The sequence below is a fragment of the Ostrea edulis genome, chromosome 1 (genome assembly GCF_947568905.1).
Source record: "Ostrea edulis chromosome 1, xbOstEdul1.1, whole genome shotgun sequence".
In the NCBI taxonomy this organism is placed as follows: domain Eukaryota; kingdom Metazoa; phylum Mollusca; class Bivalvia; order Ostreida; family Ostreidae; genus Ostrea; species Ostrea edulis.
Genome location: NC_079164.1, coordinates 54,176,777 through 54,248,865, shown reverse-complemented (window position 1 = coordinate 54,248,865; position 72,089 = coordinate 54,176,777). Strand labels below are relative to the sequence as shown.

The window sequence follows — 72,089 nt, the reverse complement described above, 5'->3', positions numbered from 1 at the left end:
TTAGTTTGGTTCCCTGAAGAAGTGGGTAGTCATAGACAGTGTCACTGTAGTGGAGTAGGGTCAATAACTGCTGTTTTTCATATCTAATGGTTTTAGGATAGTTCTTATGAAAGCCTTATTATTATTGGGGTACGTATTATGTATGTGACCGGTCGACAGGGGATGCTTACTCCTCCTAGGCACCTGATCCCACCTCTGATGTGTCCAGGGGTCAGTGTTTGCCCAACTATCTATTTTGTATTGCTTATGGGATTTATGAGATTGATCACTGTTCGTTATCTTCACCTTTCCTAGAACTAACTAGGATAGCTTTCATTCAAGTCTTGAAGGTGTAAATCAAGATTCTAAGAAGCTTTAGATTGTTCTGATTTAGAATTTTTAATGCTTTTCTACATTTGGTATTGTATTTTTCATCCTGTCTAACGCGTATTGTTTTGTTTTGCTGTATTCAGTGTACTGTTGTTTGGCAATAGTTGATGTTTTCACTTTTTTTATTTCCTGCATGTTTTGGTATTCGGTAGATACTGGCTGAATGGATTTTGATTGAAAATTATAATCTAAAATATCCATGACACAATCTTTATATGTAATGACATATTGTATAAAGACTTTAACAGTGAAGTTGAACACTCCATGCTCTTTTAGTTTGTGTAGGTGGGGTCAGCTGTTATTTTGCATAGCCATGGAAATTTTGCCTCTACTTTCAGGTTTTTTTTAACACTTTTAAAAATTTCAAACATGATATAAATGGTACAATACAATTTATACAAGATGTCAGTTCTGCACATTTTAATGCTGCAAATTTACAGAGATTGTTACATAATGAGCATCAAGGATTTAACAATACCTACAGTCAGTGTGTAAACCTTAAACTAGATTATGCAGAATCGTGTCAAAACAAACCCCTGACACATAAACAGCACAATGTATGTTAAAGATCAGATGTTGTATCAATTTATGTACTCATTTTGTTTAATCAAGATGTTATATCCATTTTGGTCTGTGTTACAAAAAGGCAAAAAAAAAATTATGTTCTACTTTTAAGTTTTCATGTGCAGTCTTGTCTCTGCATTAGTTGCTGTATATATGAGGCCCTCGTATTGAATTTTATTTTAGTACATTATAAGCAGTTTGAATATTGCTATAATGAAATTTAATGTCAGATTGTATTTCCATTATAAGCAGATTATACATCTCTGGCAGGTTGTGTAGTTTAACCTGGGATTTTTTTTCTGTGTGAGGGGTTAGGGATCTCTTTAGTTATTATCAATTGTCCTTAGCCTTGCATGGAAGTGATGTAGTTTGGAAGAGATAAACTGTATTGGTTCAACAATGAGAAATATTAAATTTTTAAAGATTTTGCCTATAAATCCTTATGTAGAACTTTGATAAAATCGGAGGGGTGGGGTGCATAATAATATTGTTTTGTCCTGTCTGTCTGTCTGAAACTTGAACCTTGCTTATAACTTTTGAATGGTGACTAATTAGATATTCAAGATATGATAGGCCATTGTATCTAGTTTTGCAGAAATGTTTTTGCTTTCAGATTAAAGAGAGTTAAGGTAAATTGGGGGGGGGGGGGGTGTCAATAGGGGATGAAGTCTAACATAGAACTATATGGGGGGAAATTAATTTCAAAATTCAACAGACATAACTTGACAAATATGATAGATTGAATTCTGGGTCTCCGAAAGTGAGAAGAGAATGACAGGGCCTACAAACTAGTATCAAGGTCAAGTGACCTTTACCTCTGACTGCGAATGTAAAAACTGGTATAACTTTTAAAGTGGGCTAATAGCAACATGAGATCTTCAGAAATGATAAGAGGATATAAACTAGTATCAAGGTTTAAGGACTCCTTTGACCTTGAAAATAAAAACTTGTGTTTCTTTAGAACCAGTACTGATGGAACATGAAATTTTCAGAAATGATAAAAGAGTGTTGTGACCTACAAATTAGTATCAAGGTTAAGTGACTCCTGTGACCTTGATCTCTTACCTTGAACATAAAAACTTTTCAAACTTTAGAACCAGGTCTGATAGGGACCTGGGAGACAAAACCATTATATTTTGGTACTAAAGGTTTTTACCTTGTGACCTTGACCTTTGAGGTTAACCCTTTTTAAGAAAATCTAAACCTAGGCAATAAAAGATAAGGCTTTCATATTATGTATACATAGATTCCTTATGACGAGAAATTTTATTAGATGCCATGATATTTGACCTGTGATCATGACCTTTGAGTTTGAGTATATAATTAAGGCAATGTGTTTATGTTCATGGAAAACAAAAAACATGAAGGAGCTCCCATGTTATTTTTGGACAAAATTGCATTTTGACATTTGACCTGCTGTGATGCCATATTTACAAAAGATTTTTGAATAATTCCTTCTTATATTTTAAGTATGATAATTAAACATTATATTCCACCAATTTCATTAATTTCAGTGACAGGGCTGATTTTGACCCTTTGTTGGCCTACTCCTTTAAAAAACTTTAACCTTGCTAACTTTTGAATGGGTTGTAATATTTCTTTCATATTTCATTTATGCATTTCTTGTGACAAAACCTTTCTTTTGATACCAAAGTTTTTGACCTTGTAACTGTGGCCTTGGATTTTGGCCTACTTTTAAGAAAAGTTAAGCTGTTGAACTGTTTAAGGTAGGACTTTTTACATTTGTATATAGATTCTTTATGGCAAGACCTTACATTTCATAGCATGATTTTTTAAATCTTGTATCATGGTTATGTTGTGACCTTATGGGGCTAAGTTTGGGCCTTGATATGTGGGGAACATTTTTCATGGAAATAAAAATTGCAAAAACTCTAAATAAAGTCACAATAGCTGAACAAAAGTATTGCCAAAATGTGATTCAGGTGAGCGATGTGGCTCTTGGGCCTAATGTTTGTAGGTCACTAGAATCACTCAGGTGACTGTTGCTATCTGTTCTTGTCCATCATCGTTAGTTGTTCGCCATGCATCAGTTGTAAACTTTTGAACATTTACAGCTTATTCTCTGGAATGGTCGAACCAATTTCAACCAATTTTGGTATATAACATCTATAGGTCAAAAGAAACAAAATTTTATAATTTCATGGACTTCGCCTCCCTGGGTCCTGAGGGGTGTGGTCAAATCCATCAAATTTGATGTAATCTTCAAAAATCTTCATTATTCCTGGACATCAAGCAATCAAACTATTGGCATGATTATATTACACATTGAGCCCTTTATCAAAACTGAAATTCATGACCCCTGGGTTCAGGGTTCATGCCCCAGACTGAAATGAAGTTGGTCTTATATTGAAAATGCATTATATCATAGAAAAGTTTCTTCTGTACCTCAAAACATCCAAGGAGGCAAAATGTGTGCTTGATTATGATGGACAATGAGCCTTCTACAAAAATTATGGAATCCATGACTTAAGGGTTCAGATACCACGTGAGACTAGATTGGTCATATCATTGAGAGTGCAAAAGAAAATTTGGACATCAAGCTGACAGATTTATTTGTATGATTGTAATGAGCAATGTGAAATTGATGACCCTAGGGTGGGGTTTAATTGATTATATGTTGAAAATACAATATATTTTAGGAAATCTTTAATCCTAAACATCAAGCAGGCAAACTGTTAACATGCTTATTATAAGCAATGAGCTCTCTTTAAAAACGGTAAAATTTTACTTGCTGTTTATGCCCCCCCCCCCCCTTTCAAAAAAAAAGAGAGGCATATTGCTTTGCACCTGCTGGCCAGTCGGTTGGTATGTCGATTGGTCGGTAGACCAGATGTCCGCTCAATATTTTGAGAACCATTCATCATAATGATATTTCATGTATGGGTTGGTTACAAGTAGAAGAGAACCCCTATTGATTTTCAGGTCAAAATGTCAAGAGTCAATCTACTCTGGACATAGGAAGACACTGTCTGCTCAATATCTTGAGAACCCTTTGCCCGACAGATATCAAACTTGGTACATTGGTACATCCTAAGGAGTAGATGACCCGTATTGATTTTAAGGACACCTGGTCAAAGGTCAAGATATTAAACTGGACATTGGAATATACTGTCTGTTCAATACCTTGAGAACCCTTTGCTTGACAGGCATCAAACTTGGTACACTGGTACATCTCAAGGAGTACAGACTCCTATTGATATTGAGATCAAAGGTCAAGGGTAAGACTGGACATAGGAATATACTGTCTACTCAATATCTTGAGAAGCCTTTGCTTGGTACACTGGTACATCTTAAAGAGTAGATGACTCCTATTGATTTTGAAGTCACCTGGTTAAAAGGTCAAGGGTTAAACTGGACATTGTAGTATATTGTCTCCTATATTCTAAGAATCATTTGCTTGATTGACACCAAACTTGGTACACAGCATAAGGAGTGGATGACCCCTATTGATTTTTAGATCACATGGTCAATCCACTCTGGACATAGGAAGATACATGTATTGTCTGCTCAATATTTTGAAATGGTTTGGGGCACTGCTATCATTTAAATGTGTATAACCCTTTTTAATTTTGCTCCGGGGGGGGGGGGGGGGGGGGGGGGCAATAGATGTTTTACAAACATTTCTTGTTTAGAATCACATTTTGCTGTGATATGTAGGTGTTAAAACTTGCTTTCCTATAAAAGAATTGTAAATCATCAATGACATATGATGAGTTATACCAATATATCTATCATCTAGTACAAAGGAAGTATAAAAATCACACAGAGATTACACAATGATTTCTAAAGACCAAAACATGTGCATAGTCTGGTAACTGTTAAGGACCTTTTTGATTATACAATAAAAATCTAGAGATTGTTTAGATGACAGTACAAGAGAGATAACAGTTACCCTTTCTTCTGTTTTAAATGACTTTATTATCCAATGGATGTAAGCACTGGTAAGATCCACACCATATCATAATGCTTAATTACCCAGGTAGATCGTAAATGTCAGCAATAATCATGTTTCCCCTCTTCCAGGGGGAGACATGTTGTTTTTGTACTTTTTGTCCGTCTGTCACAAAATCTTATGAATGCTCCTCCTCCTATATGGCTTATCGGATAGACTTGAAACTTTGTACAATGCTTCACTGCCATATGTAGATGTGCATATTGGCAGAGTGGGAGGATCCAATCATTTTCCTATAAATTATAGTGGATCTAAGATGAGTAAAGAATGTAAAATAGCTTGTGAACACTTCTCCTATATGGCCTATCTGATAAATTTGAAACTTTGTACTGCTTCATTACCTAGAAGTGCATATTGTCGGGACAGAAGGATCCAAATATTTTCCTAAAAGTTATAGTGGATCCAAGAGGGGTGGAGGATGTTTAAATAGCTTGTGAATGCTTCTCCTCCTATATGGCTTATCCGATAGCTAGACTTGAGACATTTTACAATACTTCAATACCTTTGCAAATGTGCAAAATTATGTGCAACTTATTTGTCAAAAGTCTGTCTCAATTTAAAAACTGATCATACACATAACATATTCTTGCTTATTATATACTTTCAATTTCATCACTTCTATTTTCTTTAAAAGTTTGCGGGCATATATCACACGATATATGCCCGGAAACATTCCGGCCCGCAAACATTACGTCACAATCAAATTTCTACGCCGTTAATTTTTTAATTTTTCGTGTTTTTCATCTTTTACTTAGTTAAACCGATAAAGTTATTGTTAAAAATAAAATTATTGTTAGTTTCTAAATGAAATTGAAAGTATATAATAAAAAGGTTATAGACTTTGTATGGGAAATATGACGACCTCGTTTTTTGTCGCGAATGGACCTCGCAAGCTCGGTCCGTCTACGCGCCAAAAAACTCGGTCGTCATATTTTCCCATACAAAGTCTATAACCTATAAATATTGAATCAGTTGAGAGACATTAAACACCATATGCAGGTGACAATGGCATATTGCTACATAAATATGGAAAGTAGAAGATGAATCAAATTTTTTAATTAAGGCCCAAATACTGAATTTTCACACAAAATTTCAGGTAAATTAATCTATATGTTTTTAAGAGTTGCTGTTCTGTTTTGAAAAATATATCAACCAGATTAATGAATTTACAACATTTGTATTACTTCCAAGTCTCAACTACTTGTATCATAATTACAAAATTGAAATTCATTCTAAGGATATAAATATTGACGAAATATTGGATAAAACAGAAACTGTAAAATTTTGCAGATTTATCGATATTTAAAAAACAATCCATCTGCCATTAGATGTAGTCCTTTCCAAACTCTTTCAAAATTTTAATTGACATAATTTTTTTCATCTGGATAGATTTAAGTAATAATTGTATAATATGTTTGGAGCATGCAATGAAAAATAAGCATTGGACCAGTACTGACAGTTATAGAATCCTGCATAGTTGTGCTGAAATAACTTGCAATTTATAAAATTATAGCTTGTTCAAGCTACAGTAGCAAACTATAGTACAGTTATTGATTCACTAATTAAGATAATCACAACATCACCGGATAAAAGCTATAGTCCAAGCTTTTTTCATCATAATCTAATTCATGAAGATCTCATCAACTGCTTTTGTAGTCCACTTAGGATGGAGTGACTTCACAACAAAGAGTTTCAAATTGATTTTTATGTCATTTAGCATACTTGATTCTAGCGTACCTGGGTTTACCGGTGATGACTGGCGACACACTTGATTGTGAGCCGGAATTGCGCATGCATCTTGCCAGGTCAGCTGATTGAGCTGGAAAATTTTGATAGGCGAAGGTGGCTTCAAGCTGGTGTCTTTGGTGACAGTAATATCGAGAGTTGCTTATATATTCTAAGACAAAATGTTTTTAATTTTTACACTGGTGAAATAAACATGATTTGTAAATATGTTGGTCATTTCCATGCCGAATAATGTTTATACAATAGGTCAATGATGATTTTCATTACTGTACTGTAGCCAGGTCAATTGATTCTTAGCGTTTCACTGGGTATATACCCGGCTTAGTTCGATTCGGCTGGATTTTATCAGAATTAAGTATGCTAATTGACTTTGTGACTGTTAGGAACAAGATGAATGACATAGCATATAAGTCCCTGAAGTCAGAATTTGCATAACATAAGGATTCTAGAGTAGTCATAACACATATTTGTATGGTACAGTTAGAACTGATAGAAATAGGATATCCCAAACAACTCCTACCAACAGCAAGGAATGCTGGGAGATTCAGACTGGCTTATGTGTGGAAATTCAGTGAAAAATCTTATTTATCAAGATATTCCTACGCTCCAAGCAATATATTTTTGTAGAAATATTGTGTGTTTTATGAGAAAATCAAAATACACTCTTTGATGTTATTGCATTCACTCTGCTTTTGAAGTCCTTGCTAATGTGTTCCACATTGATAAAAATCACAGACCTGTTCAGGTCTTGATTGTGATGTTGTATGTGGTGAGATTGCAGAATGAAAACATGTCATATCTTAATTTTGATATTAAATAGAAGGACTTAAATTCAATGAACTCTCTATATATATCATTTTACTCAGGATTAATTGCTTTTTCAAATGATGCTAATTAGAATTTAAGTGATTTTGAAACTTGATACCAACAAATTTATGGAAACTTCCATAAATTCATTTTTTTTCTTTATTGGGGGGGGGGGGGGGGGGGGGGATAGGGGGACCGGATCTTACATTTTTGTGTAGGTAAATATCAAATGTTGATTGATTTTATATTTTCTAAAAGACAACTGTTGGATGGATGCCAATTTTACTTCATGTAAAACTGAAGCACCTAATTTCTCGATTGAAACATACTATTCCACTAAAATTCTATGTACTTATGTAAAATACACCACTTTAAGATATTTAATTTCAAATCGATGAACAAAAATGACAAGCAGATTTTTGTCTCTGTTGTATATGTCCTGCAAATTTGGCAATACGCCAGAAGCGATTCACATTTTTACTATGAAAATTATTGTAATTTGGGGCCTATACATCCAAGGTATTTTCTAAACTTAACTGAAAGGTCACACAATGCTCCAATTGCAAAGTAAGTCATTCAGTCTGGTTTTATTCATGTTTGTGTATAAGTTAGTTTGCGTTATAATCTGTTGATTTATTTGGTGTTCTTTTTCAGTTTTGATTCTCTTTTTGGATCCTCATCCTCAAGAAACCGTTCAAGCAGTGAAATCTGCTGACAAGCACTTGATGTAAATGAAGAATATTTCTGTGATGTTCAACTCAATATGGCAGCCTCCTGGTCAACATTTCTGCATGAAAAACAATCATATCCATGGACTATTTATTATTAGTATGTTGCCAAGGAAATGTTCTGATGCATCATGGGACCAAAAGAGGATTTGTTTGTCATATCTGTTAAACTCATCATGTGATATTATTTTTTAAATTCATGATTGTCAGCAAATTGACTTGTGCAACTTCAGCTTATAGGAGAATTTTTAACTAATTACATGTATTATCTGTATTTAATTTATAGGGTGAAGAGTTTTAGTATATAAATATATATATATACATATATATATAATCTACGTATCCAAATTGAATCAAAATACGAGCACTGAAAATTATTTTTTTCCATATGTATCATTATGTCATCTGATAGTGAATGTATTGACGTTAGGCACACTTTTAATCTTTAGTTTTCCTCTGTTTGATAAAATATTATTGACATATGCATATATATATGGCATGTGAATTTCCCGAAAATGAGAAAAACATAGTTTCGCATTTGTCAAACTATGTTTATCAGGTGGAAACTAATTGTTTATCAATATTTTATAGAGCGATTATTATAGCTAATGGTGTGTAAACTATAGTTTACAACTGATAAACCAGCTTATTAAATGTGAACCTATATTAACTTTGAAACTATATATATATACTTATCAAATGCAAATTCAAGTTTATAAAATTTAAAGAACATGTTCAGGATTATTTTTATTGATAAATGTTACTTATGAGTCGTTAGCAGTCTTTAACTATAATTTATAGTCATAAAACTGTATTAGTATATATCAGATAAACCATGTTTGTGTAGTCACAACTGTATTTGTAGTGATAACAACAGCCTTGAACCATAGTTTAGAATCAGAAACTATAATTAACATCTGTTAACTATAGTTTTGAATTCCTGACTAAAGTTAACAAAACATGGAACTTGATTTATCAGACAAACTATATTGAACACTTATTAATCAAAGTTTTCTATGTTAAGTATAGTTTAAAAATATCAAATGTAGATTATAATTTTTAACTATAATTAACACTCTGTAAACTATACTTTACACCTGATAAGCATAGTTTAACAAATGTGAAACCAAGTTTCTCTCATTTTTGTGAAATTGGCATGCCATATACACATGTATTCATTCTAGACCCGTTTTAATCTAAACTTTCAGATTAACAATTTCAATATGAATATTATGCTCATGCAATATCCATACAAACTTCAAACACTGCACCAAAAATGGAAAACATTTAGATTATTTACTATTACATGTACAAGGGTATGTGGCATTATATAAATTTTTTGTAATGGCAATAATTAGGTTTACTGGCTATCTAATCAGACCCCTATTCTGGCCTTGATTTTGATCTATCTGCCATATTCTTTTAGTCACAAATACATGCATTTCTCATTTCTTTTAAATGGACAAAATTGCAGTTATTCTTATTAAAGCTCTTTGGCTTCAGAAAGTATGGGCTGAATACATAAACTAAGATCAAATTAAGATATGTTAAGTGTTATAGCTCCGTGTCACATATGACATTGGTCGATAGATGTATGTGACCCACGATTTCCATTAAAAAATATTGCCCAAAAAGTTGGCATTGTAAAATTTGTGGCATCATATTTTAGAATTGGAAAATTTGTCATTTCATACTATTTCAACATGGAAAATTCTTGTTGAATTATACTGTTGTTGAATTTTTTTATATGCATACTAAATGATGTAGTTTGAATTTGTAAAATGTAATTTTCATGAATACTTGATAAATTACAGAGAAAATGGGTAATTTGATATCTTTGATCTAGATCTAATTAAGACAGATGGCAAAGTAGAATTTCTAACACATTACAGAGTACAAATACAATGTATTACAATTAAGCCTACAGTACATCTCAGATGAACTAAATGTATTACAATTAAGCCTACAGTACATCTCAGATGAACTAAATGTATTACAATTAAGCCTACAGTACATCTCAGATGAACTAAATGTATTACAATTAAGCCTACAGGACATCTCAGATGAACTAAATGTATTACAATTAAGCCTACAGGACATCTCAGATGAACTAAATGTATTACAATTAAGCCTACAGTACATCTCAGATGAACTAAATGTATTACAATTAAGCCTACAGGACATCTCAGATGAACTAAATGTATTACAATTAAGCCTACAGGACATCTCAGATGAACTAAATGTATTACAATTAAGCCTACAGGACATCTCAGATGAACTAAATGTATTACAATTAAGCCTACAGGACATCTCAGATGAACTAAATGTATTACAATTAAGCCTACAGGACATATCAGATGAACTAAATGTGTTACAATTAAGCCTACAGGACATCTCAGATGAACTAAATGTGTTACAATTAAGCCTACAGTACATCTCAGATGAACTAAATGTATTACAATTAAGCCTACAGGACATCTCAGATGAACTAAATGTATTACAATTAAGCCTACAGGACATCTCAGATGAACTACAGGACATTTCAGATGAACTAAATGTATTACAATTAAGCCTACAGTACATCTCAGATGAACTAAATGTATTACAATTAAGCCTACAGGACATCTCAGATGAACTAAAGAGTGATATTCGTACATTCCAATATAAGGTTTCGTTATGTTGTGACAAGTTCGAAATTTTAATTTAAAAAGATTTTGTGTAAAAACTTGAAAGCATGAAAATTTTAATCTTTCAGCTTTTTAGATGTTACACTGGACTTTGGGTATTTCAATATTGAAATACTATTACAATTCAGAATAGAATATGGATGCACAAAATATTTACATAGGGATTCTGTTCATTGTACTTTGTATGTATGTCCAAATTTTCCTCCAGGAAATATTGAAATCAAGGATTGTTCCATAACAAAGCCCCATGTTTTTTTGTTAGTTTAATTTACATTAAGTGCTTTAGTGTGTATACAACATCACGTGTAAAATATGTGGTTGTTGTGTTCGTGTGGAAGTTTGTGCTAAAAAAGAACATGTATGCACTTGCTAATGTTAACTATAATTAGCTTAACATTTTATTGTATTGAAAATGTTAGAATTTCAATATAGTGTGTATAATGTCATCGTAAAATATGTGGTTGTTGTGTTTGTGTGAAAGTTTGTGCTAAAAAATTTGCATGCACTCGCTAATTAATTTGTTTAACATTTTATTATATTATGTAGTAAAATGTTAAAATTTCACTTACATTTAATTTTATATATGCTTTATTATTTGACAATGGAAGCAATGTGAATTGAAAAAAAATATACATTATATTAAATTTTGGTTGTATGCTGAAGAGCTCCCACAAGTGAGAGAAAATAATCAGTAGTTTTCGTTCATTGTCCTGTCCTGTTTATAAGTTATATTCCCTACTAATTTTCTCTGCTGCTGGTTTTTATATTTTCAATGCATTTATAGATGTAAAAAAAATTTAAAAAAAGCTGAAGTACCATCAAATTATTTCTGCAAAGAACCATATAAGTCATGAAGCCAATGAGATTTGAAATACATATGTATATTTGGACTAATAGATTGATGCAAAATATACAGCAGCCTGGGCTGCAATCAGTGTAGTATTGACATATCATTCTCCAAGCCAGTGTAACAACTCTTCTGTAACCAGATCATACCTTATACAATGTTTTGAATACCATTTATTATTTCAACACAAGGGTGTATTATATAATTATAAGATCACAAATCAATAACTGAACTTTTTAATTGTTGTTATCTAATGTCATTGACACAAATTTGTGAAAATATCAATTTTAATATTTGTTGTCTTTTAAAGATACATAATTATGTCCTAAAGGACACGAGAAATTTAGACAGACAATAACCAGAGCATTACTCCACTAAATGCTTCTAACTGTGATTAGGTTTAGAAGAATTATAACTGCAAATCCTGAATCAGTTTACTTTGATATGAGTTCATTTGTTATATGATTTGTTTTATTGTTGAATTTTTGTTATGATACTATTATGTTGCAGTAAATTTTAACCTAGTCCCAATATGTTTTAACTAAGAAACATAGTTCATTGTCAGATCTTGAGGCAGTGTTGTTATGGGGTTGCGACCTCCCTTTGGTTGAACATTTTAGGGTCTTCATTCCCTTGTTTTGGGGTGGAGGAGATATCATAATGGGTCACAACAACGTCGCCTTGAAAATAACTCACACGTGCTTAAACATGTCAAATTACACATACTTGCCATATTTTGTGGGTAACTTCAGAAAGTTTTCAGTATATGAGACAATTTGAACCACAATCAAAATGAATGAAAATCTTTGCCTTTTCTTTGAAATTAAAGTTTTGTCATTTTGACAGATCAAGTACTCTGTCAAAGATTGAAAGTAAAATCATGTTGCTCCTTAAATTTTGCATTTTACATTCTATAAAAAATTGAAAGTTATATCAGAGACACTAATGATCTAGATCTATTAGAAATGTAATATTTAGAAATTACTTTTTTTTTCTTCTCTATTTGAAAATGAAGTATGATATATTTCATAGATGAAAGAAATTAAGTACCATTTTACAAAAGTTCAAGCCCTTCTAGAACTTTCAAGTAAAATAAAATGTGTCCTATAGCCTCCAAATTCTTAGACTAATTATTTATTATGTATGCAGTTTAGTTGACTACTGTTTTCCACTATACAAATGTATATTTTTGAAAAAAAACTTAACCTTTTTGTAGTTTAGTCACAACTGAAGATAATGTTATTTTCCATTCCCGATTTTGTTTAAAGCATTCTTTAACTCAAATAATGAGGCTGTTTTATATGTGCTTGAGATCACATATTTGCACAAATTCATTAGGGGATGAGTGTTGTGTCAAAATTATGTCATTCCATTTTATGTAAAGAAGAATACCTCATAGATTACATAAAAATTATATATTTTATAATACACTGGATAGCATTCATGACTTATGTTTCAATTATCTTAGAATAAAGTAAATAGAGTGTAAACTCAGTTATAACATTGTGTTGATTATATGTCTCCCCTTTGATTGAAAGTGTTAAAATTTCTACATTTGGGTACTGGGGTCAATTGAGGGTCCACAGTTCATTTATAGCATCAGTATTTCTTTTCATTCAATTTTCAAAATGGCCACCATTTCAAATGGCTGGTCAAAAATCAAGTTTGTCGAATTTCAGTTCTAAGGATTTTGAGGTCACATTGCCAAAGGAATATACTATCAGCTCCTTATTTTGAGAACCCTTTGCTTTATAGACATCAAACTTGGTACACTGATACATCCTAAGGAGTAGATGACCCCTATTGATTTTGAGGTCACATGATCAAGGGTCAATCCACTTATATTGTGCACTCAATATCTTGAGAATCATTTGCTTAATAGACATTAAACTTGGTACACTGGTACATCTTCAGGAGTAGATGACCCTTATTAATTTTAGTTCATAAGGTCAAACTGGTTATAATAATATACTGCCTCCTATATTTTAAGAATCATTTGCTTGATTGACACCAAACTTGGTACACTGGTACATCCTAAGGAGTAAATGATCCCTATTGATTTGTAGGTCTAATGGTCAAGGGATAATCCTCTCTGGACATGGGAAGATATTGTCCGCTCATTATCTTGAATTGTTTTGGCACTACTATCAATCAAATGATGCATGTGTATAACATTTCTTGTTTAAACCAAATTTTGTCTAAGCCATAACTTGAGTACTGGAGAACCCTTCAGTATTAAGACTTCAACCTTGGAATAGGAAGAGGTGGTATTAAGGAGGGGTAAACAGCACCAAAATGTTTTACCTTAACTTATTTATAAAGTTGAGATCAATCTTACATTAGAATCTGGTCTAGGCCATAATTTGAGAATCCTTTGACATTAGGACTTCAATCTTAAAACATTGAAATAGGACATTAAAGGGACTGGTTCACTTTTTAGCTCACCTGAACCGAAGGTTCAAGTGAGCTTTTCTGATCACATTTTGTCTGTCGTCCGTCTATAAACTTTTCACATTTTCGACTTCTCAAAAACCACTGGGCCAATTTCGACCAAAGTTGGCACAAAGCATCCTTAGGTAAAGGGAATTCTAAATTGTTAAAATAAAGTGACCACCTTCCAAGGGGAGATGATCAAGAAAAGTTGAAAATAGGGTAGGGTCATTAAAAAATCTTCTCAAGAACCACTGGGCCAGAAAAGATGAAATTTATATGAAAGCTTCCTGATATAGTGCAGATTCTAAATTGTTAAAATCCTGGCCCCCGGGGGTCGGATGGGGCCACAATAGGGGATCAAAGTTTTACATACAAATATATAGGAAAAATCTTCTCAAGAACCACTGAGCCAGAAAAGCTGAGATTTATATGAAAGCTTCCTGATATAGTGCAGATTCTAAATTGTTAAAATCCTGGCCCCTGGGGGTCGGATGGGGCCACAATAGGGGATCAAAGTTTTACATACAAATATATAGGAAAAATCTTTAAAAATCTTCTCAAGAACCACTGAGCCAGAAAAGCTGAGATTTATATGAAAGCTTCCTGATATAGTGCAGATTCTAAATTGTTAAAATCCTGGCCCCTGGGGGTCGGATGGGGCCACAATAGGGGATCAAAGTTTTACATACAAATATATAGGAAAAATCTTTAAAAATCTTCTTCTCAAGAACCACTGAGCCAGAAAAGCTGAGATTTATATGAAAGCTTCCTGATATAGTGCAGATTCTAAATTGTTAAAATCCTGGCTCCCGGGGGTCGGATGGGGCCACAATAGGGGATCAAAGTTTTACATACAAATATATAGAAAAAATCTTTAAAAATCTTCTTCTCAAGAACCACTGAGCCAGAAAAGCTGAGATTTATATGAAAGCTTCCTGATATAGTGCAGATTCTAAATTGTTAAAATCCTGGCCCCCGGGGGTCGGATGGGGCCACAATAGGGGATCAAAGTTTTACATACAAATATATAGGAAAAATCTTCTCAAGAACCACTGAGCCAGAAAAGCTGAGATTTATATGAAAGCTTCCTGATATAGTGCAGATTCTAAATTGTTAAAATCCTGGCCCCCGGGGGTCGGATGGGGCCACAATAGGGGATCAAAGTTTTACATACAAATATATAGGAAAAATCTTTAAAAATCTTCTCAAGAACCACTGAGCCAGAAAAGCTGAGATTTATATGAAAGCTCCCTGGTATAGTGCAAATTTTAAATTGTTTAAATGATGGCCCCCGGGGGTCGGATGGGGCCACAATAGGGGATCAAAGTTTTACATACAAATATATAGGAAAAATCTTCTCAAGAACCACTGAGCCAGAAAAGCTGAGATTTATATGAAAGCTTTCTGACATAATGCAGATTCTAAATTGTTAAAATCCTGGGCCCCGGGAGTCAGATGGGGCCACAATAGAGGATCAAAGTTTTACATACAAATATATAGGGACATTCTTTAAAAATCTTCTTCTCAAGAACCACTGAGCCAGAAAAGCTGATATTTACATTAAAGCTTCCTGATATAGTGCAAATTCAAGTTTGTTAAAATGATGGCCCCCAGGGGTAGGATGGAGCCACAATAGGGGATCAAAGTTTTACATACAAATATATAGAGAAAATCTTTAAAAATCTTCTTCTCAAGAACCACTGAGCCAGAAAAGCTGAGATTTATATGAAAGCTTCCTGATATGGTGCAGATTTTAAATTGTTAAAATGATGGCCCCCAAGGGTCGGATGGGGCCACAATAGGGGATCAAAGTTTTACATACAAATATATAGGAAAAATCTTTTAAAATCTTCTCAAGAACCACTGAGCCAGAAAAGCTGATATTTACATGAAAGCTTTCTGACATAGTGCAGATTCAAGTTTGTTCAAATCATGGCCTCTGGGGGTAGGGTGGGGCCACAAGGGGGGATCAAAATTTTACATACAAATATATAGGAAAAATCTTTAAATATCTTCTTCTCAAGAACCATTGGGCCAAAGAAGTTCACATTTACATGAAAGCTTTCTGACATAGTGTAGATTCAAGTTTGCAAAAACTATGGCCTCCAGGGGTAGGTTGGGGCCATAATAAGGACCACAGGGGCTCGGTTGTCAGCTATTGAAGTTTTGTATTATTTTTCCCCGAATAATAAATTGAAAGTTTTGCATGATTTGTGTCCGAATAATAAATTATATAAATAAAATCCACCACCAAAATCCGGGTTTTTTTTCGAGGTTTTAAAAAAGGTGTATCATGTGTACATTAAAAAAAGTAAAGGGACGACACTCACCATCTTGGATTTCTGGGGGGGGGGGGGGGGGGGGCTCGATTCACGGCTTGTTTTTAACAATTTCTACTCTCTGTTAAATTAAGTGGCGGCCGCCACATAAATTAACTGGCGGCCGCCTGTTAAATTAAGTGGCGGCCGCCATATAAATTAACTGGCGGCCGCCAGTTATTTTATCTGGCGGCCGCCACTTAATTCATATAATTCATATATATATTCACGGCTTGTTTTTAACAATTTCTACTCTCTGTTAAATTAAGTGGCGGCCGCCACATAAATTAACTGGCGGCCGCCTGTTAAATTAAGTGGCGGCCGCCATATAAATTAACTGGCGGCCGCCAGTTATTTTATCTGGCGGCCGCCACTTAATTCATATATGGCGGCTGCCAATTACAAAAACAATGTAATTCGTATCGCTGAGTGATTATTTTGGAAAGATTTAGAATAGTACGCAAACACGCAGCATCGCTTTTCAAAGTGTATAGGGACAGTCGGAGGAGAAATTGTCGTAGATACAATTGTTGACAAGCAGAAAAGGAACCTAAAATGTCTCTTTTGTCCAAACTTCGTACTCCTAAATTGGAGGGAGAGGGCTCCGTTCATTCTTCAATTGATCAGTTCATTCATTATTACGGAAGCCGATAGGTGCCAAGGTATAGAATTAATATTTATTTAACTGGCGGCCGCCACTTAATTTATGTGGCGGCCGCCAGTTAATTTATGTGGCGGCCGCCACTTAATTTATCTGGCGGCCGCTAGTTAATTATATGGCACTGGCGGCCGCCAGATAAATTAACTGGCGGCCGCCACTTAATTTATATGGCGGCCGCCACTCAATTTAAATAATTTATATGGCTGTCACCAGTTATTCAATTCCTCTCTCTTTCTCTATCTCTCTCTCAAAATGAAAGGGGTGCAATCCATCCCCTATACTTAGTAATATGTATGTGATATGTATATATATATATACAATTAAGAGCATTAAATTATTGTTTTTCGATTGTACTGTTGAATACGTAAAACCACGGGGCTGACCCTCCATTTTTTTTGACAACGTTCAATTTCTATTATTTTCACATGCAAACTAAGTTATTTTCACATGTGAAATAAGATTAATTGGCGGGTTGGCCCCCACCCCACTCTTTGGGTGGTAGTAATGAATGGTAAAAATGTAATAATGAATGAACTGATCAATTGAAAGATGAACGGAGTCCCCTCCCTCCAATTTAGGAGTACGAGGTTTGGACAAATGAGACATTTTAGGTTCCTTTTCTGCTTGTCAACAATTGTAGAAGACAATTTCTCCTACGACTGTCTCTATACACTTTGAAAAACGATGCTGCGTGTTTGCGTACTATTCTAAATCTTTCCAAAATAATCACTCAGCGATACGAATTACATTGTTTTTGCAATTGGCAGCCGCCATATATAAATTAAGTGGCGGCCGCCAGATAATAAGTGGCGGCCGCCAGTTAATTTATATGGCGGCCGCCAGATAATAAGTGGCGGCCGCCAGATAAATTAAGTGGCGGCCGCCAGTTAAATAAAAATTAATTATATACCCTTGCACCTATCGGCTTCCGTACATTTTTACCATTCATTACTACCACCAAAAGAGTGGGGTGGGGGCCAATCCGCCAATTAATCTTATTTCACATGTGAAAATAATTATAGTTTGCATGTGAAAATAATAGAAATTGAACGTTGTCAAAAAAATGGAGGGTCAGCTCCGTGGTTCTACGTATTTAACAATACAATCGAAAAACAATAATTTAATGTATATATATCACATACATATTACTAAGCATTGGGAGGGATTGCACCCCTTTCATTTTGAGAGAGAGATAGAGAAAGAGAGAGGAATTGAATAACTGTTGACAGCCATATAAATTATTTAAATTGAGTGGCGGCCGCCACTTAATTTATCTGACGGCCGCCACTTAATTTATCTGGCGGCCGCCAGTTAATTTATATGGCGGCCGCCAGTTAAATTAACTGGCGGCCGCCATATAAATGAACTGGCGGCCGCCAGATAATAAGTGGCGGCCGCCAGTTAAATTAAGTGGCGACCGCCACATAAATTAAGTGGCGGCCGCCAGTTAAATAAATATTAATTCTATACCCTGGCACCTATCGGCTTCCGTAAATTTCCTAATTCTTTTTCAATGTAGAAATCAAAAATACAATTCCCAAAAATTTGACATTACTCCAAAGCTCAGATGCGAACCTCTTTAACTAACTCATCATCTTTTTTTATTTTGAAAAGTTTGTAGAATGTCATACAAGAACACGGTAGGCCTACATGTTCAAAAACACATTTTTGGGAGTTATTTCGGTTATTTGTAGCACCGGATTTGGAAAACAACACTTTATTAAACAGTGTTAAATATAAAATCTATGTATGATGGTAATTTAACCCTCTTGAAGATTTTTGATCTCGGATGGATTTCGGTATTTAGTCGTGGGTTTCGATTTTTAATATTATTATTATTATTATTTTGGTGGATTTCGGTTAAAGTTGTAGATTTCGGTTATTTGTGTTACCCGTGCTAATGTAAACAAAACTTGACGTGTGTGGTGTTGGTTTTTTTTAAAGACTAGGTTATAGACCAACTGACATACATTAATATGTCATCCAGAAGAGCACTTCACTTTGTTTTCAAAGTTGGGAACCGTACAGAAACTGCCAAGTTCTACAGAGACGTGCTAGGAATGCGAGTGAGTACATGAGTTGAGGCCGCAATTTGGGGCAGACCTCTCACGAAATATTTGCCTTCTTTTATATATGACCCCTCTCTGTATATTTTATAGATAAGGGTCATATATTAATTTAAAGAAGGAAAATATTTTGTGACAAGTCCCAGTGATTATATAGGGGTGAAGCATATAAAGGCCACGGACTATATCGAAGATACGTGCGTCTTTCGAATTTCCTCGTGTAGTGTATCGAGATGTAGTCAGATGTAGCAATGAGACTGAATCCTTCGTTAGTACGAGTGTGGGATAGGGAAATTCCACCGAGGGGACAAGATTCGCAGTCTAGGACGAGGCTTTGCCGAGTCCTAGACAGCGAATCTTGTTCCAGAGGTGGAATTTCCCTATCCCACACGAGTAAATAATGAAGGATTATTTTTCTCACATTTTACCTACAGTTTAGGGCATACATTTAGGAGCTTTGAGAAAATTCTAATTTATCAAAATCCTCATTTGAACTTCGATGCAAAAACTAATTAGATAAGCAGAAAGAGCATACCTGAAAATGGTTTAAACCCAAGGTCCACCAGAAAGCTATACTACATCAAAATTTAAAGATAACAATGCAAAATATTTTTACTTCACCTTGTAACGTAAATCTTCACCGTGTAACGTAAATCATAGAAAATATGTGACGTCACAATCAAATGACGTCGCAGCAGTATGAGACAGAAAAATCTCACATGGCTGTCTCACATGGGTAAAGTCGATCTCACACTGGTGATAATGTGAGAAAAGAGTGACAGAGCTAGCACGCAAACAAAAATGTTCTTTATTTTATACAAAAACAATCCCTTTTTTATAACGTCATCTCTTCCAATGATCTGCATACTGCCATCTGGTGTTTTGTCGCGAATAGTTACTGAGAACTACAAAGACATGCATTCAGTCAAATACTGATTTTTCCTTCATATTTCATGCATTTAACAATAATAGTCTAAATTATCTCCTCCTGGACACTAGTGTGCGACTCGGTTGAGTTGTTCTAATTAAATTTATGTCTTGCTGCAAGGCCAATTCAACTTAATTGATAGATAATCATCCCTGCCTGCCCCTTAAAAATTGGCCCGCCCCAAATTTTTTTATTTTGTGGAACTTGCGATTTCTGGAATATTTTCATGTCCGACTCTCATATTTACACTTCTTGTTTACATTTCCGGTATAGCAACGTGAAAAGTCACGTGAAGAAAATAGATCTATATGGTTTTCTTAATTTCTCGCGTTCTTACAGGCATAAATCTTGAAGAAATTAGGTATATTTCTGTTTGAAATTAAAGCTTAACCTGGAATGATGTCTGTGAAAATAGCTTAGATTGATATCCACCTGGCATTAAATGATGCGCATCTGTTAAAAAAAAAAAATTCTCAGAAAATAAAGATTAAAAAATAAAATCCTCCCATCCGCCCCATACTTTTTGTTGACTCTGGATGATAATCTACTAATTAAGTTGAATTGGCCTTACAATGTAAATAGTTTTAACCTTCATTTCATATGGCGCACCGCCGCGTTGGTTAGAGCATTCGCCCCGCATGTGGAAGGCCGAGGTTCGAATCCTGGCTGCGACAGACCTAAGTCGTTAAAACAGGTAGTGACAATTCCATCGCCAAACGCTCGACATCAGGTTTGAATGTCACCAGTCCTTGTAGATGACCTTAAAAACGGATGACTCGTGTCACAGTAGGTGTGGCACGCTAAAAAACCCTTACTGCTCAATGCCCATAAGCGCCGAGCATAGGCCTAAATTTTAGTGATGTTCCAATCATCTATTATAATCGAAAATCAGTTGATTGTTTGCAAATTCTAAGCGCTCGATTATGAAAATTTTATTCCAATTAATCGGATTTTAGATTTTGTTTTCTCAATGACTGTAGGTTTTGAAGAATATTCCTGCTGTGACCTATCTATTAACCTAGTTTATCATAATGGCAGCACACATGAAAGCGAAAGTATCCATACCCGGGGAATAAAGCATGTTCGCATGGTCAGATAGACATACTTTGATTCAGACATATTTATATAAACGAAGGATCATCCATCAAAGAGAATCTTGATACGACCAAAGCCATGTGTGAATTACGTAGATAAAACCGCTTTCAAAGGCCACTGTTACTCTGCACGTGCGTATCGTGTTTTCAATTGCTGACAAAAGATATGATTTGTTTTTGCTTTTTAAATAAAATATTCTTCTTTCCTTTTTTTTCTTTGCTGAATTTTAATTATGCCGGAATACTGTAAGTTAATGACATGAAACTTTGATGTACAGGGATATAGCCGAAGCAAACGATATCCATTTTTGGCGCGTAAACCCTTCTGAAAATTGTATTGACTTTTAGATATGTAATTAAAGGATATTAAAATAGCAAAAGAATAACAAATACACACAGAAAATATTCATTTACACTCTCTCAGCAATAGAAACTACAAATACAAATGAAGAAAATGTTTACTTACACTTTTTCAGTAGATAAATGACTTTCTTATAGAATTTCTCTATGTCCGATTATAATTGATAATTAGTTAGTTACAGTAAACCAATCATCGATTATAAAATTCTCACCAATTCCCATCACTACTAAATTCGAAGCCCTTCACCGATCTTGGTGACGTCTCCATATGAGTGAAAAGTTCAAGGGAGAGACGTTAAACAAGACACAATCGATCATATGGCGCCACATGCCAAATGATGCAATATTTGATCTTTTCCATTTGTATTGCATAATTTTTCATTTGTATTGTATAAATTTTTAGGTCACCTGAGTAAACTGGTTAAACTCAGGTGACCTACATGTATTGCACTTGGTTGTCGTCCATCGATGTGCGTCGTCCAATTCTTTTTAAATTTGGTATGAAGCATCTTTGGGACAAGGGGGGACATAAATTGTAAATTTTAGGACTTTAGCACCCCTGGGACCTTAGGCGTGGGGCAAAAACTGCCCAAAATTGACCAATTTTCAAAAATCTTCTTCTCAAGAACCGCACACATGTAAGAAAAACTAAATGCATGGTGATGTAGAGCAGGAAGGCCTCCACAAAAATTGTAAATTTCATGATCCCTGGGGTAGGGGTTCTGAACCCAGAGCGGGGTCAAACTTACTATATAGTGTCCATGTGTAAAACACTTAAATAACATCCTCTTTTAGTGTTATTGATACTATTAGTAAATTGAAAGGAAATGGATATTTAGAAAGAGCAGGTATAGTCTTTTACCAAAATTGTAAATTTGATGATCCCCAGAGTAGGGGTTCTGATCCCAGGGTGGGGCCAAACTTAGTATATAGTATTTATGTGTACGTTTGCTGATGCTGTATAAAATCTAAATGCATACTTAGGAATAGCCGAAAAGGATGTACAAAAAATGGTGAATTTCACAACCCAGGGTTTTGACTTTAGGATGTGTCCAAATTAGTTATACATTGTATCTTTTGATGTTTTAATGTTAATACACCTATTATACTATGTAAAGCCTTTCATCAGTGCATGCACTTTTGAGGACAGTAAAGTTTTAAGAACACATCTTGTTTTTAGCTCACCTGATCCAAAGGTTCAAGTGAGCTTTTCTGATCAAAATTTGTCCGGTGTCGTCGTCTGCTTTGTTGTAACTTTTTACATTTTCTTCAGATTTCTTCTCCAGAACCACTGGATCAATTTCAACCAAACTTGGCCAAAAGCATCCTTCGGTGAAGGGCTTTCAAGTTTGTTCAAATGAAGGGCCAGGCCCTCATCAAAGGGGAGATAATCACATAAATGCAAAATTAGGGTAGGGTCTTTAAAAATCTTCTTCTTAAGAACCACTGGGCTAGAGGAGCTGACAATTACATAAAAGCTTCCTGACATAGTGCAGATTCAAGATTGTTCAAATCCTGGCCCCCGGGGGTAGGATGGGGCCACAATAGGGGATCAAAGTTTTGCATAGAAATATATAGGGAAAATCTTTAAAAATCTTCTTCTCAAGAAGCAATGAGCCAGAAGAGCTGACATTTACATGAAAGCTTCCTGACAAAGTGCAGATTCAAGTTTGTTCAAATCATAGCCCCCGGGGCTAAAAATAAAAATATGTTTGTTTCCCCTCCCCTGGCCGGGTCAAATAAAAGGGCCCGGGTCAAAAAAAATTTTAACCAAAAAATCGCGTGGTTTTTTTTTCTTCTCTTTTTTCTGGAACAAAAATCGTGTACGTTCCAAATTTTACTTTCGCTATTTTTGGAAGTCGCCGGGATTTATCTCTCGAAGTTTCAATGTTGTCGGAAGATTTCAAAGATGTGCGACACGAAGATTGCTTTGTTGTCTACTGTAAGAATAAAATACAAACAAACATCAAAAGTGGTTCCGATTGTGGTAAATCGACTTTACAGTTACTCTAAAAGTTGTACCTGGAACGACGTGTTGAATGATTTAACCGCAGATGATGATCACAACATAGATAAGTTAGACGAGGTCTCTGTCACTGTGTTGGACAAGCTAACAAACGGCGTGACTTTCGAGCCAGGTTTTCATGAACAAATAAGTTATTTTTTAATAAGTACATTTCTGATATGTTATTAAGTACATCTGTTTCTACTAAGTCAAGAATAAATGTTTTTGTTTTCAATGTTTTCTTTGAAAAGATGTAATGTTTCTATGTAGGTATTCATAAAGTAAACCAAAATATTGCATCCACCGAGTGCATTCACACTGACATGTCCAAGAATATGAATTATAAATGCCAGCAGACATGTCAATCCAGTGACCAACGTAAAAACAAGTTCGACCAATACATGGCATACTCTTCTTCTGATGTACAGTATTGAAAATGGACCATTGGACCAAAGAAGTTGACATTTACATGAAAGCTTTCTGACATAGTGCAGATTAAAGTTTGTAAAAAGCATGGCCTCCAGAGGTAGGTTAGGGCCACAATAGGGACTAAGGTTTTACATGCAAATATATATTGAAAGTCTTCAAATAAAGGCCAAGGTGATTCAGGTGAGCGATGTGGCACATGGGACTCTTATTTACTGTTGCTGAACATTAGAATTTAGTTTAGATATTCAGAACAGGAAATGTTTTCTAGATTTCATAGCCCTTGGGAGTAGTGATACTTTTTCACTAGTATTCAGGTGACCGATAAGGCTTGTGGGCCTCTTGTTATTTTTATTGTATAATTTTCCATTTGTATTCTATATTTTCCATTTGGAATGTATTGTATAATTCTTTATTTGCATTGTATCCAAGGGATTGTTTATTTTGATTTGTTATGAAGGATTTCATTAGTCAACGTCCCTTTGAGAAATTTTATACTCATATTATTCAATTTAAAATGAAAATTTAGAATACAAATGGAAAATTATACAATACAAATAAAAAATTATAGAATAAAATATCTCCTGAATTATGTATAAGTTAGAGCTTTCATATTTTATATATAGATTTCTTTGGGTAAGACCTTTCATTTTATACCACGATCTATGTATGACCTTCTCCTGAACAGTGAAGTCATGTTAGTCATATTGATGTTGAGGCATTCCCATGTTTCATGAATTCAAGTTGGTAACGTCATGACCCTGTGGGGCTAGGTTGGGGCCACAATATGTGGTTAAAATTTTTCATGGGTAGGACTTTGACTTCAAACTTGGAAATATCTTCAATACAAGATTGATATATCTTTTATGAAAATTTGTCTTTTATTGCAGAACAGAGTTTACTGTTAGAATATTAAATTCTTGTTCAATTTCAGTTTTTAAGGCATGAAGAGTTTGAGAAAGGATGTGATGCTGCATGTAATGGGTAAGCATGGTGATGTTGAGAATGTGAATTTTTTTCATCTGTTCAATTAAAGAAATGAATTTTATTTTTAGGTACTCAAACTTTGTCAATTGTTATGCATTAAGGACATATGCGACATTTTCTCTCTTCAATATGAAAAGCTCTTGTATGATTTTTGAAATAGGTTGAACTTTTATATTGTAGTTACTGTAATATTACAATACCTTGTATATCGGCCCGGGCAGCTCAGTGGTTAAATCGTACAGAATATTTAGCTGTGGATAAATGCTGATTTATTTAATGCAAATTTTTGTGTGATTCCATGAATACCAATTTTAATGGAGGCCATGGTCACATTTATGTCAATCTCATGAAATCTCATTAGTACATCGACTGTTTATTTCATAGTTGTACCTTTTATGTGAAAATAGAATACAAAAAGACATTCATTTGATATATTTGATAGTACATGTACTAAAGAAAATTTCAATTTAACATCTGTTTAATATGAAAATATTATTGTTAGCTCACCTGAGCTGAAGGCTTAAGTGAGCTTTTCTGATCAAAATTTGTCCATTGTCTGTTGGTGTCGTCAGCATAAACTTTTCACATTTTCATCTTCTTTTCCAGAACCACAGGGCCAATTATAACCAAACTTTGCACAAATCATCCTTAGGTGAAGGGGATTCAAGTTTGTTCAAATGAAGGGCCATGCCCCCTTCTAAGGGAGATAATCACAAAAATGCAAAAATAGGATGGGGTCATTAAAAAATCTTCTTTTCAAGAACCACTGGGCCAGAAGAGCTGAAATTTGCATGAAAACTTCCCAACAAAGTGGAGATTCAAGATTGTAAAAATCATAACAAGTGGTTAGGAAGGGGCTACAATAGGGGATCAAAGTTTTACATGCAATTGTATAGGGAACCAAACTTTGCACAAAGCATCCTTAGTCTACAAGGGCATATAATAATTGATGAATTTGTAGTCAGGTTTGATAATTAAGTTTGATAATTAATGTTACCTTTGAAAAGTTTTTTCTGAACCAAGCTGCTTGTATAATGATAGTATTGCTCAAGCTTGTTTATTGCTGGGAACTGCTGCTCAGGTGAGCAATGTGGCCCATGGGCCTCTTGTTTTAACTTAACCACTATTTAGTGTCAGAAAGATGCTTTTAAAAAGTGTCTTTTATTTTTACTTTCTTAGTACCAAGCATGTACCATAGAACTCTCTCTCTCTCTCTTGAAATATGGTACCAAAGTTTTTGCTATAGTACAGGTAGTAATGAAAATGTCCTGGGTTCAATACCCAATTGCTCCAAAGATTTTTTCTCTCATTGTTTGCTACAGTAATGTCCATTTTTACAGCTATACCGATAATACGTAATAAATTAGAGCTGGCTTTACAGTTTTACTTACAACAACGAAAAACTATCAAAATATGCTAACAGACATGGTAATATACCCCAAGATTTTTTTGAGAGTTAAATGAAATAGAGTGGAAGTGAATTATACATGTAAATGTCAAGAAAAATTATATATTATTGAGAAATGTTGCGTATGTCCTCAAAGGGGCATGAACACGATTTTGGTACCAAAAAATATTTAGTAGATTTTTTATTAATTATTTGATTTGTGTAAAACATAGCAACAAACCTAAATTTCAAAAACTGACGCAAAGATGTATTTGAGACATCTAAACTTTTCACTTTCTAAACAATTACATGTCACATGACTCAACTAGCAAACATATCGTACCGAAGTTGACAGCTTGGGTGAAAAAAACTTTTATAATGAAATTTTTTTAATTTTTTTTTTGAGCGTGCTTCCTAAATTTATTTATCCTTACTGTGAATTTACAGTAAGTGTGAACGACTCAGCTTCTCAAGTTCATTCGAGGTCTCGGATAGTTGGTTTCAAAACAAATCTGTCAATGATGACGCACCAAGGAAAGGACAATCACTGCGATTGGACCAATATTTAAAGGGGCGACAACAACAACAACAACAAAATTATTTATTCTCAAATAAATACAACATGTGTATTGTAGAGAAGTAATTCGTAATATCCATAATACAATATTGTACATAACATGCAGTTAACATGGAGGACATGCCCTCTCCCTTATAACCATTAAAAATTTGCATAATCTTTTAAGTACAATAATATTTTTACAATTAAAGTGGACCTATACACGGCCTACGTCACAATCAAATGTAAATGCGGAACCACGCGTCCGTTTTCCGAAATGTGGTATTTTAAAGATATCAGTTTGATTTTTACATGGCGATATGATTGTCCGATATTGATTCCTTCCAAGGCGTTCTTATCAGTTGCGGTCAAATTTTGTATTTTAAAAAAAGGGAGGGGGGGCTAAAGATGATTCAAGCTTTAGATAAAAATCGGTTGGAGAACAGACAACATTTTGGCGGATGAGGGCGTCCGTGAGAAACATTGACTATTCATGTATGTAAAAGTTTTACAATGATCCATGTTCAACATATGGAATTACGCGGGCATCTGAAAGTTGGAGAGACGGATAGGAAAGGGGGGCCAATTCACCAGCATCATAATAATAATAATATTTCTTTTGTGAGGATCCGGGTTAAAGTAGGTCCTCAGTACCCCATGCTTGTCGCAAGAGGCGACTAAATGGGACGGTCCTTCGGATGAGACAACAAAAACAGAGGCCCCGTGTCACAGCAGGTGTGGCACACTAAAAATCCCTACTCAAAGACTGTCGGCGTCGAGCATAGGCCAAAGTTTTGCAGCCCTTCACAGGCAATGGTGACGTCTCCATATGAGTAAAAAATTCTCGAGTGTAAAAATTGCCAATTCAAAACTACGCAGCTGTTGAATCCAAATGATCATTAACAAATACATGGTAAGCTTGTGTAAAAATAAAAGTTCACACTTCGCTGCTCCAGTGACCACAGATATCGTAGTTGTGTTCGCTGCCCCAATGTTGCAGATATTGACGCATGCTTCAAAGAACGGCTGCAAATAATTTGTTTTATTTCACCGACCGTCTGTCATTTTTTCCTCACCCTCTCTCCTTTTTTTCAAAATTATTGGGGCGGCATCTGTATAACGCGATTACAACTATAGTTCCTTATTGAGATTGCATCTACATAGATCGATCGGCGTAAGTGGTGTACATGTACGTATATCCAATTTATGTACATGCAAATGATTCCATGATAAAAGATATAACACACATTACACACATGCATTAATCATATAAGCAAAACTATCAAAATTCAGTTTGTTACTTTCGTTTTACATTCACATTGTGAATACCCTCTTCTAGAATGATTTGTTTTCAGATAAAATGTAAAATCTAATTGCAAACCACATGTATCTATAATACTTATAGTTTAACATAGTTCAAATTATTATCCAAGGTTGTAAATATACTCAAATTTCACATGTCGTATGAAAATATGATAATGTATATTCCAAGATTTTTGGGGGGGGGGGGGGGGGTGTACTTGTTATAGAGCTTATAGCTTTTAAAATGATGCGTCAATATATGATTTTCTTATGCAAATCCTTTTTCTGAGATAATAATCTGTAAATTAGAAACAATTTATTCAAGGTTTAGTCCATAAAAATTGGGGGAAAAGACCAATATTGACATCAAATGTCATTTTCAACAGTATTTCTTTTAACATGTGTGGACTCACAAAGTGTGCATTATTAAAATAGTTATTCAATTTTATTAAAATAAATGATTACATATCATTAAATAATGGGTATATAGTCTATGTTGCTTATTACAGCCCATTTGTTTTGGAAAAATAATAATTATTAAGAAAAATAAGAAGGAGGAATACATTTTCATTAATGCTGATTATATGTGGATGGGGTACTTACTTTTGAGAAGCAATAACAATAAAATTAGCATGTTGACATATATATTTTTCAATGTTTATCTATTACTGGAATATATATCTATCTTATAAAGGCAATTTTTTCATGATTGAGTCCATTTAAGGCCGAGTATAGGTCTACCTTAAGAAGCTGTTTAAATTTATATCTGTCTGTTCTATTTGTATATTTTCCAATCTTGATTTCTTAATAGTTTCATCAGTACATGCTTGAAATTTTATCAATAAAGTTAATAAAATGTACTTGATTGACCAAGCCATAGCTCATGGCTTGGTCAATCAAGTACATTTTATTAACTTTATTGATAAAATTTCAAACTCCTATGGACATACAGTTAGGGGTGGACCAGTGATATAGGTTCAAAGGTACGCCAGTATTGCAACATTAACAATCAACCTTTGCTGTGGTTTATTATGACGTTATAGAAGGCGCGTCTAATGCTAACGAAATGCTGAATTTCTTTAATAATGTGTTACATGTACAGGAGAGGGATGGTTTGGGGAATTTAGTTTTTGCTAGAATTCACAGAACTTGCCGTTGTTCATTCAATTAACAGTATCTAGCGATGGTTACTTCCGAATTTCTTACGAAAATGTGAGTATATATAACAGTAAAAGACATCAAAGCATGCCATGTGTTGAAAATAAATGTTTTCTCGAAGTAGAATATCTATTGATCTTATTACTTAATCTGACAAATTATTTTAGGGGCGAGATCAAATGTTCAATGTTAGAGAAAACTGAGTTCGCATAGTTCTCACCAAGACACCCCCCCCCCCCCCCCCCCCCCCCCCCAATACAAAACTAAATATGAAGTATGTTGAAACTAATCGATTAACAAGTAAAACAAATGAAAGTGTACATTGAAACTATTTTAAAAACGTTTATTAAAATGTATTATTATGTGGTTTTAAAGTCAGTTGTCTTTTTTTCCCACTAACGTGTAATCGATGTCGGATGACAGAAACTTACGAGTTTTTACCCCCTCTTCCCCCCTAACTATTTGAATTTAGAAATTTTTCCGACATCGATCTTTTCCAATGCTTTGCAAGATTTCGAAAATATTCTCTGAGAGATTTATTTTAAAATAACGATATGGAAACTGCAAATGTGAAAGAGACAACAAAACAAAAGCATTGTTCTTAAACGGACAAAATCGCCTATAGAAACATGTACTGCAATTTCTGATCACTTAAAACTGACAAGTATCTACAGGAATTTAAGGGAGTAACCTTTCAATTTTTATTGGGATATAGAGGCAACTGCGGATCCTGCCTTTTCCCGCAGCATTTTCGATCCCGTCATTTTTTTTTTCTTTTCAATATTCAACACTATTTGAATTCTGAGATATTGCTATTCCTGCCTTTTCTTTACATATCGGAGCTCGCCTTTTTCACCCTGTATTCCCCCTCCCATACCTATTGATACTGCGATGGATTATAAGTATAACACGGTTATTCCTGTTTAAAAGATAAAATTTATAAGGTAAAAGTTATATCTTCTAAAGTTTACGAGATATCTTGTATCTTTTATAAGACATCTTATATTTTTTTCTTTATAAGATATCCCATCACTTTTATACATGTAGATATCTAGTGTATATAAGATAAACTTTACAAGACATTTTATTAACGTAATCTCAAATCTCCGTTGTCAAATCAAAACCGATATTGAATCTCACGCTACGTACGGTGCAACTTACACTGAAATCAAATAGTGAAACTTACACTTGTTAGACACGAGATAATATATTCTCACATTATCACCAGTGTGAGATCGACTTTACCCATGTGAGACAGCCATGTGAGATTTTTCTGTCTCACACTGCTGCGACGTCATTTGATTGTGACATCATATATTTTCTATGATTTACGTTACACGGTGAAGATTTATGTTACACAGTGAAGTAAAAATATTTTGCATTGTTATCTTTAAATTTTAATGTAGTATAGCTTTCTGGTGGACAACCTTGGGTTTTTTAGTTTACACTTACAGTGTAAACCATTTTCGGGTATGCTCTTTCTGCCTATCTAATTAGTTTTTGCATCGAAGTTCAAATGAGGATTTTGATAATCTAAAATTTTCTGAAAGCTCCTAATTTTATGCACTAAACTGTAGTTAAAATGTGAGAAAAATAATCCTTCATTATTTACTCGTGTGGGATAGGGAAATTCCACCTCTGGAACAAGATTCGCTGTCTAGGACTCGGCAAAGCCTCGTCCAAGACTGCGAATCTTGTCCCCTCGTTGGAATTTCCCTATCTCACACTCGTACTAATGAAGGATTCTATTAATGCGAAATACTTGGGACCGCCTACCTATAATTTAACCGACCTATCAAAAGCGCTCTTTAAAATCACTCGGGGACTTTCCAATGAACTATCTGGAGCACGTCATGTACTTGCCGATATGTCTCATTCACACTTACTGTAAATCCACAGTAACATATTACGAAATGTTGAATGATTTTGACATAATTTTTAGAAATCTTCGTGCAGTGTTCTCACTTCTTCACATGGTTTCCTGGCTATGACAAGTGTGTTGACAAAGTAACATGATTTTGGGAGCCAGATAATATGTATATTAAAGTATATCCTGTGTAATCCACTTTCTATAAAAGATCTTTATTTCTATAACAAAAAACTGTCAATTTCAAACGATCAAAGATTATGTCCATGTCCCTTTAACAGTTGGAAATTTTTTAATTTCTTGAGAACTACCCTTCCAATTCTTTTCAAATTTGGTATAAAAAATGCCAAAAATTAACCAATTTTCAAAAATCTTTTATACAACAGCACATATGTAAGAAAAACTAAATGCATAGTGGTAGTCATGTAGAGGAAAAAGGTCTTTGCCAAAATTGTACATTTTGATCCCTGTAGATGTTCTGAGTCCAGGGCAGAACCAAACTTGGTGTAGTGTTTATTTGTAAAACATTTAAATACAGTGCTCCCTCGATATATTGCCCCATGTTATAATGTCACTCCCGCTTATTGCCTGAAAATCCAGGAGAACAGATTTCTCCCCATGTTAACACCCCTGTTATATCTGCCATATGCCACTGATTTTCACAAACAAATGCTCAAATTTTATAGGGCTTACCCTCAATGATGATGCCAATTACCTAACACCCATCTGTAGCTTATCTAAGATTATCTAAATGTGTATACAGAATGGATCCCAAATAAATTTACGGATATGAATTTCTTTTGACTGCTCAGTGAATTGTCAGTAATGGTGAATTCGTTAATTGCCAACCCCACTTTATTGTCCAAATTCAGGTCTTGAATAAAAGTTGGCAATATATCGAGGGAACACTGTTACATCTTCTTTAATGCTATTGATACTAAATTTATTCTACATTGATATTTAGAAAGAGCAGGTAGCCCTTTTAAATTTCTTCACCCCAGGGGTGAGGGTTTTAGTATCAGGGTGGAGCTAAATTATCATAGTGATTATTGTCATCATTTTTAAATAGACTTTTTCTGTGATTTTGCTGATAATGTATTAAAACTAAATGCAAATTAAGGAAAAGCAGAAAGGGATGTACCAAAATTGTGAATTTTGCAACCCCACTTCTTGCTTTATACTGCTTCAGAATATTATTAGATTTAGCAGAACAGGGAAATTATTTTAGATCTTAGTCCTAATTGGTGCTAATGATACTTTTATTGATACTCAGGTGACTGATAAGGCCTGTAGGCTTCTTGTTGAAAATACATGGGGGGCATGAACTGCATAGGTTTATGCCTGCATACTTCATGAAGCATGTTAACACCTCATGAAAAGTATGCTGATGTAAAGCATTGCAGTTCTTGTGTCTCTCATGTACTGTACATATTTTCAAAAATTAAATTTATATTTTATATTTACATTCTACTTTCATTTCTGTCCAGAGTTTCCAGCCTTTAAAACAAATGTACTGTATTTATCAAGATTTGTGCATTCACAACTGCAACGCATTAATGAGGAAATAGTTATCATTGCAATTTGTATAGATATTGTAATAGGGCTATACGGACTGTGGATAGCAGCCTGTATAGCTCAGTGGTTAGAGCACCTGACTAGTAATGCAGGGGTTCTGGGTTTGATTCCTGGTCCAGCCACAAATTTTCTTTCAATTTTTTTGCCTTTGATATTGTAGTATAGGTAGCTATACTACAATATCAAAGGCAAAAAAATTGAAAAAAAAGATATTCATATATTTATGCTAGAAAATATAAAGAAGTAATGAAGAGACAGACTATTCTAGCATTTTATGGACTTTTACTTTATTGACATCCATATTGTAGGTTAGGGATATTATTTTTAGCCTGTCCATCTGTTCATCTATTTGGCTTTTTGTCTGTCTGTTCATCTATCTGGCTTTTTGTCCATCTGTTCATCTATTTGGCTTTTTGTCTTTCTGTTCATCTATCTGACTTTTTGTCTGTCTGTTCATCTTATCTGGCTTTTTATGCCCCCCCTTTGAAAAAGAGGGGGCATATTGTTTTGCAACTGTCGGTCGGTCTGTCTGTCGGTCGGTCGGTCTGTAGACCACATGTTGTCCGCTCAATATCTTGAGAACCATTCACTTGATGATAATGATATTTCATATGTGGGTTGGTTATGAGTGGAAGATGACTCCTATTGTTCTTCAGGTCAAAGGTCAAGGTCTACTCTAAACATAGGAATATAATGTCCGCTCAATATCTCGAGAACCCTTTGCTTGAAAGACATCAAACTTGGCACACTGGTACATCCTAAGGAGTAGATGACCCCTATTCATTTGAGGTCATATGGTCAAGGGTCAAACTGAGCATAGGAATATACTGACCATTCAATGTCTAGAGAACCCTTTGCTTGACAGACATCAAACTTGGTACACCAGTACATCTTCAGAAGAAGATGACCGCTATTGATTTTTAGGTCACATGGTCAAAGGTCAAGGGTCAAACTGGACATAGGAATATACTGTCCGTTCAATATCTTGAGAACCCCTTGCTTGACAGACATCAAACTTGGTACACTAGTACATCTTCAGGAGAAGATGACCCCTATTGATTTTGAAGTCACATGGTCAAAGGTCAAGGGTCAAACTGGACATAGGAATATACTGTCCGTTCAATATATTGAGAACCCTTTTCTTGACAGACATCAAACTTGGTACACTGATACATCTTCAGGAGAAGATGACCCCTAGTGATTTTGAAGTCACATGGTCAAAGGTCAAGGGTCACACTGGACATAGGAATATATTGTCCGTTCAACATATTGAGAACCCTTTTCTTGACAGACATCAAACTTGTTACACTGGTACGTCTTCAGGAGAAGTTGACCCCTATTGATTTTGAGGTCACAAGGTCAAGGGTCAAACTGGACATTGGAATATACTGTCCGTTCAATATCTTGAAAACCCTTTGCTTGACAGACATCAAACTTGGTACACTAGTACGTCTTCAGGAGAAGATGACCCCTATTGATTTTGAGGTCACATGGTCAAAGATCAAGGGTCAAACTGGACATAGGAATATAATGTCTGCTCAATATCTTGAGAACCCTTTTCTTGACAGACATCAAACTTAGTACACTGGTAGATCTGCAGGAGAAGATGACTCTTATTGATTTTGAGGTCACATGGTCAAAGGTCAAGGGTCAAACTAGATGTTGGAATATACTGTCTGCTCAGTATCTTGAGAACCCTCTTCTTGACAGACATCAAACTTGGTACACTGATATGTCTTCAGGAGAAGATGACCCCTAATGATTTTGAGGTCATATGAGCAAAGGTCAAGGGTCAAACTGGACATAAGAATATACTGTCCATTCAATATCTTGAGAACCCTTTGCTTGACAGACATCAAACTTGGTACACTGGTACATCTTCAGGAGAAGATGATCCCTATTGATTTTGAGGTCACATGTTTAAAGGTCAAGGGTCAACCTGGACATAGGAATATACTGTCTGCTCAATATCTTCAGAACCCTTTGCTTGACAGACATCAAACTTTAAATAGTACACTGGTGTATATTCAGGACAAGATGACTCCTATTGATTTTGAGGTCAAGGGTCAAACTGGACATAGTAATATACTGTCCACTCAATATCTTGATAACCCTTTTACTTGACAGACATCAAACTTAGTACATTGGTACATCTTCAGGAGAGGATGACCCATATTGATTTTGAGGTCAAAAGTCAATAGTTGAACTGGACATAGTAATATATTGTCTCCTATATTTTAAGAATTATTTGCTTGATTGACACGTACCAAACTTGGTACACTGGTACATCATAAGGAGTAGATGACCCCTATTGAATTTTAGTCACATGGTCAATCCACTCTTGACATAGGAAGATATTGTCTGCTCAATATTTTGAATTGATGATAATACTATCAATTAAATGAGGTGTGTGTATAACCCTTTTCAATTTTGCACCATGGGGGGCATATGTGTTTTACAAACATCTCTTGTTTATTTTTCTGTTCATCTTATCTGGCTTTTTATACCCCCCGCAACAAGTTGTGGGGGGGTATACTGGAATCGGGTTGTCCGTCTGTCTGTCCGTCTGTCCGTCTGTAGACGCAATGGTTTCCGGGCTCTAAAGCATTATCCTTTCCACCTACAGTCACCATATCATACATATGGACTACCCATGGGATGAAGATGTTCCCTATCGATTTTGGGGTCAAAGGTCAAGTGCACTGGACATCAAAGTAGCAATATGGTTTCTGGGCTCTAAAGGGTTATCCTTTCCACCTACAGTAACCATATCATACATATGGACTACCCATGGGATGAAGATGTTTCCTATCGATTTTGGGGTCAAAAGGTCAAAGGTCACGTGCACTGGACATCGAAGTAGCAATATGGTTCAGTTTGTCATGCCATTTGTTTTTTACACTCAGAAAAGAGGTAGTTTATACCTATTACCAACACCCTTTGGGAGATTGGGATAAGCGGGGGGTATTCTTAGTGAGCATTGCTCACAGTACCTCTTGTTTATTTTTCTGTTCATCTATCTGGCTTTTTGTCTGTCTGTTCATCTAATTTGGCTTTTTTATTTTTCTGTTTATCTATCTGACTTTTTGTCTGTCCATAACTTTAAACTTTTGCACTATACAGGATTGAGATTTTATATTTTGAATTTAGTGAACTGGGTCATTGCTGTGTGACTCGGATTTAGGTCAAAGTCAATCATCAAGGTCAAAATTTGAAACAATTGAACCTTGCTAATGCTCAGAGGCATTGTATTCACAAACACATCTTGTTTAGGCCATACGATGGTAAATGGAGCAAATCAATGGTGGGATATGGCCCAGAGGATAAACATTTTGTGATAGAACTTACCTACAACTATGGCATTGGAAGTTACCAAATGGGCAATGATTTCAAAGTGAGTAAATACTTTTTCAATACTTCACAGTCAAGATATATTATACAGAATTTATTACTGTAAAGACTGTATTTGAAATTATTGTACCCCACCGCAACACGGAAGGGGACATGGTGTGAGTGGGTCCGTCCCACTTGACTTTGTGGACGCAACTCTTCTGAAACCGCTCAATGGATTTTGTTCAAATTTTGTAGGATTGTTAGTCACCATATGTACATGTAGTTGATCATATTGTGCTGCCATTTTGATTCCACAAATTTGACAGGAGTTATGGGACTTTGTTGAATTTGTACATGCTACACTATTTTGTAGGATTGTTAGTCACCATATGTAGTTGATCATATTCTCCGTCATTTTGATTCGACAAAGAAGCTTGCCGGTACAGTTTCTACAGTCACCTGGCCCAAAAAATGGATGATTTCAGTAGCAGTCCCAGCATCTGGCATTGAAATAAGGAATGTATAGGCTATGTTTAATTTGATCCAAAATTGATTTGTGTTGTAATTATGACAGGAGCGTGAATTTTGCATTAAATTGCTAAAATCAATGAAAAAATTCATAAATTCAGGGGGTTTTCCCTTCAGAAAACATGCAGCCCACATTGCGTCGAGCAAATTCATATTCAAATACATTTTTGATCCTCTATTGATACACAATATATATTAATTTCATTTTGTTCGATGGATGGGCACACTTGTTCCTAAGCAATAATTGGGATGAAATTTAACAGTTATCAAGCTCTTTTTGAAAAAAGGCGGGAAAAGGTCTTATTTATGATGTACTAATGCTATTAAATAAGCAATAACTTTGATCTAAGTTGAGATAGTATATTTGGCATATATTTAACTTACTTAAAATATAGATCAAGTTTAATTCAAGACACATTTAAAACAGAGAAATTTTTGGGCTTTTTTATGTACACAATCATACCTTGCATTGGACTTTGACAGGAGTTATGGGACTTTGTTGAATTTGTACATGCTACACTATAGAAACTCTTTGTGGATTCAACTCCTCCAAAACTGCTCAATGGATTTTATTCAAAATTTATTGGATTCTTAGTCACCGTATGTAGTTGATCATAGTATGCCGTTATTTTGATTCCATAAATTTGACAGGAGTTATGGGACTTTGTTGAATTTGTACATGCTACACTATAGAAACACTTTGTGGGTGCAACTCCTCTGAAACCGCTTAACGGATTTTGTTCAAATTTTGTAGGATTGTTAGTCACCATATTTAGTTGATCATATTCTGCCGTCATTTTGACTCGACAATTTGACAGGAGTTATGGGACTTTTGTGCTTAAACTTTTTTTTGCGGCGGTGGGGGACATGGTTACACGTAGCAATCTTGTTTAAATGAAATTGTAAGCCAGATGATAATTGCAGGATAATGTGAAACACAGGGAAAGTAAAATTTGTTTCAAAATTTTGGGCATATTACTTTTCTGCAAATTTTGAAAACTGTTATTTTTACTTTTCCACAAAAAGTGTTGCTACGTTTCCGCAAATAAATAGACAGCTATTATTGTACCCAAGCATTACGTTTCCACAATTTCCCTGTGGCGATAAGTTCAACTCATGTGATTATAAGATATTATTTATCTGCAGAATCTAAGACTAGGTTTCCACCATGGGCAGCAACTCCAGATATTGGAAGAAAGTGCACCACAAATGGGCCAGAGTCTGTTCATGCCCATTTCAATTTTCAATTCTATTCCCCACAAACCATATTTGTATTCATGGACATGTTGCAAAAACTCTGAACAACTTACATCAAATCATGTCTCTGACAGCACCAGCAACAGTGACACAAAAGTGACAAAGAAAAACTTCCGGCTTTTTGTGCGCAGAATATGCAAAAGATGAGATACGAAGTTTCCAAAATTGATTTTTTTAAGGGCTGACGGGTATAAATTTGGTGCTTGAACATGCAGACATGTAAGATGTTCTGGCTCCTTTATACATACACACGTGTACAATGTAGAACATTTTATGTAGTGCTACTGCTTAGAATTAGAATGAATGCTAGTATTTATAACCCCCGCAACAAGTTGTGGGGGGGGTATACTGGAATCGGGTTGTCCGTCTGTCTGTCTGTCCGTCCTTCTGTAGACGCAATGGTTTCCGGGCTCTAAAGCATTATCCTTTCCACCTACCGTCACCATATCATATATATGGACTACCCATGGGATGAAGATGTTCCCTATCGATTTTGGGGTCAAAAGGTCAAAGGTCAAGCGCACTGGACATCGAAGTAGCAATATGGTTTCCGGGCTCTAAAACGTTATCCTTTCCACCTACAGTCACCATATCATACCTATGGACTACCCATGGGATGAAGATGTTCCCTATCGATTTTGGGGTCAAAAGGTCAAGCCCACTGGACATTGAAGTACAGTGGAACCCCGTTATTACGTTTTCCATTTTGTCACGATAAAATAACGTAATACCGGGGTCAACGTAATAAACGTTCCCAGTAAAATCCGTTACAAATATCATTTGGAAATTGTATATCGTCCGTTGGTACTCCGTGAAGGGGTGTGTGAATATATCTTTACTGTTTCTTTGTTTAAAAGACTATTATACTTTGTTTTATTTACATCTTATCTTTAATGTCCGTAATTCTTCATGTTCTTATCCCTTTTCTTTATTTCTGATGTAGGATACATAAGGATGTTTTGATAAACGTTGTTTTTTCTGCATTCGTTTGGACCGCCATTTTGTTCAACTTTAAAACAATGCGTTCATGTAAATTTCTATCAATAACTCGTTCCGGTTCATATTCAACATTCGTATTAAAAAAATAACAAAACATCGTTTTATTAAGTTCTCTAATTACACAATACACAACACAATAAAAAAAAATCCCACCCCAAAACAACAAAACTATAGACACAAAACACACACGATACCCAACACTTACACACTTTTCTCACCAACGATAAACACGGAGAACAATTTAAGCGCAATCCACATAAAAAAAATATATAATGATGCACGAAGATTTCATTTATAACGCTAAATGATGGCACTAAAATCACGTGCGCATCAAGGGATTTTAGAATATTCACTGAGGTAAATGCTGTGCGTGAATCGGCCGATCACACAGGACAGTTTGATTGGTGTATGTATGGACGAGATTTACGAACACCCAAGCTGCATGTCCAAACAACGGACCATTTTTTAAGTGACCACCTTTCGTCACCTATGTCCAAGCAGTTACCCAAGCGGTTTTAACAATGATGCGATAAATCTTGTCTTTCATGTTCGGTACCAAAGCTGTCCGTAAATAGAGTTTTAATAGCGAAGGTAATCACACTATGCTGAACACTCAGGTGATTGAGAAATTATTTCTTCGATTATCAAAATATGAAAAATGAAGTAAATTTCATAGAGTACAATGTCTAAATAAACATTATTTAATTGTTTATCACTGGCTTCGATACGAGGTATTTGTAACGTATTTCCTTATACGCAAGAAGGCTATCAAAGTCCGTGCCTTGTCAATTCAAGGGTTCGAGGTGCAATTAGAATAGCAACTTTCATTGATAGAATAAGATTGGGAATGTTATTAGAAATTGGGCCTGCAGATATATATAAATATGGCCTAACCCTACCCAGGTTAATAATTACTAAGAAATCAAGGAAAGTCAGTCAACATACAAAGATCAGGGGTTCACCAAATGATTTATAATATCAAAACAATTTAACAATGGGTATGACCACCCTCAGCGAACGACTGGCTGACCTCGGACTAACGCTTGTACTGCAGCCTTATTCAGGACACACAGTACAAGTGACAGCCCTTCAATCGCTGCACACACTGTAGAGCCTTATTCAGGCAGGCACTGTGAACAACAGCCTGGCCGTCAGTCAAGTCCAGTACACAGGACAGACGAATTATGTGGCTAGCCTTTATCTGGTCGACCTCGACAGTGGCAGGCCTCTTACTACTAAGGTCAGCCTATTAAAAGGACAGCCTCAATGCCTCCACTCTGACACCGTTACAACGTACGGAATCAAACACTGGCTTTCTCAGTAAATCACTTTATTGCTTGCAACTTACTCTTAATCTTGTCCACCACGTCTTCTCGCTCTGGGCTTCGACAATAACTGACTGACGACAACTGTTTCGCGCTGTATTTATAGTGTTAGGTCATGTGACTAAATTACGGATGTTTACATTGAAAACTACAATGTAGAACCTAGATGGTCGATGGATAAATTTCCGGAATATTACAGTGAAAAATGAAGTAAATTTCATAGAGTACAATGTCTAAATAAACATTATTTAATTGTTTATCACTGGCTTCGATACGAGGTATTCACCTGTATTGATGTCGCTAGATCTATCGAAGCGTGATCAGTCAAGCGTCTCTAATCCCCAAACAGACCAGGAAATTTACGTGGTGACTGCCTCAGACAGTCAAGGTGTGAATGGCTTATTATTTTGAGAATCATTATTGAATAATTAGGGGTTTATTACGTTTTTGTCGGAATTTTTACAACGTAATACCGAGTCCCGGCATCTTAGGGCAACGTAATAACGAGGTCTATTTTATATAGGTTTGTTAAGAAATGGTTTTGTGCTTTGAAATTCCAACGTAATATGCGACTAACATATTAAAGGGGGAACGTAATAACGGGGTTCCACTGTAGCAATATGGTTTCCAGGCTCTAAAGCATTATCCTTTCCACCTACAGTCACCATATCATACATATGGACTACCCATGGGATGAAGATGTTCCCTATCGATTTTGGGGTCAAAAGGTCAAAGGTCACGTGCACTGGAAATCGAAGTAGCAATATGGTTTCCATTTAAATTCTTTAATGGCTTTTTTCATCGCATGGAGATGCTGTGTTCCTAGATAATCCATTTCTCCCTACAAACGAGAATATCCAAGGTTTGTCATGCCATTTGTTTTTTACACTCAGAAAAGAGGTAGTTTATACCTATTACCAACACCCTTTGGGAGATTGGGGTAAGCGGGGGGTATTCTTAGTGAGCATTGCTCACAGTACCTCTTGTTTATGCAGTGCTGTATCATCAGAATTTTAAAATAGATATGCTACAGAAATGCTATGTTTTAATATGTAATTCAAGTAAGAATGCTTTGTATTTATCTGTAATCCAGGTGAGATATTTTCGGAATCGTAATGCCATATTGTTGCAGAATAGTAAAAAAAAATTGTTAAAAAAATTGTGGAATTGTAAAAAAAAATTTTGGTGGAAACGTAATATCAATTTGCGAAAATGTGGTATGCCGAAATTTTTAGCTCAAGTGAGCTTTTCTGATCACCTGTTGTCCGTTGGGTTGGGGTTGGGGCCACAATAGGGGATCAAAGTTTCACATAGGAATAAATAGGGAAAATCTTTAAAAATCTTCTTCTCAAAAACCATTGGGCCAGAAGAGCTGAGATTTACATGAAAGCTTCCTGACATAGTACAGATTCATGTTTGTTAAAATCATGGACCCTGGGGGTAGCATGGGGCCACAATAGGGGATCAAAGTTTTACATACAAATTTATATGGAAAATTTAAAAAAATCTTCTTCTCAAGAACCACTGAGCCAGAAAAGCTGATAGTTACACGAAAGCTTCTTGACATAGTGAAGATTTAATTTGTTAAAATCATGGCTCCTGGGGGTAATATGGGGCCACAATAGGGATCAAAGTTTTACATACAAATATATAGAGAAAATCTTTAAAGATCTTCTTCTCAAGAACCACTGAGCCAGAAAAGCTGAGTTTTACCTGGAAGCTTCCTGACATAATGCAGATTCAAGTTTGTTAAACTCATGACCCCTGGGGCTAAGATGAAGCCACAAAGGGGGGATCAAAGTTTTACATACCATTAAATAAATTTTTTAAAAGAACCATTGGGCCAAAGAAGTTTACATTTGCACGAAAGTTTCCTGACATAGTGCAGATTCAAGTTTGTAAAAATCATGGTCCTTGGGGGTAAGATGGGGCCACAGTAGGGGATCAAAGTTTTTACATACAAATATATATGAAAAATCATTTAAAAAATCTTCTGAAGAATCACTAGGCCAGAAAAGTTTACCTTTACATGAAAGCTTCCTGACATAGTGCAGATTCAAGTTTAGTAAAATTATGGCCCCCCAGGGGTAGGTTGGGGTCACAATAGAGATCAAAGTTTATAAGCCGATATATATAGGAAAAATCTTTAGATATGAGCCAAGGTGACACAGGTGAGCGATGTGGCCCATGGGCCTATTGTTCATTATACCCTATTATCTGTCTGCAATTTGCTAACTACAGGGAAGAAAATCACTTCATTATAAGCAGTACTTTATGAAAAATTATGTTTATTATGCCCCCCTTCAAAGAAGAGGGGCATACAGTTTTGCACCTGTAAGTAGGTCGGTTGGTCAATATGTTGGTCGTTACACCACATGTTGTGACAGCTCAATATCTTGAAAACCATTCACTTGATCTTAATGATATTTCATATATGGGTTGGTTATGAGTAGAAGAGGACCCCTTTTAATTTTGAGGGGTCAATCCATTCTGGATATAGGAAGATACTGTCCACTCAATATCTTGAGAAACCTTTCCTTGACAGACATTAAACTTGGTACACTGGTACATTGTGAGGACTAGATTACCCCTATTGAGTTTGAGGTCACATGGTTAAAGGTCAAGGGTCAAACTGGACATAGGAATATACTGACCACTCAAAATCTGAAGAACCCTTTGCTTGACAGATATCAAACTTGGTACACTGTACATCTTAAGGAGTAGATGATTCCTATTGATTTTGAGGTCACATGGTCAATCCACTCTTGACATAGGAAGATATTGTCTGCTCAATATTTTGAAGTGATGATAATACTATCAATTAAATGAGGTGTGTGTATAACCCTTTTCAATTTATAACAACATATTCAACATATATGTTTTACAAACATTTCTTGTTCTAATTGCCTTTGCTCTACTAGTTATGCCTCCATTAAACAAATTTTTGAGGGAGGTATACTGGAATTACTATTCGTCTGCCTGTACAATCCTGTCCAAGCAATCATAACCTGGGTAATGTCATTACCCTAATCCAAGGTCTTTTGGACAAGTGTCAACATCACCGGGAAAAGAGTTTGAAATGTGTGTAATATTATACAGACAGCAAGTATTATCCATCCTATGTCTGGAATAAAGTCACATTTATGTCAAGATTAGAATCACATTGGAAAAGTAAAAAAAAATGTTGTCCAAACTGTATCTTTAGAACAGATATGGCTGAAACAATCATACTTCACACAGAAACAGAGGAATCATGTGTCTGTGTTGTGTCAGGATCTTAGAGAAATGGTGAAGGCCTTTTAGAGAGAAAATTGGAGACTTGTTCAGGCCCTATTTTTTGTAGTACAGACACATTATACACCCATACTTTGCCAAAGTCTGACTTTTTGTATTTTAGTCCTTCATTAAGGTTATTTATTAGCTGCAATAATGTAGCCCTCTCTGATCCCCCCCCCCCCCCCCCCCCCCGAAAACGTCAGAATAAAATAATCGGATAGGGCTACATTATTGCAGCTAGTAATGTATAAAAGGTCAGATGAAAGAAATTCGAATTGAAGTCTGGTCCATAGATAAGTAATGCAGGGATTGTAGAAGTTTGTATGAATATGGTATTGAAATTTATGGCATCTTGAATATGCCTCAGTTTGGCTTTGCCTCGCTGTAGTTCTGTCAGGCACAGTAAAGATTTATACATTTATTACAGGGACTTGAAGAAATGAAACAGATCACCAACACATGATGAGATTTGTTTGTATCTTTTACAGGGAATAACAATACAGTCCCCTAATGTTCTTGGCAATGCTAAACAAAATGGCTACACTGTCACACAGGAAGGGAACCTGAATGTGCTCACTTCACCAGATGGATACAAATTTTTCATTGATGATAAAGAGTCTAATGGTGGTTTGTATATAAGTCCATGTAAATATCTAAACATTAAACTGATCTCTTTTTGACTAGTGAGTGTCCGTCTATATGTCCGTAAACTTTCAACATTTTCGACTTCTTCTCCAGAACCACAGGGCTAATTTTGACCAAATTTGCCACAAAGCATGCTTCGGTTAAGAGGATTCAAGTTTGTTCAAATGAAATCTCACACCCTTTTTGAAGTGGAGAAAAAGAAGAATAAGTATAAAAAAGAGGCTTCAATAGGACAAATTTTTGGTCCATGCTAAATTAGAAACTAGTGTGGTTGGTAATATTCAGTAATGTCTCCATTATCATATTTCATAATTTATTTACATGACCTGCATATTATTAATCATCTAGAAATGTTATTGAACATAAATTTATGGTACAATGTAAAAAGAGGAGTGCCAATTTGTACCCTTTGTAACGCCAGTCAAGTTGTACTAATCTTTATCCAGTAGTGCTGATGGATCATCAAAGTCTACACCACTTACTTCATTTCTCTCTGTATTTCTCTTTCAAACAAGATAGCATGTTTGTGTGTTCAGTTCTGTTAAAATGCATAAGATCAGAAGTTGTTGGCATCCATTTCAGCATCAATCCTGTCGTTTGATAATAGGGATGTTTGCAACACCTTGCTCCATTGGGGATAAGCAATAAATGTTTTCAGTCGTATTGCCATATTGTTGTTTCTCCAGTCTTGTGTGATAGGCTCGTTTGGGGATAGATAAGCTTATTTGTTTTGGATTTACAAGACATAGATTTGGTGTCTATGAAACAATTTTTTCCTGTTAAACAGAACATGCTTCAGTAGCTCATGTCTCTGCCCTTTGTTCTTTGTAAAATTCTGTGCGACTCTGACTGCATACTATTAATATACAGATGTCAAAGTTTGATTTGGGGGTCATATGTTCAAATTTACCAGCAACATACCTTTTCAAATATGTACATTGTATTTGCGAAATCATATACCCTTTCTTGTCTTTCCTAACAAGTCTTGCATTTTGTAGAAAATTGTGTTTGAGAGGTATTTGTATATGCTTCTTCCATTCAATTTGGAATATATAGATACGTTTTGCACTGAGTACCACAATGATATAGTATAATGTTTCTATGCATACAAGTACAGTCCCTGAAACGTTCTACTTTACCATTTTTCCGTTTGTTCACCGTTCGCTCACCATGCGTTCACCGTTCGTTCACCGTGTGCTCTCCGTTCACAGTTTTGCGTTCAGCGTGCGCTCACCATTCGTTCACCGTTCACAAAGCGTTCAGCGTGCGCTCACCATTCGTTCATCGTTCAGTCTTTTCATTGTCATTCGGAACACCAAAGTGAAAGGACCAATCTTGATAGCAAGGCGAAAATGAAAATTGAACATGTGCGTTAGAGTGGAAGGAGACTTTCTTACTATATCAGAAATTTAATTTTGAAGTACAAAATGTCAGGATTATCCACTGTGAATGCAGAAAGGTTCATTTGAGCTTTTGTTAAAAAAACCCAAAAAACTTCTAAATGAGAGACGAATATACATGTAAGAGCTTGTCGTTATGAATTTAACCCAAGTACAAAAGATAAGGCAGTTTCAGGTAATGAAAACCTCTTCCCCTGTGCTGAAGATTTAGCATTTACAAGTTCGGGCAAAATCACAAATTATTATAATTATTTTGCATTGCTTGACAAGAGTTTTAAACAAGTCACCCCCACTTTGAAAAAACCCCAAAAAACGATGCTAAATAATGTACATTGTACCGTATGTACGTGTCAGAATGTCAAACTGATGTAGTTATTTTTACGCCTATATTTATGAAAGACATTGTCAATAAACTGATATTTAGTACTCTTGCCAAATTGAAACTTTTGTAACATTTGTCCTTAATGCAAAGATGTAATTGTTTATCTTGTACGTTTCTGCATTAGCCTTTAAACATTCTACGGGTAGTTCAGTACAATAAACAGTTTTATCTACATCAAATATATACAAATATTGCACGATCTGGCTGCAATCTATGGTCACATAAATAATAAAAATAGTAAGTTTTGTACTTACATGTGCATAAATTCTAGGATTTTTTCCTCGGGTCGATGTAGCTGCGACAAATGAATGACGCAAAATTTAAGTACTACTAGGAATATTTAATATTGTTAGGAGTGTTAAGGTGTTGACACAGGGTATACCGTCCGTATTGTTTGTTTACTGCAACTATCTTGACTCCTTTCGGGGTGTTTGTTAATTACAGGTATCCCAAACGATCGAGCTCGTAAAGTTTGAAGCCATACATGAACACCTGTAAATTCTGGATGTCACTACGCATATAGGCTATAGTGTTTTCCTTTTCACATGCATTGCATATATATTATACCCATGCATTAAATGTATCTGTACATGTAATGGTACATGTATACGCAATGTACATACGAAAATTGCTTTTGTTTGTGTATGACTGTTGCGTGTATTAATGTACAATTTGTGATAATTTCATGAAATATATACATGTGATGTATACTCGGTACTTGTACAAAAATATCTGAATATATCCAGAACTGTAAAATACGCTATCCGGTTTATTTAATTTTTTTATTAATTGATGAAATATACATGTACATGTATTATATTACTTGATTATGAATTAAGTAAAATCCCAGGGAAAAATCCTAAACATTCCGAGTAAATAGACCATTTTGCGTTCAGCGTGCGCTCAGCATTTGTTCACCGTTCACTTTGCGCTCTGCGTTCGCTCACCGTTCACCAAATTGCGTTCACCGTTCACTCTGCGTTCGTTCACCGTGCGTTTACCGTTCGCTCACCGTGCGTTCACCGTTCGCTCACCGTTCAAGTGGGAAAGAAGAACGTTTCAGGGACTGTAGTATGATTTTGGTACTGAATGAACACACGGTGAAATAGAAGGTCAAACACAACCCTCCAATATTTTCCTGTATACTTGATGTTGAATTGGTTGAGTGTACCCTACTTCTGTCATGTATTGCAAAGTTATTAGAAATGTTCTTCTTGAAAACAAATACAATGCACAAAACTGCAACTGTTGGAAATTATGAAAATAAGTTTAAAATTATTTTCATTTCATTTTTATTTCTTGCAAAAAAAACAACAACAAAAACCACCAAAAAAAAATAATAATTAGGCCAAAAATGTATTGTTATTGAAACCTCTTCTTTTGTAGCATCTTTTAAAAATCTTTTTCTCAAGAACCATAGGACCAATTTCAATCAAACTTGGCACAAATCATTATTGGGTAAAAGGGATTCAAGTTTGTTCAAATGAAGGGCTATGCTCCCTCCAAAGGGGAGATAATCAAGAAAAGGCTAAATTAGGGTGGGGTCATTGAAAAACCACTGGGCCAGGAAAATTTACACGAAAGCTTCTGACATAAATTATATTCAAGTTTGTTCAAATTATGACCCTGTGGGGGTAGGGTGGAGCCACAATAGGGGATCAAACTTGAGGATGCAAATATATTGGAAAAATCTTGGAAATTCCTCTTCTCAAAAAGAATGGGGCCATGATTAGTCATATTGATATACAAGCATCCTGCAAGTAATGCATATTCAAGTTTGTTCAGATCATGGCCATAGCATCTTTGGGACAAGGAGGACAAAAACTGTAACTTTCAGGACTTCTGCACCCATGGGGCCTTAGGGCTGGGCAAAAATTGCCATTCATTGACCAATTTTCAAAACACTTCTCTAGAACCACATATCTTTAAGAAAAACTAAATGCATAGTGATGTAGAGCAGGAAGGCCTCTACCAAATTGTAAATTTCATGATCCCCAAGGTAGATCATGGCCTCCAGGATGGAGCCAAACTTGGTATATAGTGTTTATGTGTTAAACATTTACAGTCTACTCCACTTCTATTGAAGTTGCTTATATTGAATTAATTATCTATTAGATTGAAGTTAGAATAAATCCCCAGTAACATTATTATCAATATATCTGTTGTAGAATGTAAATAACATTTTCTTCAATGCTATTAATATTTAATTGAAAGTAAATGGATGCATCAGAAGGAGCAGGTATCCCTTAACCAAAATTGTAAATTTGATGATCCCATGGAGTAAGGGTTTTTGGTTCCAGGGTAGGGTCAAAATTAATATAGTGATTATTTTTTCCCCCATCATTTATTTCCAACATACAATACACAAGAAGAGTCCACAGCCGGGGTACCAAGGGCTCCCTGGATAGGATGCTCTATTAATAAAAAAATCTATATTCTGTATGCATAGATTTTATATAATATTTAGGGTGAGTCCAAAATAGTCATATAGTGTTCAGTATGGGAACTTTCAGGAGCATTTGTGTTTTAAGACAATTTGGTTTATATTGCTGCTGAATATTAGAATTTAGCTTAGATATGCAGAACAGGAAAATTATTATAGATTTCATAGTGCTATTTCATAGCCCTTGGGGCTAGTGATACTTTAATAAATGCTCATGTGACCTATAAGGCCTGTAGGGAATATACTGGAAATTAATCAAAAAAATTTTATTTCAAAGTAGCAAGGCCATGCTATATTATATTAAAAGGCAAATGTTCCTAAGCTTTGCAAATATATTTTTTAATACCCCCCCCCCCTCCTGCGACTATGGTCAGGGATGGGGGCATATCGTTTTTGTCCTGTCTGTCTTTCTGTCTGAAACATTAACTTTGCTCATAACTTCTGAATGATTAGTGATAAGGCTGTCATATTTCAAATGTGCACTCCTTGGTACAGGATCTTTTTTAATGACACCAAAGTTTTTAACCTTGTGACCTAAACCTTAAAGTTTAACTCACTTTTAAGAAACCCTAACCTATTTCATTTTGATATATAAATTTCTTATGGCAAGACCTTTCATTTCATAAATTTCACATGACATATGACCTTGACTTTCTCTAGAACGGCATGGTCATGTTAGTCATATTGGTGTTGAGTGATCCCCATGTTGTGTGAATTTATGTTATGTTGTGACCCTTTGGAGCTGACTTGAGGCTACAATATGGGGATAAATTTTTCATGGGAATAAAGATTGAAGAAAGAAACTTTTAAAAATCACAACAGCTGAACAACAGCAGGGCCATGGTAACTCAGGTGAGCGATGTGGCCTATGGGCCTCTTGTAATTATGAATGTATGTTTTTTACGCATCAGCTTTCATTTCTTAGTGGCATTCATATTTCCTAGCAAATGTAAATTAGAAATGAAAAAGGTGTACTTTAATGTTTTTCCTTGACAAATATTACAACTTAATATTTCAGTCTTTTTGCAAAGCAGGTATTTTCTTTGTAAGGTTGAATTAATTTTTTATGGAAGAGAGTTATCGAGACTATATAGACACTGAAGTAAGCATGTGTTGGTATGATCCAGTTTATCATTCAAAGAAGAGGGGCATATTGGTTTGCACCTGTAGGTCGGTTGGTAGACCACATGTTGTTCGCTCAATATCTTGAGAACCATTCACTTGATGATAATGATATTTCATATGTGGGTTGGTTATGAGTAGAAGAGGATCCCTATTGTTTTTCAGGTCAAAACATCAAAGGTCAAGGGTCATTCTATTCTTGACATAGGAATATACTGTCCGCTCAATATCTTGAGAACCCTTTGCTTGACAGACATCAAACTTGGTACACTGGTATATCTTCAGGAGAAGATGACCCCTATTGATTTTTAGGTCATATGGTCAATCCACTCTTGACATAGGAAGATATTGTCTGCTCAATATTTTGAATTGATGATACTACTATCAATTAAATGATGTGTGTGTATAACCCTTTTCAATTTTGAACCATGGGGGGCATATGTGTTTTACAAACATCTCTTGTTTTTTCTTATAGATCCAGTGAAGAAGGTGACTTTAGCCTCCTCAAATCTAAAGAAATCTGTTGGTAGGCATTTTACTTCTGTATATTTTTTAATATCAGTATCTGTAATACCCCATACAAGCAACTGGAGTGTGTAACCTAACTATGAATTGTAGATTACTGGTCAAATTTGTGTGAGATGAAAATATACTCTCAAGATGACAAGTGTGCCGTTCTAGGATACAGTGATAATCAGGTACTTTACCATTTATAGGGACATAGGTACTTTATAACTATTTAGCCACAATTTAGAATTGTCCAAAATTATATCCTGTACTTTATTTTTGTGTTGCCTGCTGAGTAAAACCAAGGTTTTTTTTATCTGGCCTTCAGCCTGTCTGTAAATATATATATATATTAGGGATGTCAAATTGAGTAAATTTTTTGATAGTTTCAGTCGAAGGATATTTGATTAAAAAACCACTGTTACAATGGTGTCTCTTTGTAATATATATATATATATATATATAATTCAATAAAAAAAGCAGGAAAATCTACAGTTCCAAAATATATTTAAATCACTAGCGCTTTCTGGATTTTAACATCCATCCTCAGGTGAATACAAATTTTAAATAATTTAAAATTATTTAAAATTTGTATTCACCTGAGGATGGATGTTAAAATCCAGAAAGCGCTAGTGATTTAAATATATTTTGGAACTGTAGATTTTCCTGCTTTTTTTATTGAATTATTTTGACTGTGTGATATCAACTCTTTCTATTTGGATTATATATATATATATATATATATATATATATTATATATATATATATATATATATATATATATATTGTTCAGTATAACTTGCTCGCGTATTTATGTGCCTTTACCAACAATCAGATATGTGTAATACAAGCTACTTCAAGGTATATTGATGTTGATTGGTTGTATATTATTTAACACCACTTTCGAGAATATTTCACTTTTATGGAGACATCATTATTGCTGGTTAAGGGCTGCAAAATTTAGGCCTATGTTCAGCACTTATGGTCTTTGAGCAGGGATGGATCTCTATCGTGCCACATATACTGTGACGGGGCCTTGATTTTTATGGTCTCATCTGAAGCACCAGTCCATTCAATCGCAAGGGGTACTGAGGACCTATTCTAACCCGGATCTCCATGTGATATTGAATCTAAATTTAACATTATAAATGTTTTTAAATGGAATTAATTTGTCATGTAAAGGTGTATGGAATAAACATGATAAACACCTTGAGTGTATCTATAACAGCATGAGCTGGATCACCTAGTGTAAATTATCACTGATAAGTGTTCAGTTAACTGTAGAAGTACTGTTAGGTAGTCCCCAATGTATCACCTAGTGTAAATTATCACTGATAAGTGTTCAGTTAACTGTAGAAGTACTGTTAGGTAGTCCCCAATGTATCACCTAGTGTAAATTATCACTGGTAAGTGTTCAGTTAACTGTAGAAGTCCTGTTAGGTAGACCCCAATGTATCACCTAGTGTAAATTATCACAGATAAGTGTTCAGTTAACTGTAGAAGTCCTGTTAGGTAGACCCCAATGTAACCATCTATTATGACATTTGATTAAGACAATGTGCACGGCTGCTTTGACACTCTATTTACTTCAAATTAAGGTAATTCCCCATACCACATCTTAGTATTGAAAAACCTACAGATTTCTATCAAAATTTGCATGTATTTTGTCGAGGATGTGTATTGACCAAATTCCCAAAGAAAAATATGTTTAGCGGCCTTTCCCAGAGTACAGCCACTTCTAAAAATAGAACATCACTTTAAAACAAGCAGTGTTGATATACATACATTTTAAGGCACTGTCTTTATTTAAATGATAGAAATATGTTTCTTTCATATGATTTGAAGAAAATGTATTGCATTTGACTGTTTTCAATAATTTTTCATCTGCTGAACCATGTTCTTGGTTTCAAGGTGATGAAATGCACGTACAGTAGTCAAATTTTGACTAATCATAGCCTACCATATCCGGAAAATTGTGTTTTCAAAAACCTTCAGATTTTTGAAACATTTCAATATGTTTTACCTTTACACTCCAGCAATCATTTGACATAAGAAGTAGATAGGGTAATAACCTTGAAAAAACGCATATTGGAAAATGGTGTCTAAAATTCCTATCTCTGCAAACATGTTGCATTCATCATTTACATTACTAAATTACCATTTCAAGAAATATTACAAGGTGGTTTTTGAAAAACAGTTTAAAACAATAAAGCTTCAAATAGCTAAACACCACTTTCATTGATTGCCGGCTTTACGGATCAGGCTTGAAGTTGGAAAAATCCAAACTTTACTATGGAGCTTACTAAATCCATAGCCTACATCACATGAACACTGACATGACGTCACAATAGATGAAAAAATAAAATTATGTTGCCAGATCTAGTTGGAACAAAGTAGTGTAGATCAGAATGATTTTTACATTTTAATGCTCATTCAGAGAATGCTAACCTATGCTCAAGTTACAAATTTTGGGAAATTCGAATATTTTAAAACACCCGAATTCTGCATTCCCCGCCCCCTTGATAATTTTTAGTTCCTGGTAGTTTTTGACAATACGATACAGCCATGCGATGCGAGTCTTAACGACATGTAACTACCGCATACATTCCGAGTCGTTTTAATCAAAACATCAATCCGGCCAGAAATATGAAAGAAAATTACATTACAACACCCATGATCCATACTGTAGTACAAGAACACAAACCTACGACACCTAGGCCTAGTCTAGATAGGGCCTAAATATGTGACAAATCTGTCAGTGTATGATCTAAATTGAACACCCAGAAATCATTAGACACAACAGAGATATACACATACATTGTACATGTATATGCACATTTATTATGAATTCGGAGGGCCTCGAAAGCGATTTTTGTCGTGTAAATAAATATAAAAACTATGATTTGCAAGGGGGGGTTACAATGTCAGTATAGCTTCAGATTATGCATATATTTTATTAAGATCATGACAACATCGATCGTTTTCTTTCAGGTTTAAATAAATTATAGGGAAAACATAACAAAAATTTGTGACTGTCAGTATATGTAGCACACAAAAATTTGCATTTTGTTGAATAGGAGATTCGATATTTCTACCCATCATTAATGATCAGAAATCACACAAAACAAATGGCCTGCAATAGATACATTGAAAGTTGGCAACATGATTTAACATCATAATCTGTAATATTTGCAGAAATCTCACGGGAATTACTGAACGACTGTGTGTCATAACGCAATGTGTATGGAGAGTTTACGACTTCGCGATGTATATAACTATATTAAGCATTTTCTCTCCCGAGCGTTGTCTTGTATAAGACTGGCTTGTTTGTATTATTGCGATTCGTATGTTGTTGTTTTTTAATTCTAAATTTTTGTTGTTTGCTTTCAAACAATCAGTCCTAATACGGTCTAAATGCCATCGGGTTCGTTGAATGTGTGATAACGTTCGTGACTCATGAATAACGTTTCTAACGTTATTTGATGTGGTCTGGGGAATTACCTTAAATGCAAAATTATGGCATTTTGAATACCCTCACCCATAATTGGAACACATTTAGAAAGAACATAATCATACCCCACACAACAAAGATGCAGAGGGTATAATGTTTTTGACCCGTCCGTCAGTCTGTCAGTCCCCTTCTTGTCAGCACAACTCCTCTGAGACCGCTCAACAAAATTTTGTGAAACTTTGTAGTTACTAAGGACACACTTTGTAGATGTGCATATTCCCAAGAAATTCTGATTTCTGGGAGTTATGCCTCTTTTGAACTTAGAATTTCAAGCCCATCTGTCCTGTTCTTGCAGTAATGCATAGCATTACCATTCATTATGTGAGGCATTGTCAAGCAATGTTGGAGTGTGGGGTATGTGAGCTTGCTCACTTTCGCTTTCATTATTTAAAATATTACTAAGCATTATTAATAAAAGTAAAACCGAATCATTATTAAACCAAATGATAAGGGGAAAAGGTTTCCATGCATTTTAAACTAAACCTGATGACAGGAAGAATTGTGAAAGTGTTGAAATAAGGAAATTCTCATGGTGGGTGCCAAACCACAGATGTATTGTACATGTAATGCGCTGAATCTTTTCTCATCTATTTCTTTTGAAATTGACATTGCTTTCATCATACAATGAATACATGTTTGTTGCAAACTAGTTCAATCCAGTTTTCAAGTACCACCTGTCTGCACAATGATTACCAAATATGAAGCATCATCAAGGTCAAAGGGTGCATTGGCTGTTCCGTTTAATGTAACAAAGGGTGCATTGGCTGTTCCGTTTAATGTAACAAATGGGTCAACCATATGATATTATAGATCTTAATTCTAGTTAATATTTCGTAAAGTGTATAACTTGAGCCCTGTTTATATGGCAAGATTTACTCATATGCAAATAATTTGTATATACGTAAATATACTAAAGTAAGCATATCTCACTGTATAAATGCACTTTCATACATGCAAAAAATACGTAGTATGGGGTAGGTGCAAATCTGTTTATTCTTGTGAGCAAAATCAAAATTTTCTGCAATGGCCACTTTCTTATGTACACTAAGAGGTTCCTCCACAGTGTTTCTTGATGGAGATTGCTTTTCTCTAAGCCCTCTACAGATAAAAAGATACCATGACTTGTTTCATACCGATTGTTAAGCCGTTCTTGGCACACTGATTTTGACTGCGGATAACTCCGTTTACCTGATCAGGATATAGGGCTCACGGTGGGTGTGACTGGTCAACAGGGGATGCTTACTCCTCCTAGGCACCTGATCCCACCTCTGGTGTGTCCAGGGGTCCGCGTTTGCCCAACTATCTATTTTGTATTGCTTGTGGGAGTTATGAGATTGATCACTGTTCGTTATCTTCACCTTGCATAAGTCTCCTCATTCTAAAATTCTCCAACCATTGTTCATCATTGAACTTTTTAAGAACATTATTCTCAAACCAGACGCTTAATTGTGGTTTTCTTTGAATTTCACGCTCATTGGAGCATCCTACTGTAATTCCAATACTTAATACATATGGAAGAATTCTCTTTCTCCTGAATGAAGCTATTCTTATGGAAGTAATGATTACAAATGAATAGATGACACACTGATTTACTCACGGTACCTAAAATCACATGGGAACGTGTAGTAAATTTACTTTTGCACACAGGAGCAAATTTGCTCATTAGTAAATATACTCATGAGTAAATTTATCGCCATATAAACAAGGCTTTATATAGCCTGATAAAACAAGTGGCCCACAGGCCCAATCAGTGACTTTAGTATTAGTTTAAAGTATCACTAACCCCAAGGACTGTGAAATCTATATCTTCCTGCTCTGTTGTACGTTTTTATTACAAATTGTATAATGTATATTATTTTTACAGTGTAAGTTGGAGCTGGTTGATATAGGCATCAAATTGGATCATGCCAAGGCCTTTGGGCGAATTGCCTTCTCCTGTCCAAGAGTTCAGGTAAATCAGTAATTCAATCAAATGGGGTGGTGCAAAAATTGATGTTATAGAATTAAAAACCATTTGATATGTCTTGTTTTTAAAAATTTTGAAATAGCTGGAGTTTTTGATTTGTATGTTTAATTGATGGAAGAGTCATTTTTATATCACCTAGCGGCTGAGTCACTTCGGTATCAACATATATCTGTCTTAGAAAGTGCAAGGCCAATTTTCACCAAAATTGGTGTTAAACATTTTAGGGTAAGGTAACAAAAATGGTGAATTTGTGATAGGGCTGAAATCTCTAAAAATAATGCAATCTTTAGAAATATTCTTCTTTATTCAGGGCGTCTGGCATAAAAAATAAGGTGCATAATTTTACTGATGAGATCATAAAGCCTATAAGTTGTGAAATTAATGGCCTCTGAGTTTGGGTGTAGGGTTATATATTATATAGTGAATATGCATTAAATGTTTAAATATTTTCTTCCTTACTTCTGAATATCTTGGAAACAAAGTAGTTGTATAATTATATTAAACATGAAGGCCTCTACTAGATATTTGTTGTTTTTTGCAGATTGCTTCTGAAATTTGTGGTATTAATTGTGTCATAACATAAGACAGAAATAAACTTCAAATGTGGCTGAAACACATCCCTCCTTTTCCAACCCTACAATATAATGAAATGTACATTTAGAAAATGATCTCTATAAAATGATAGAAACTCAAGGCCACATTAAAGGTTCTCAGACCAATTTTTCTCAAAAAATGTTATAGATGAGGGAGGGAGGCAATTCTTTTTTCAATTTTATTAGCAATAGAATGGATGGGGGTCGGGCTTTTTAGTCCCCTACCAACGAAGTCAAGGGGACTTTAGGTTTGCGCTCCGTCCGTCCGTTTGTCAGTCAATCCAGTTTTCCGCACTTTTTTTCTCTGTTCTTGCAGATATTTATTTTATATTTGGTATGTGGCTTTGCCATAAAAAGTTACAGATCAAGTTCGAATTTCGTCTCAGTCCGTTGATTTTTCACTTAGTTATGGCCCTTGGATTTAGAAAAATAGCATGAATAATCAGTTTTCCAGACTTTTTTTGGTTGTGCTTGCAGATATTTGGTACATTGCTTTGTCATAACAAGTTACAGATCAAGTTTGAATTTCGTCTCGGTCCGTTTATTTTTCACTTAGTTATGGCCCTTGGACGTAGAAAAATAGTACGAATTATCAGTTTTCTGGACTGTTTTGGTTGTGCTTGCAGATATTCATTTGATATTTGGTACATTGCTTTGCCATAACAAGTTACAGATCAAGTTTGAATTTCATCTTGGTCCATTGATTTTCCATTAAGTTATGGCCCTTGGACGTAGAAAAATAGCATGAATTGTTAGTTTACATCCAAGTTTCTTATCTCTGTAGATAAGAATTAAGAATACTACACTCGTTAAAACTTCTAGCTTAGTAATACTACAATATAGATAAATTATTCATGATTATCTACATGTCACAGTTTATTGACTTAGGTTAAATCCTAATTATAACTTTGTCTTTTTTCTTGGTCTTAAGTCTCTACTCGAATAGTAGTTGATTTCCAATCATTCCTATCCTGGTTCCCCAATTTTCCCTTTTACCATAACCTACATAATGAACTTTGAATATTGTTGTGGTACAGTGATTTTTGCAACCGGTAGGGGACTATGTATTGCCATGCAATACTCTCAGAATGCTTGTTTTTTTAGTCATGGACTAGTTGGAAAAGAAACTTTAAACATAAAAGTTCTATAACTGAAACAGAAATAGTAGTCAACATTTAAGAAATAATGATCGTGTTTTCGTTTATGTTGCAGGATAACCTCTGAGGTTGAGAGATGTTGTTTGGAAATATAAAAGCTGAGGCTTTTATATTTCAGACATCAGTTCAAGACCAAGGAGGTTATCCTGCAACATACAGAAAACAAGAACTTTGTTTCTATTCTACTATGGCTAAGAAACATACAGCCGATTTTTGTCTTATATACCTATGAATTAAGTCACTGTGAAGTCATGGCAGTTTCCGAAACGGCCTACAATGTTTTTTGCTGACGAAAAAGGTGAGATGGTAGGGGTATTTTAAATCTAATTTGAAAAAATATTTCAAGTATTTAGTTTAATGTTAACAGATTATATCAATTGCTTTGAATTAATACAGTTCAAGAAAAACTTGTCTGTGCATCGCCATGTTTACATGTGTATCACTCTTTGGAATGTAGACAATTGGTTTATACTTAATGACAAATGATCTTCAGTTTATTATGCCCCCCCCCCCCCCCTTCAAAGAAGAGGGGCATATTGCTTTGCACCTGTCGGTCGGTAGACCACATGTTGTCCGTTCAATATCTTGAGAACCATTCACTTGATCATAATGATACTTCATTTGTGGGTTGGTTACGAGTAGAAGAGGACCCTATTGTTCTTTCGGTCAAAAGGTCAATCTACTCTAGACATAGGAATATATACTATCCACTCAATATCTTGAGAACCCTTTGCTTGACAGACATCAAACTTGGTACACTGGTACACGACACGAGTTTTTTACACCCCACCGTGGAAAGACCACGGTGGAAAATCCACGGAGATACACCGTGTCCTCCGTGTTCCACGGTGTGTTATTTGCGAATACACACAGCTTAGACTATGAGCTTTGTTCTGGCCACGGGCGCCTTACGGGAGATCTGTGAAAATGTGCCGCAGGCCAAATACTCATGATAAGGGTGGAATTTTAAGAAAAGGAAAAATGTCAATATTTTCCCTCCTGATACTTATATCTTAAATCGTGCAGTGGGTAGGTCGCTACAAGTCTAAATCCTTAACTTTTAAGTTTTCAAATTACACCCTCTCCGAATTCCTCCGATTCTACGACGTGCTTGTAATCAATATTTAAGGATGTAAATCCTCGATGTCAAATGCAACTAGTTCATGAAAAAAAGACTAATATCAATATAAACAGAAACGATTATTTGCTTTTATTCATATACGCTATTACGCTATCGATTATTAAAATCTTTAATTGCTATATGAAATCATTTTAAAATTTAGATGCATTAGATAATGAAAGCAACAGAGAGGGAGAGAGAGCATTGGTAATCATTGATTATAATATTCATGAATTTATGCAAATACGGGAAGTTTAATACGTTCAGTATAAATCTTGAAAGTACAATTTCTTTCTGATTAATTATCCATACACTTTCATTCTGATATTTTTTTTTATTTCCCATATTGTTTTCTTGAATGTAGGACAGAAAGTCACAGGACAAAAAGTCACAGACGAAAAGTCACGGACAAAATGACCATGGACAAAAAGTCACAATAAGAAATTTTATGAAAGTAGGACAAAATGTCACAGGACAAAATGTCACAGGACAAATATCACAGTTTATAAGAAAATAAAAAGTATTGATTTTTTAAATATATTTTAAAACATCGTTCTTTTTGTAAAGTTTAAGAAAATATATATGCAAAATTTATATTTTCTATGAGATTTTGATAATCATAAAATTGTTATTCCTTTTATCATATTTATTGTAAAATATTTTGATTTTTAAAAAGAGATTAAATAAAAATAAGCTTTATGATCATTTGGTTTAGTATACTATATATTAATGATTGTCAAAACAAAATCTGATGGCAGAAGTATGGTTGGCTTCCTTTCACTCCAAATTATTGTCAAAACAAGAAGTAAGTGAACTGTCATATAATAATTGCTATATAAACAAGTTAATGATTTTCCTTTCTTATTATCCCCCCCCCCCCTTCCCCTTTCTAAAATGATGTTACGTGCTAGCTGTCTATCTCCCTCTCAGTCAAAAATAAAATAAATACATGCTATATATACTACAACATCATTGGATTTACTGGATAATTCTTCGATTTCACCTTCATAATACATGTTAATGCAATCGGAGTATCTAGGCATTTTTTTCCATCTTCGCTAGCCAAGATTATTCGTCCACGAAGGCACATGACCCAAAACCCTTTACTAGCGGAGATAAAACCTAGTACGTTTGTTTTACAACTTTCATTCAGAAGACGCGCAAGTTTGTGAGTCACTGAATAAACGAGAAAACGTCTGTATTTTTATTTCAATCGTTGTCAACTGTATTACTTTGTGATATTTCAAGACTACTTGTATTTATTGGATCTCATCACCATTATGCAATGGAATATACAAAAATATAAAGACAAAAAGCTGTTATATATACATTTAGTAAATAATACATGCGTGTAATGAAGTATTTATCAAGTTATAAAAAAAAACGTGTTATTAATGTGAAGTATGGGCATTCTAGGTAGGGGAGCACATTTTATTTTATTATTTTCTTAATGAAAGTACGGAGTTTTCTAAAGGTTTGTTTAAAAGTAAAGATATTTTTAATTTTAATTTTTATTTGTTTAGGTGATGAAAATATGATTCTTTGCTCACATTGCATCACAGTTGAGTACATAATGAAATTCATCTCCAATGTAAACATGTACAGTGTATATAGCAGACCTTAATCACCTATTCCTAATTACAATGGAAACCTTACGTTAAAAAATTAAATAATGGTACACATTTCTTTGAGCTGCTATTTATCAAATTGAAATTACTGGCATGTGATCGTCGTTGTTCATGACCCTTCTTTTATTTGGTGAAATTGTGCTGCACGTGCCGTGAAACAATATACCGACGAGTGGTGGGAATAACACAAGTGTTTATATACAGGATGTCGAGAATTTGGGCGTTTCATAAAAAGGTGTGAACGTCTGCAGGGAAGTCTTCATACGGATATGTACCGAAAACACCAACGTATCATTAAACAACAATTACAAGAATTGAATGATTTATAGCTAATTTCTAAATAATTAATGGGGGGGGGGGGGGGCATGCATGCATGCATGCCGGCCAAGCGAAAAGGTTTTTTGGGTGAATCATTTCGGAAATTATTTCTTTGTTTTATCACACGGAGGTACACGGTGGCATCCATGGAGATCCTCCGTGGACTTCGATGTCTAGCCGACAATTTTAAAGGTCCACCGTGTTTGGGGCAAATTTGTTCCACCGTGTTGCGTGGAACACGCATAAAACTCGTGTTGTGTACTGTATATCTTCAGGAGAAGATGACCCCTATTGATTTTGTGGTCACATGGTCAAGGGTCAAACTGGACATAGAAACATACTGTGCACTCAATATCTTGAGAACTCTTTGCCTGACAGACATCAAACTTGGTACACTGGTACATCTTCAAGAGAAGATAACCCCTATTGATTTTGAGGTCACATGGTCAAAGGTCAAGGGCCTCTTATTTTTAAGTTTAAAATCTTATCTGACTTTCAAATTTCAGTTAGCAGAGATACAAGACAGGATGAAATCTGCTAATCAAACCATTCTGACTCCATTAATTAGTCTGGACACTCCAGGGAAAGCCACAGTAGAAGTGATCATCGTAGCTGACCCGGTATAATAAATTACACTAATAATATGTTTGTTACAGTAACTTACAGTTATGGCAACACCAACAAGGAGGTTAGATATAAACTTCCTCATAATTGCAATTCCTCATGTCTAATCAGAATCCTATGGAATATAGTGTAACTTTGCTGTAAGGATGTAATTCTCTATTTAGAGGTAGTATTTTTATGCCCCCCTTCAAAGAAGATGGGCATATTGGTTTGCACCTGTCGGTCGGTAGACACGCATGTTGTCAGCTCAATATCTTGAGAACCATTCGCTTGATGATAATGGTATTTCATATGTGGGTTGTTTATGAGTAGAAGAGGACCCCTATTGTTTTTAAGGTCAAGAGTCAATCTACTCTGGACATAGAAATATACTGTCCGCTCAATATCTTGAGAACCCTTTGCTTGACAGACATCAAACTTGTTACACCGGTACATCATCAGGAGAAGATGCCCCCTATTGATTTTGAGGTGACGTATTTAAAGGTCAAGGGGCAAACTGGACATTGGAATATACTGTCCGCTCAATATCTTGAGAACCCTTTGCTTGACAGACATTAAACTTGGTACACTGGTACATCTTCAGGAGAAGATGAACCCTATTGATTTTGAGGTCACATGGTCAAGGGTCAAACTGGACAGGAATATACTGTCCGTTCAATATCTTGAGAACCCTTTGCTTGACAGACATCAAACTTGGTACACTGGTATATCTTCAGGAGAAGATTACCCCTATTGATTTTATGGTCAAAGGTCCAGGGTCAAACTGGACATAGGAATATACTGTCAGCTCAATATCTTGAGAATCCTTTGCTTGACAGACATCAAACTTGATACACAGGTACATCTTCAGGATAAGATCACCCCTATTGATTTTGAGGTTACATGGTCAAGGGTCAAACTGGACATTGGAATATACTGTTTGTTCAATATCTTGAGAACCCTTTGCTTGACAGACATCAAACTTGGTACACCGGTACATCTTCAGGAGAAGATGACCCCTATTGATTTTGAGGTCACGTGGTGAAAAGTCAATGGTTGAACTGGGCATAGTAAGATATTTTCTCCTATATTTTAAGAATTATTTGCTTGATTGACACCAAACTTGGTACACTGGTACAGCATAGAGTAGATGACCCTTATTGAATTTTAGTCACATGGTCAATCCACTCTTGACATAGGAAGATATTGTCTGCTCAATATTTTGAATTGATGATACTACTATCAATTAAATGATGTGTGTGTATAACCCTTTTCAATTTTGCACCATATGGGGCATATGTGTTTTACAAACATCTCTTATTTATGAAGAAAAGATGCCTTATAGAGTATTTGTAAAAGCATTTTGCATATTTTTTAAAAAGTAAACAGATTTTTTTTTAGCTCAAGTGAGCTTTTCTGATCAAAATTTGTCCGTAAACTTGTCAGTAAACTTTTCACATTTTCATCTTCTCCAGAACCACTGGGCCAATTTCAACCAAACTTGGCACAAAGCATCCTTGGGTGAAGGGTTTTCAAGTTTGTTCAAATGAAGGGCCATGCTCCCTTCAAAGGGGAGATAATCACAAAAATGCAAAAATAGGGTTGGGTCATTAAAATATCTTCTCAAGAACCACTGGGCAAGAAGAGCTGAAATTTACATGAAAGCTTCATGACCCCTAGGGGTAGGATGGGGCCACAATAGGGGATCAAAGTTTTACATGTATGAATAAATAGGGAAAATCTTTAAAAATCTTCTTCTCAAGAAACACTGGGTCAAAATTGCTGAGATTTACGTGAAAGCTTCCTGCATAATGCAGATTCAAGTTTGTTAAAATCATGGCCCCTGGGGGTAGGATGGGGCCGCAATAGGGGATCAAAGTTTTACATAAAAATATTTAGAAAAAATCTTCTCAAGAACAGTTGGGGCAAAGAAGTTTACATTTGCATGAAAGCTTCCTGACATAGTGCAGATTCAAGTTTGTTAAATCATGGGGCCACAATAGGGATTAAAGTTTTACATGCGAATATATTTGGAAAATCTTTAGATATGATCCAAGGTGACTCAGGTGAGCGATGTGGCCCATGGACCTCTTGTTATGTTTTCTTGTAAATTTTAGGATGGTCATGAAATATGTTTTGTTGGAGATGAGGCATTTTGTGAGCTCTCTCAGGTGGACCCACAAGCAGATAAACTGTTAGATGAGGTTTGTAGTTGTACATGTAACTATTAAAACAATCCTAGTATTGAAGGTTTAAACAAACTTTATTTATAAAACACAACACTTAGTTACCAACTCACCTGGTTTCATCTGATTGCACCCAATTTTCCGACCCATAACCCAATTATTATACCCCCGCAACAAAGTTGTGGGGGGATATACTGGAATTGGGTTGTCCATCTGTCTGTCCGTCCATCTGGTTTCCAGGCTCTAAAGCGTTATCCTTTCCACCTACAGTCACCATATCATACATATGGACTACCCATGGAACGAAGATGTTCCATATCAAATTTGGGGTCAAAGGTCAAGCACACTGGACATCAAAGTAGCAATATGGTTTCCGGGCTCTAAAGCGTTATCCTTTCCATCTACAGTCACCATATCATACATATAGACTACCCATGGGAGGTACATGTACATAATAAAATCAATAAATAATAAGAAATAATTGATTTGTTTATTTCTATGCACTTGTCTGTAAGTATAATGTCAAATCCACTACTTTTATTTTGTCACAAAAAGGGAGGGGGGGGGGTTCGTCTAAATCCACCCCTGTTTACATTGCTGTACAGTTTATATCAATGTAGATGAGATATGTTCCAGAGAGTGTATTGAACAAAATTATTCATAATACCATTGTGTAGGCTAGTGTTGTATAATTATACCCCCCGCAACAAGTTGTGGGGGGGGGGGGGTATACTGGAATCGGGTTGTCTGTCTGTCTCTCCGTCCGTCCGTCTGTAGACACAATGGTTTCCGGGCTCTAAAGCATTATCCTTTCCACCTACCGTCACCATATCATATATATGGACTACCCATGGGATGAAGATGTTCCCTATCGATTTTGGGGTCAAAGGTCAAGCGCACTGGACATCGAAGTAGCAATATGGTTTCCGGGCTCTAAAACGTTATCCTTTCCACCTACAGTCACCATATCATACATATGGCCTACCCATGGGATGAAGATGTTCCCTATCGATTTTGGGGTCCAAAGGTCAAGCGCACTGGACATCGAAGTAGCAATATGGTTTCCGGGCTCTAAAGCATTATCCTTTCCACCTACAGTCACCATATCATACATATGGACTACCCATGGGATGAAGATGTTCCCTATCGATTTTGGGGTCAAAAGGTCAAAGGTCAAGCGCACTGGACATTGAAGTAGCAATATGGTTTCCGGGCTCTAAAGCGTTATCCTTTCCACCTACAGTCACCATATCATACATATGGACTACCCATGGGATGAAGATGTTCCCTATCGATTTTGGGGTCAAACGGTCAAAGGTCACGTGCACTGGACATTGAAGTAGCAATATGGTTTCCATTTAAATTCTTTAATGGCTTTTTTCATCGCATGGAGATGCTGTGTTCCTAGATACCTTTTGGATCATAATACTGAAGTTTTACCTATTACCAACACCCTTTGGGAGATTGGGGTAAGCGGGGGGTATTCTTAGTGAGCATTGCTCACAGTACCTCTTGTTGTTCCTGTTTGTATTTTACAGAGTAGCTAAATGCAGAAAACTGCAATCTATTATGGGCCAAGATTACTATAAATGTATATAGATCTAATGATTCGAAAGAAAAGAACGTGGAAGCACTCATTTTAACATCCAAATCTGAACACGTCTTCAGTCTGTAAGTGGGTGATCATCACCTTATCAATTTACCGAAACGGTAATCATTACGATATGTTAAAAAAAATTTAATCAGTCTACTGACAAAGGAATGTACATTATGGAATAAATATATGAAAAACAAATCTCAACAGCCTGCTTGGCAAGAGCAATGAGATTTAAGCATTACAAAACCCAAGTGAGGATCGTCATCCTAACACGAGGCCTGTCGTTTCGATGTGGTTTCTACACTTTTGTGAGTGGAATGAAATAATCTGAAAGCATATAGATAAAAATGAATTAATTAAATCAACCCTTCTCTTTCATACGGGATGAAATTATGACCCTTTTAAAGTAATCTAACAAAAGTTTAACCGGATTATCTCGAAAGCATTTGCAGTCGCCGCCATTGTTTACTTTCTTTGTCCGAGTCTCCATTGTTGCTATGACGTAACCATGGTGGGTGGGGTTTATGCTGCGACAGTGGATTGGTGTATTTAGCTTACTAGATATTCAGAACAGGATATTTTTCCTAGATTCCATAGCCCTTGGGAGTAGGAATACTTTTTCACTAGTACTCAGGTGACCGATAAGGCCTGTGAGCCTCTTGTCTAAATCTAAATTTATTTCTTAAGTTCATTTTTAACTCATACCTGAGTAATGCCTGAAAATTGAGGGCATGAAATGCACATCTATATGATACATGGACACTAGCACCTGTTTTAAGTAGAGTAATCTAATAGAGTAGGGCAATATACTTTCTCCCATTATCACCAGTGTGAGACCGGCATTACCCATGTGAGATTTCTGTGTCTTACACTGCTATGATGTCATTGATTATGTATTTTCTATGATTTATGTTACATGTAGGAGAAAAATATTTTTTATTGGATTCTTCAATATTTGATATAGCTTTCTAAGGGGGTAAGCTTGGGATTTTTAGTTTACACAAATTCTAAAGTGTAAACCATTGTCAAGTTTGCTCTTTCCAATTGTCTAATTAATTTTTGCATTTGAGTTTAAATGAGGGTCATAACCAGCTGTCATATCTACATCGGATTATGGAATGCTGTGACCATAGCGTTTGAATGTCAAAATTATCATATTTTGAATGAATATATATAGCAATTCCCCTTTATGTATTTTTCTAAACTTTCAGAAGTTTAAATATGATATACCAAGGTACATTTTTCCTTTAAGAAACATTTTGTTGCAATTAGTTCCCAATAGTTTTCTTTTTCTACTAAACCAAAGTTTTATTTGGAAATATACAGGAAATTAATTAAAACAATTTCTTTTCAAGATTAGCAGGGTCACTCTAAATCATATCAAAATGCAAATGTGCCTAAGTTAATTAAGTGGATTCCATTTTTAGCTTACCTGAGCTGAAAGCTCAAATGAGCTTTTTTGATCACCTGTCGTCCGTCCGTCTGTCTGTAAACTTTTCACATTTTCGACTTCTTCTCCAGAACCACTGGGACAATATTTCAACCAACCTTTGCACAAAGCATCAAGTTTATTCTATGGCCCAATGGTTCTTCTTCTCAATAACCATTGGGCCATAGAAGTTTACATTTACATGAAAGCTTTCTGACATAATGCAGATTCAAGTTTGTAAAAATCATTGCCCCTGGGGGTAGGTTGGGGCTACATTGATTGAATATTGTTTTACGTCCTTCTCAAGAATATTTCACTCATATGGAGATGTCACCACTGCCGGTGAAGGGCTACAAAATTTAGGCCTATGCTCGGTACTTATGGCCATTGAGCAGGGAGGGATCTTTATCGTGCCACACCTGCTGCGACACGGGACCTCAGTTTTTGCCATCTCATCCGAAGGACCGCCCTATTTAGTCGCCTCTTACTACAAGCAAGGGGGTACTGAGGACCTATTATAACCCAGATCCCCACGGGATGGTCGGGGCTACAATAGGGATCAAAGTTTTACATGCGAATATATAGGGAAAATCTTTAAATATGGGCCAAGGTGACTCAGCTGAGCGATGTGGCCCATGAACCTCTTGTTATATAAATTTCTTATGGTAAGACCTTTTATTTCATACCATGATCTTTGACCTTGTGACCTTTTCCAAAACAGCAAGGTCATGTTAGTCATATTGGTATTGGGTTAGAAAGTCTCACTTCCGGGCAGCGGTCGAAGATGCTTTCGTTTGCACTCCTGTGATAGGGTCAAAACAAACCTGTAGCCAGAATAGATATTTTGTTCAAAGCCCAGAAATTGTATACTAAAAACTTTAAAAATTTGACATGATTGATTGCAGAGAAGAATGATCAGACGTCATCACTACAATTGTTCAGCCTTGTAATCCATTAACATTACTGTACATGTATATATATTTCTTATTCCTTGTAAATACACAGTTTCTTCTTTACTTTACAGGCCATAGCAGCAGATAAAAGTGATGAATGGTTTCAGAAGAAAGGCATTTCAAAAGCAGCTGCATGAACCATAATGATATAAATACTTCAGGGTGCTATTATTCTTTAAGCATTCCTTCTCATTCATCAGTGATAAATGGAGGGATTAGGCAATGCTAAGCGTAGTCTTCCCATCACCATGCTTGGAATAAATTTTTATGCTCCTTGATATATATACTGCATATTCTTACAAATAGCTAAGAATAGCTCAGCCATAGAAACCAGAGTAGATTGATGTACACAACATAAGGCCACAGTTTTTATGCTGTGTGGCTTTCTGATTCTTTTGACTCTGTCTCTTTTATTGAAGATGTTAAGTATTTTAAGGCAGTAATGCCAGTTATGCGAACCTCTGTTATACAATTGTAAGTATTATCAGAATTTGATAATGACGGTCTTCAGTATTCCAAATAGATGTAAATGAGACTGACTTATCTAAAGCTTTAGATGAATTCACATGTAAATCAAAATATTTTCTGAACTTGGATTCATTTTGTCAAACCATATACCATTTCAATATTAAATGATTTAATTCATTATTGCCTAGGTTGTGTTTTCACGGATTGTTTGCTTGAATTTACCTCTCCTGAGCCAAAAGCTCAAAATTTGTCCAGTGTCAGTTGTCATCAACTTTCCATGTTTTCATTTTCTTTTCTAGAATCATTTGGCCATTTTTGAACTTGGCACAAATCATCCTTAGATGAAGGGGATTCCAGTGTGTTCAAATGAAGGGCCATTCTCCCTTCAAAGTGGAGATAATCAGGAAAGGCAAAAATAGGGTTAGGTCTTTAAAAAGTCCTCTTCTCAAGAACCAATGGGTCAGAAAAGTTGAAATTTAAATGAAAACTTCCTGACATAGTGCAGTTTTGTTTGTTCAAATCATGGCTCACTGGTGCAGGGTGAAGCCACAATAGGGGATCAAAGTTTTAAGTGGGGATATTTAGGAAAATCTTCTCAAGAACAACAGGATCATGATGAATCATATTGATATTTAAGCATCTCCAAATAGTGCAGAAACTGTGGTCCCCAAAGGTTGGGTGGGGCCACAGTAGGGGATCGAAGTTTTACATGGAAATACGGAGTATATAGGAAAACTCTAAAAATGTTCTGAAGAACAAGAGCCATGATGAGTCATATTAATTTGCAAGCATCTCCAGGTAGCACAGATTCAAGTTTTTTCAAATTATGGCCCCCAATCTTTGGCATTATTAAAAAGTATTAAAGGGAGCACTGATTATTAAACATAGAGATAATACATTCTTGGGTAAAGAGGATTCAATTTTGCTCAAATGAAGTACCACTTCAAAAAGTAGAGATAATTAAGAATAATAAAAATTGTTCACCAGGTCATGAAATATCACCTGCATATGGTGTTTATGTCTCTCAACTGATTCGATACACAAGAGCTTGTGTATGATCAGTTTTTAAATCGAGGCAGGCTACTGACAAACAAGTTGATGTTACAGATGTTTCAACAGTCTTAAGTCAGTATTTCATGAATTCTATGGTCATTTAAATGATATACTTTGCCCATGCAACATGTCATTGGATCAAATGCTGTCTGATGTGTTTTATACCAATTGTTGGGCTGTTCTTTCAACACTGATTTTGACTATGGATTGCCTTATTTACCTAATTAAGATAAAGTGCTCATGGCGGATGTGAATGGTCGACAGGATGCTTACTCTTAGGCACCTGATCCAACCCAGGGGTTTGTGTTTGACTTGCTCTTAATTTTGTATTCTTTATAGGAGTTATGAGATTGATCACTGTTATCTTAACCTTTTTATTGATGCGACTGACTGGTTCGTACCCTGCTGAACAATTCATTTACAAAGGAAATATAATTCTGAAGCTTTGTCCCCAGGGACATTCATATCCATCAATTCATAATAAATGTGGTTTACTGAGCAAATTATTGTACAGTTTCCATCAACTTATTAGGAATCCATCTCATATATACATGTACTTATTACCATCAATTTCAAACTTCACAGATATCCAGGATAAGGGTACATGTTGAAACAGAAAAAGTGTATATTTACAAAATTCATGAAAGAGATATATTATTATTTCTGATGATGATTTTCAAGTTATATTAACTTTTCTGTGTATACCTCACATTAGCTGAAAGCTTGAGTGAGCTTTTCTGATCACATTTTGTCCAGCATCAGTCCGATCTTCCAACTTTTAACTTTTAACATTTTCGACTTCTTTTCAAGAACCACAGAGCTAATTTCAGCCAAACTTACCACAAATCATCCTTGGGTAAAAAGGATTCAAGTTTGTTCAAATTAAGGGCCATGCACTATCCAAATAGGAGAGAGGATTGAGAAAATACTAAAAAAAAATCAAAAACAATTCAAGAACCAATGGGGTTGAAAAGTTTAAACTTATTTGAAATCTTCCTGACATAGTGTAGATTCCAGTTTGTTCAAGTCATGGCCCCTATGAGTAGGGTGGGTCAAAATAGGGGATCAAAGTTGTACATGGGGATATTTAGGATAAATCATTCCATGATTACTCATATTAACATGCAAGCATTCCCAGGTAATGTAGATTCAAATTGTGGTCCCTGGGGGAGATGTTTCCCTATATATTCAAATAGAAAAACTTGTAGTCCTATCCTACCCCAGGGGGACATAAGTTGAACAAACTTCAATCTACACTACCTGGGAATGCTTGCATATTAATATGACTAATCATAGTCCTGCTGTTATTGAGAAGATTTTTCCTATATATTCCAAAATAAAACTAATAGGAGATCAAAGTTTTATTTTGGAATATATAGGAAAAATCTTCTCAATAACAGCAGGACTATGATTAGTCATATTAATATGCAAGCATTCCCAGGTAGTGTAGATTGAAGTTTGTTCAACTTATGTCCCCCTGGGGTAGGATAGGACTACAAGTTTTTCTATTTGAATATATAGGGAAACATCTTTAAAAATCTTCTCAAGAACAGCAGGTCAATGATTAGTCATATTGATATGCAGGGGATGCTTACCCCTAGGCACCTGATCCCACCTCTGGTATATCCAGGGGTCCGTGTATGTCCAACTCTCCTCTGTTTTGTATTGCTTATAGGAGTTATGAGATTGATCACTTTGTTAGCTTCACCTTTCATGCAAGCATCTTCAAGTAGTGAAAAAGTTTGTTCAATTTAGGGTCCTTAGAAGTAGGATAGGGCCATAATAGATCAAAGTCCAATATGGGAATATACAGGACATAAAACAGATTATTTTCATGCAGGACCACACTACATTGTACATCATATCAAAATGCAAATTCCTAAGTTGTGTTGATTCAATTTTTTATTCCCCCATGAATAAAGGCGGGCCAGGGTGGGTGGAGGGAGGGGCATATTGTTTTTGTCCTGTCCGTTTAAAACTTTAATGTTGCTCATAACTTTTGAATGGTGAGTGATAGGGTTCTCATGTTTTATATTTTTATTCCTTGTGATTAGACCTTTCTTTTGGTTTAAAGTTTTTCAGCTTGTGGCCTTGACCTTTGAGTTTGACCTTCTCTTAAGAAAACATGAACTAGGAAATATATCTTGAACTATTTAGAGGTAAGGCCTTCATATGTAGCATACATAGATTCCTTATGGCAAGAAATTTCATTTGATGATTGACCATGTGACCTTGACCTTGAAGTTTGACCCAAATTTGAAAACTTTTACCAAAACTTTAATCTTGCTCATAACTTTTGAATGGTGAGTGATGCATCTGTCACATTTCATGTATGTATTCCTTGTGATAATTCCTTTTTTTCTGGTAGCAAAATTTTTGACCTTGGATTTTAACCAACTTTGAAGAAATGTTAACCTAGGCTATATCTTGGTTATATTGTGACCCAATGAGGTCAAAAAATTTCATGGGAATAAAGATTGCAAAAAATCTTTTAAAAATCACAATAGCTGAACAACAGCAAGGCCAAGGTGACTCATGTGAGCGACGTGACCCATGGGCCTCTTGTAATTACGGCAATAACAGTTGGTGAAGTCATATAGGAGTTATGAGATTGATCACTGTTCGTTATCTTCACCTTGCATAGGACTGAGTTGCCATATAAGTTATACCATAACGTGATAGAGTACACCCGGTACAGAGTTCTTCTATTCTCCGGAATTAGATGAAACTATTATTAAATTAATTATGTCGGAATGTATCTACGCCTCATACTTTTCCTAATATATGACATGGCTAATATCACTTTGCTTTCTACAGAAAAGACTTCAAACTATTTTACGATGATTTACAAAGAATGTTTACCACTTATATTCTACCACTGTTATTGCAAAAATCAAAGGAATGCCGCGGTCATTATTTTAGGATATACCTTCATACGTAATAACTGATTATGAGAAAAATAATACACATCTCGCTTGCACTTCGTGTTTTGCTAATACAACAATAAAGTCAATAACTAATAATTTAATTTTGAAATCATAGAAATTAATGTATGTTGCAATGACTGAAGAATCTTTGTCATTCAATATAAAAATAACCGTCTGTCTTACCTTTTTCGTCAGCAAAACACATTTAGACATATTCCGTTTCGGAAATTGCCATGACGTCACCAAGTGCCTTAATTCGTAACTTTATACGATAAACGATCGGTTATATATTTCTGAGCTGTAGAAGAATAGAAATAAAGTTCTTGTTTTCGTGAATGTTGCAACATAACCTGAGGTCATCCTGTAACATCCACGAAAACGCGAATCAATGCTTATCTTCAGCTGGAATATTGACCAATCTCATTAAAATCAGATAACCGTTACACCGGAAAAGCCTTAGAGAAAGATCTGATTTTAATTAGATTGATTGGGATATTGGCGCGAAAAGTACCATTGATG

At 35.3% G+C, this 72,089-nt stretch overlaps 2 protein-coding genes across 8 annotated transcripts in view; both read left to right on the top strand.

The window, feature by feature from the left end:
• LOC125649942 (RILP-like protein 1) overlaps positions 1-13,222 on the top strand; it is a 55,867-nt gene extending 42,645 nt beyond the window's left edge. For all 6 annotated transcript variants that reach the window (XM_048877818.2, XM_048877846.2, XM_056154187.1 and 3 more), the window contains one exon: positions 8,114-13,222. In XM_048877818.2, the coding sequence (XP_048733775.1) occupies positions 8,114-8,174 (61 nt within the window). In that variant the 3' untranslated portion in view covers positions 8,175-13,222. The remainder of the gene's footprint in view (positions 1-8,113) is intronic.
• A 5,790-nt stretch (positions 13,223-19,012) lies between these two features.
• On the top strand, positions 19,013-67,768 carry LOC125650111 (glyoxalase domain-containing protein 4-like). Of its 2 annotated transcripts, XM_056154170.1 has the most exons (10): positions 19,013-19,199; positions 24,947-24,996; positions 36,118-36,238; positions 44,051-44,189; positions 50,030-50,080; positions 50,173-50,252; positions 55,437-55,523; positions 60,861-60,974; positions 63,075-63,161; positions 67,194-67,768. In XM_056154170.1, the coding sequence occupies exons 1-10, from the start codon at positions 19,110-19,112 to the stop codon at positions 67,257-67,259; spliced, it is 885 nt and encodes a 294-aa protein (XP_056010145.1). In that variant the 5' UTR covers positions 19,013-19,109; the 3' UTR covers positions 67,260-67,768. The 2 variants fall into 2 exon arrangements, with proteins under 2 accessions (XP_056010145.1, XP_056010146.1); XM_056154171.1 differs by lacking the exon at positions 24,947-24,996 and having other exon boundaries at positions 19,075-19,199.
• The last annotated feature ends 4,321 nt before the right edge of the window (positions 67,769-72,089 follow it).

What these genes read in the sequence shown, in the direction of transcription:
- LOC125650111 (XM_056154170.1), top strand. Translation starts at nt 19,110, where the DNA reads ATGTCATCCAGAAGAGCACTTCACTTTGTTTTCAAAGTTGGGAACCGT. An exon ending in TGATAAAGAGTCTAATGGTG is followed by an intron (nt 44,190 to 50,029) that starts GTTTGTATATAA and finishes TTTTTCTTATAG; the next exon opens with ATCCAGTGAAGAAGGTGACT. An exon ending in AAATCTAAAGAAATCTGTTG is followed by an intron (nt 50,081 to 50,172) that starts GTAGGCATTTTA and finishes TATGAATTGTAG; the next exon opens with ATTACTGGTCAAATTTGTGT.